Source organism: Hylobates moloch, unplaced genomic scaffold, assembly GCF_009828535.3.
Source record: "Hylobates moloch isolate HMO894 unplaced genomic scaffold, HMol_V3 SCAFFOLD_11, whole genome shotgun sequence".
NCBI lineage: Eukaryota > Metazoa > Chordata > Mammalia > Primates > Hylobatidae > Hylobates > Hylobates moloch.
The window spans coordinates 2533472-2604261 of NW_026652286.1; the positions used below are offsets into that span (position 1 = coordinate 2533472).

The 70790-nt window shown below is 47.5% G+C and overlaps 1 protein-coding gene and 2 long non-coding RNA genes across 4 annotated transcripts; 1 reads left to right on the forward strand and 2 right to left on the reverse strand.

The window, feature by feature from the left end:
* Positions 1 to 11219: 11219 nt before the first annotated feature.
* Positions 11220 to 12007, forward strand: LOC131384659 (uncharacterized). The gene is made up of 2 exons (XR_009215752.1): positions 11220 to 11317; positions 11620 to 12007. It is a non-coding gene; the product is annotated as an uncharacterized LOC131384659 (long non-coding RNA).
* Positions 12008 to 34460: 22453 nt separating this feature from the next.
* LOC116477264 (uncharacterized) lies at positions 34461 to 39306 on the reverse strand. 2 transcript variants are annotated; one of them, XR_009215741.1, is made up of 5 exons: positions 39231 to 39306; positions 38112 to 38363; positions 37352 to 37516; positions 36496 to 36592; positions 34461 to 34730 (listed from the first exon to the last, which is right to left on the reverse strand). It is a non-coding gene; the product is annotated as an uncharacterized LOC116477264 (long non-coding RNA). The 2 variants fall into 2 exon arrangements; XR_009215742.1 differs by lacking the exon at positions 39231 to 39306 and adding an exon at positions 39157 to 39217.
* A 10449-nt stretch (positions 39307 to 49755) lies between these two features.
* Positions 49756 to 50374, reverse strand: LOC116477265 (adipose-secreted signaling protein-like). The gene has a single exon (XM_032761695.2). It carries the CDS (start codon positions 50242 to 50244, stop codon positions 49756 to 49758), a length of 489 nt encoding a protein of 162 aa, XP_032617586.1. The 5' UTR covers positions 50245 to 50374.
* Positions 50375 to 70790: the final 20416 nt, after the last annotated feature.

Consider the following 70790-nt stretch of genomic DNA (forward strand, 5'->3'; position numbering starts at 1 on the left):
CATGGCCTTCTTACAAAAACACCTGTCGTTGGATTTAGCGGCCACCCTAATCCAATATGACTCCGTCTTAATTTAACTAATGACATCTGCAAAGAACCGGTTTCCAAACCAGGTCACATGCTGAAATTCCAGATGAACATTTTGGGGGAATGTGATTCAACCCGGTACTGAAGATAACTAGCTCACCAGATTAAATTAAGATGATAAAATCCATTCTGTTCAAAATGTTTCTTATTCTGGAATAATTTCAGACTTACTAAAAAATTGCAAAAATAGTATGGAGTTCCTTTAATATCCTTCACTTAGCTTTCCCTAATGTTACCGTCTTGCGTAACCATAATACAATGATCATAACCAAGAAATTGACATTGACACACTACTACTAACTAACCTACAGACTTCCGTTCAGATTTCGCCGGTTTTTCTATGAATAGCTTTTTTTTGGCTCCAGGATGCAGCCCAGGATTCACACTGCATTTAGTTGACAGGCCTCCTTAGTCTCCCACAGGCTGGGACAGCTCCTCAGCCCTTCTCTGTCTCTCATGACCTTGACACTTTGGAAGAGTATTTGTCACTTATTTCGTAGGATAGTCCTCTGTTTGGGTTGTCTGTTGCTTTTTCATGATTAGACTGAGATTACGCATTTTAGTTACAAGCAGCTGAAGAAGTGATGTGTCTTTCTCAGGGGCTGCGTGGTGTCCGTATGTCTGGTGATGTTACTGGTGATGTTAACCTGGATCACTTGGTTAAGGTGGCGACTTCTGGGTTTCTCCACTGTCAACGGACTCAACTGACTGTTCTCTTTGCAATTAATTAATAAGCATCTGGAGATAGTTTGGGTGGAGATACTTTGAGGCTATCCAGTTTATTAGCTGGAATTCTTCTGTCCTGAAAAAGTTACCCTTTCTTCCCCATCCATGCTGTTTGCATAACTTTTCTTCCACTTAATACTAACTCTCAGATCCTAGATTTGCTGAGTTGTCCACTGTCTGACTATATCCTGATTATTACTTAATCATTTCTCAGTGGCTAGGTAATATTTATCAATTTCCCCTCAATTACAAACAATGTTGCAATGAATGTACTTGTATTTATTGCTCCTTGCTTTTGAGAGTCATTTTGAAGGCTACAGTCCCCCAAATAGAAAGTCTGAGGCAAGAGGTATGAGCATTTTTAGTTTTTCATCGATATTGCCAAATTGCCCCTCTATGAGACTGCACTCGGTAACACTACCACCCTCGGTGTATGGACCTCATTTGTCCATCCTCCATTCATTCTTATGGCATGCCTTTGGTCAGGCTGTGTAAGGGCAGACTCAGGGGAAGCAAAGCCCCCTGCAACTCTCCAGCTGCTTTACAAGCTCAGCCCCTCCTTCTCACTTATTTTATTCCCTGCCTCGTCATCTTCTTCTTTTTTTTTTTTTTTTTTTTTGAGATGGAGTCTCACTCTGTTGCCCAGGCTAGAGTGCAGTGGCGCGATCTCAGCTCACTACAACCTCCACCTCCTGGGTTCAAGCTATTCTACTGCCTCAGCCTCCTGAGTAGCTGGGACTACAGGCATGCTTCACCATGCCAGGCTAATTTTTGCATTTTTTAGTAGGGATGGGTTTTTGCCATGTTAGCCAGGCTGGTCTCAAACTCCTGACCTCAAGTGATCCACCTGCCTTGGCCTCCCAAAGTGCTGGGATTACAGGCATGAGCCACCACGCCCAGCCCACCTCTAACATTGGCGGTCACATTTCAACATGAGATTTGGAGGGGACAGACCTCCAAACCATATCATATGCTAGATCACATTTTGTTTATCCATACATCAGTTGGTGGACATTTGAGTTGTTTACGTCTTTTGGCTTTTATGAGTAAGACTGCTGTGAACCTTGGTGTATGAGCTTCTGTACGAAGGTATTTTTTAATGTATCATGAGTAGGTACCTAGGAGTGGGGTCACTGGGTCATATGTTAACTTTATGCTTCACTTTTGGAAGAACTGACAAAATGGCTGTACCATTTTACGTTCCCACCAGCGATGTATAAGGATTTTGACAAAATCCTTATACAAATCCTCTCAAACACTTGTTATTGTTTGTCTTTTTCATTACAGACAGTCCCCACCTTACAGTGATTTGACTTAACGACTTTGCGATGGTGCGAAAGCAATAGCTATGCAGTAGAAACATACTTCCAGAACCCGTGCAATCATTTCGTTTTTCACTTTCAAAATACTAGTCAATAAATTGCATGGGCTATTCAACACTTTATTAGAAAATAGGCTTTGAATGAGATGATTTCGCCCAACTGTAGGTTAATGTAAGTGTTCCAAGCACATTTTAGGTAGACTAGGATAAGCTATGATGTTTAGTGGGTTAGGTGTATTAAATGCATTTTTGACTTATTAAATTATTTTAAAAGGTATTAAGTGCATTTTCCACTTATGATGGGTTTATTGGGATGTAACTCTGTTGTAAGTTAAGGAGCAGCTTTTCTTTTCTTTTTTTAAGAGCCAGGGTCCAGCTCTATTGCCCAGGCTGGAGTGCACTGGTGTAGTCATAGCTTGCTGTAATCTCAAACTCCTGAGCTCAAGTGATCCTCCCGCCTCAGCCTCCTGAGTAGCTGGGACTACAGGCCTGCACCACTAGGCCTGGCTAATGTTTAATTTTTTTTTTTTTTTTTTTTTGTAGAAATGAGGTCTCGATACATTGCCCAGGGTGGTCTCAAACTCCTGGCCTCAAGTGATCCTCCTGCCTCGGCCTTCCAAAGTGTTGGTATTACAGGCATGAGCCACCTTGCTCAGCGGAGCTGAGGAGCATCTGTATAGCCAGACTAGTGGGTGTGAAGTGATATCTCATAGTGGTTTTGATTTGCATTTCCCTGGTGACTAATGATGTTGAACATCTCTTCCTGTGCTTGCTGGCCATTTGAATATCTTCTCTGGAGAAATATCTATTTGAGTCTTTTGCCCATTTTTAAATTTGAGGCTTTTTAAAATTTATTTTTGAGATGGAGTCTCGCTCTGTCACCCAGCCTGGAGTGCAGTGGTGCGATCTTGGCTCACTGCAACCTCTGCCTCCTGGGTTCAAGCAATTCTCCTGCCTCAGCCTCCTGAGCAGCTGGGATTTCAGGCGCACACCACCACACCCAGCTAATTTTTGTATTTTTAGTAAAGATGGGGTTTCACCATATTGGTCAGGCTGGTCTCGGACTCCTGACCTCAGGTGATCCACCCTCCTCGGCCTCCCAAAATGTTGGGATTACAGGCATGAGCCACCGCACCCAGCCTAAAATTGAGTTTTAAAATTCTAGAATTGAAAGAGTTCTTTATATATTCTAAATACTAGGCCTTGGTAAGATATGTGACTTGCAAATATTTTCTCCCATTTTGTGGATTGCTCTTTCACTTTTGTGATGTTTGCCTTGAGAATACTCGCCAGTGGCACTTGTGGCTGCAGGTTTACCCCGAGATAACTTTGCCATGAATGATCTTGCTATTATTTATTTATTTATTTTTTTAGATGGAGTCTTGCTCTGTCACCCAGGCTGGAGTGCAGTGTCGCGATCTTGGCTCACTGCAAGCTCCGCCTCCCGGGTTCACGCCATTCTCCTGTGTCAGCCTCCCGAGTAGCTGGGACTACAGGTGCCCGCCACCACGCCCAGCTAATTTTTTTGTATTTTTAGTAGAGGCGGGGTTTCACCATGTTAGCCAGGATAGTCTCGATCTCCTGACCTTGTGATCCTCCTGCCTCAGCCTCCCAAAGTGCTGGGATTACAGGCGCGAGCCACCATGCCCGGCCACGATCTTGCTTTTATTATTATTTTTGCATAGCTCTAGTATAATTGACATTGGAAACAAAAGACATCATTCTATTTATAGCAGGCTGGTTTTAGCAGTGGTATTTCCATTTATAAATTATAGTCATTCTCAATCGCTGAAAATGTCAAATCCTAGAAAACGTAGCTTTCTTACATGTGATGTTAACATCATTCTCGGACAGTTGTTGACTGAAGATTCATTTGATGAATCCCATTTTTCTGATATAGACTATTCTGATGATTCAGATGATTCTGATGTTAGTTCTGTTTAGAAATAACTCCAAGAATGGTTTTTACAATTTATTTTCACACTGAAAATCAGTCAGGTTTGCTTCAGCCTCAAAGAGCGTGTTTATGTAAATTTCAGTGAGCATTGGCAGTGAGCTGAGCTTTTGTTCTAAACAGGAAAATGGTTAATAATGTTCTTTGATGCACAGAAGTTTTTAATTTTGGTGAAGTCCAATTGATTATTTTTTCTTTTGTTGCTTTTGCTTGGGTGTAATTTCTAAGAAATCATTGCCTGATCCGAGGTCAGGAAGATTTACACCTATGTTTAGAGCGGTGTACTTTTTTTTTTTTTTTTTGAGACAGGGTCTCACTCTATCACCCAGGCTGGAGTGCAGTGGTGCAATCTTGGCTCACTGCAACCTCTGCCTCCTGAGTTCAAGTGACTCTCATGCCTCAACCTCCTGAGTAGCTGGGACCACAGTCGAGCGTCACCATGCCTGGCTAATTTTTTTTCTTTTTCTTTTTTTTTTTTTTGAGATGGAGTTTCACTCTTGTTGCCCAGGCTGGAGTGCAATGGCATGATCTCGGCTCACCGCAACCTGTACCTCCTGAGTTCAAACGATTGTCCTGCCTAAGCCTCCTGAGTAGCTGGGATTACAGGCATGTGCCACCATGCCTGGCTAATTTTGTATTTTTAGTAGAGATGTTGGTGAGGCTGGTCTCGAAATCCTGACCTCAGGTGATCTGCCCACCTCAGCCTCCCAAAGTGCTGGGATTACAGGCGTGAGCCACCATGCCCGGCCTAATTTTTGTATTTTTAATAGAGATAGGGTTTCACCATGTTGGCCAGGCTGGTCTTGAACTCCTGACCTCAAGCGATCCACTCACCTCGGTCTCCCAAAGTGCTGAGATTACAGGCGTGAGCCACCGTGCCTGGCCAGCAGTGTATTTTTAAATACAAGTTTTTGACCACTACTCACAGGAAGAAAACATGTGTTGTTACCTAGCATTCCCATACATGTATAAGTTTCATGAAATAATATATGCTCTTCCTGTTTTCTATTCCGTTCTATCTCACTGGAAACAATGCCAGTCAAATCCCACTAAATTGAGCTTGTGACCCATTCATTGGCTGGGAATTGTAGTTTGAAAAATCACCGCTTAAGAGTTTACGAAGTACTCTTGTGTACCTGCCCTCATTTTCTCCTCAAGGCAGGCTTGTGAGGCAGATGATGCTGTGTCTGTTATTATTTATTTATTTATTAATTATTATTATTTTTTTGAGATGGAGTCTCACTCTGTCGCCCAGACTGGAGGGCGGTGGCGCAACCTCGGCTCACTACAAGCTCTGCCTCCTGGGCTCATGCCATTCTCCTGCCTCAGCCTCTCGAGTAGCTGGGACTACAGGCCCCCGTCACCACGCCCGGCTAATTTTTTTGTGTTTTTAGCAGAGATGGGGTTTCACTGTGTTAGCTAAGATGGTCTCCATCTCCTGACCTCGTGATCCACCCGCCTCGGCCTCCCAAAGTGCTGGGATTACAGGTGTGAGCCATTGTGCCTGGCCTAGGAAACTGCATTTTTCAACAAGCACTTCCTTGAAAGCAGTGAGAGGAGCTGTGAGTTTGTGGCAGGAGCACTGAACCAGGAGTCAGGAGACCTGGATCTCCACCTGCTGGCTCTGGGAGAGGCTTCCATGGATGTTCCCTGAGACTGAGCACATAGGACGCCAGCCTGGGGAGATGGCAGGAGACAAAGATGCAGCCAGTCCTGCAGCTCTGCGGCTCTCACTCCAGTGAGCACATTTGGGAGGTGATGGGATTGCATTTTTTGAGGTTGCTGGTTGTGCCAGTGGGCTGAAGCCAAAAAGCAGTGACATTCTGCTTGCCTGAATAGAGTTTATCTTTTTATTAAAGCATTGAGCCAACATATACAAATAGGGAGATTTCAAGTCATAATATGATTTCCGGCATCTCTGGAAGAGTCAGAAGATCTGGTGACTCTGGGACGGTGTTGCTGCATGACCAGGAGAGGCTGGAGTTGGTCTGGGCCTGCCCCTGTTCAGTTCACCACAGTCCTTACCATTCCCTATTGTCTTCCCTGCCACCCACTCATTTACAGGCTGCTTTACCCTGTGGGCATGTGAGAGTGGGTCCCTGGACTCCGTGGTGTCCAGAGGCCTCCGTGCTCTGGCTCTGAGACCGTAGGTTTCCCCCAGCTGCACTTGACCCTCGTTTGCACACTCCTGAGTCCTCCCTCCATCCTCTTCCCACGCTTTCTCTGTTCCCTTCCCCTGGACTGTGGGCTTTTCTCTGAGACATAACTGTGGTGGTGTGAAAGACCACAGGCTCTGGGTTCCAGTGCCCACCCACCATTCCCCACGGAGTGGCCTTGGGCAAGTTAGGGAAACTCTGTTAAGTAACCTCAGCTTTCACCTCTGTAAAACAGGGGGAGCACTTCCCATCCACTCCTGATGTTTCCATCCTTGTAGAGGGGCATCTGTTAACAAGGTTGGCCTGGGCCCAGCCCAATCTTCCCCAGGGAGGAGGGGGTGACTGGTCTAACTGGTGCGCCTGGGACCAAGTCGCTGCCTGTGCGGCGCAGCCCATTCCTTCTCTTCTCTTTGGGGCTCTGCCCACCTGCGGAGACAAGCCTCCTCTCCACGCTCTTCTCTGCTTCAAGTTTTACAGGGGCCAGCTCTGTCTCTGTGAGGGGAGGCTGGATTCTGGGGGCGAAGTCCAGCAGTCTGGGAGTGAGTGGGTTTGTCTAATTCTGGGGTTCAGTGTTAGGAAACCGCAGACCTAAGATGTATTCTCCGAAATCACCTTCACCAATAGTCAAGTCTGAAATTCATCTCACTTGGTTCTGAACAGGGGCTGGGAAGACGGGTACTGGGTCCACTCAGACACCCTCAAATAGTAGTTCCTTGGGCGGCTGTTGTGAGGGGCCATGCCTGGCAGATAGTTGCTCAATAAACAGCGATTGTTATTGTTAAAACTTTTGCTCTTCCTACTTAGTTACACATTCAGAAATAGGAAAGGGGGACCAGTGGAGGGAGGGGTGGAGTAGGGTGGGCACAAGAGGATGTGGGTGTGTGTGGGGGCTGGGCTCAAAGGAATGTGAAGAAATAGATAAGGAGGTGGGTAAAGTAGCCTGGATAATGCGTCTCTTAAAAGCTGCCTTCCAGGGCCTTAGAAGTGTATGCAAATCACATGCAAATCTCATGCATATTTATCAGCAGTCCTCCTTGGGACATCGGCCTGGATGTGGCCCTGGGGGAAAATTTGGGTGGAGGTCACTGAATTCCTGAGAGTTTGCAGTGAGAACCAGGGAGAACAGTTGCCTGGGAATGGGCGTGGGGGAGGGTGGGAGGAAACAGTGGTGAGGGCAGACATGGTGGGGGTAGGTGGGGTGGGGCTGGGATCTGGGGTGCGCACGGGGGCGGAGGCCAGTCAGGATGGACACAGGAGCCTCTGGAGCAGGGAGACTGTGTGAAGGTGCAGGCGGCCGCCAGCAGCAAGGGGCACTCAGCAGCTCTGCATCCCTGGACCCTCTCCCTCTCCCAGCCAGGCCCGCTCGTTAGCCAGTCCGGAAGCTTGGAAAGACAGCGTGGGATCCTGAAGAAGCCCTGGCCCTGCCGTCAGACAGACCTTGGTCATCCTCCAGCTGGGTGACCGTGAGCCAGTCACCAAGCCTCAGTTTCCTCTTCTGTAATACAGGTTAGTAACAGTCTCCCTGAAAGAGAGACCACGGCACACCGGCTCGGCCAAGAGATCTTTATTGGAGGCAGCAGGCTGGGCTGGGCAGGAGAGAGAGAGAGAGGGAGCGGTGGGGGGTTTGCTTCTTTTATGCCCAGGAGGGCTGCGTGGATGTTTGTGATTGGTTGGGGTGGGGCTTAGAGCGAGGCGGGAAAAACACCTCTTTCTGATTGGTTTTTCCTTTGGCGGGTTTGCATTGAGGAAGAAGAACCCGGAACCAGCGCCATTAGGGTGCTCTCGTCCCCCTCACAGAGCTCCTGTGAAGATGAGGGGAGCGAGGCATGGCCAGGGCCGGGGAGAGAAAGTGCTCGGTGAGTGTGAGTCTGGGGGCTTCCAGCCGCTCCTGCTCTTCACAGCCCAGCTGGGAAATCTGTGCTTTACACGCTCTCTTTCATTTAATCCCAATGAGCTCTGGCTGTGTAGCCACTATTATTACTCCCAGTTTACAGATCAGGATGCTGGAGTCCCGTGAGGTAGAAGAGCCGGGACAGAGCCAGCTTCACACTCAGACCTGGGCTGTTTCTCCTGATGCCCTACAGCCTCGTCCCAAATGTTAGAGCTGGTGGGTCTCAGAGATGGGTAACTCTTCATTTAATACATGACATAAAGCCCAGAGAGGTTGAGGGACTTGCCTAAGGTCACACAGCTAGTTAGAGGCAGAGCTGGAGCTTGACCAAGGGTCCTGACTGGTGGTCTTGCTCTCTTTCCTGCATGGCATACGAGACCTCCCCTCCCAGGCAGCCCAGCCTGACCACTGCGGGGGCTCTGCTTCCCCTTCTCTGTCTCGTGGCACTGACTGCCCGGGGCGGCGGCTGGGTGCCTCTGCGACTCCTTGGAGGTCCTCTCCTCTCAGCTGAGAGTCTGGGGGAGTGCTGCCTGCTAAGGGCTTTGGGGGACTTCCTGTCTTCTGCCCACCTCCTCCCCCAACGCTCCCTCAGCCTCTGCTCATCAGCTGTCCCTTCCCCTTTCCCACTCCAAGGCTGTCGGTGTTTGGGGGAGATTATGCAGTGTTGACATTGGAATATGAATTAGGTGAGAGCGGCAGCCAAATATTGGAATTAGGGAAGGCAGGAGCCCAGGCGGGGATCCAAGAGTGGCTGGAACATCTGTGTCTTGGCTGTTCCAGATGCCTGACCCTGCGCCCACCTGAAAACGACGGGTCCCAGAGCCACAGACAAGCTCTGATGCAGCCAAGCCTTGGTCTTCGACTTGACAGCTGAGACCACAGCTAAGGGTCCCACAGAACGTGGCCCCATCAGCTCGCTGTATTTCGAAGCCCAGGGAAAGGCAGATGCTTCTGTGGTGAGTTGATAGACGGAGGCAAGACGCTGCCCCAGGATGTATCCTTCATTTGATTGTCTGAAATCCCATCTTCAGTGCTCTGTTTCTACTGCTCAGGTCAGCATTTGCAAAACTGTGTTCCACAGAACCCAAGTTCTGCAGGCTGTTAAGAAGTTGTGTGTAAAAGGGGGTTCCATGGCCATGTACTTGGGAGAGATGTTAAACAGAGCTAAGCGGGACTTCCCAGGCAGGGCCTTGAGTAATTTAATAGGCACAGCGATTCATCAGAAGGGGGAGGGAGAGTCTGGAGTATTTCCTAAGCTTGTTTGACATGTAACCCTGTTCTCATGGAGTATCTTTTTGGAGCAGTGCTAACAGATCTAACTGTATTCTAGCAGCTGCTGGTACCTCTGTCCAGGGGCTGGCGTGAGATAGACACTTAACACATATGGATTGAGTCTGAATCTCTCAGAACCTGCTTCCTGCATCTGTAAAATGGAATAGGGGCACCTGCCCTGAGTGTTTTTGTTTTAGTTTTTGAAAGTCAAATGAGAGGCCTGTGTGTGGGAGCAGTTGCAAGCTGAATAGTTGCACATATTTCGGGAATGATTACCATCAGCCCTGTCTCTTCTTTTAACTAATCTGATAAATGTAGACACGCTGACAGTTTTGTGATAATACTCCCCCCTGGGGCTTTTCCATTTTCCTCTCCAGGAAGAGGGCCCTGTTTAGCCTACCATTCCTCAGTGTGAGTTCATGCCTTCATGGGCCTTATCGCATGGGATTGCTAGTGACAAGCTCAAGGCCAGCTTGCTGACTGGCAGGACAGAAAGGCAGTAGATTCCAGGGCTCTTGACTCCTGAGTCCAGCGCTGTGCTTGTCCCAGTGCTGCCATGGTGCCAGGTGTGGGACAGGACACTGGGGAGGCACGCACATGACAGAGGCACTTCCTGGACCAGCTCATGGTGGCACCGTGCCCACCACCAGACACCCCTCCCAGGGTCTGAGCACTGCCCCAAGCTCCCTGCAGGCCAGCCATGCTCCAGTCTGGGACCAAGAGTGCTCTCTTTAAGGAGGCTGGGATCTCAGAGTGGGACTCTCAGCATCCAGATACCAAAGGGGGTCGTCCTCTTCCTCCCTCTTTTCTTCCTGCAGGGGCTTCTTGGGCCACAGCCTCACCTTTGCCCATCCCCCTCAGTTGGGAATTGTCTGAATTAAGAGTTAAAAAAGGTCAGACCTTGGAAGGATTGAGCCTCCTCCCCCAGGAGGCCCAGAGAAAACTCCAAGTCATAAACTTGTTGGCCTGGAAACCCTCACTTCCCCTATCTGTGCCTCAGTTTCCCCATCTGTAAGCTGAGGAACCTCATCTAGCTCTAGAAAGTAAGTCTATGGATTGAGAAACATCATAAACTCCTGCCATTTACATATGAAATACTTCTTGTAATTCCCTCTCCCCCCGTCCACCCTCCCGTGGGGTCCTCCTCGTGTCACCCCTGTGTGATTACAGTAGCTTCCTAAGGTGTTTCCCGGACTCTAGTACTTCTCCTTCATGTCTGCCTGGGGAAATCTTTGTAGGTTCTGCTCTCCTCATGTCCTTTCCCTACTTTCAAGCTTGGGATGGCTTCCTGCTGCTCCTGGGTAAGGTCTGTGTCACGTCTCTGCACCTCTGCCACAGAGACCACTTGGGATTTTCTAGCTGGGTCACAGAGAACATCCACTTAAAATTTTTAATGAACACTGCCAAACTGTCGTCAGAGAAGACTTCCAGCAAGTCTCGTACTGATGTGGAAATATCTGTCCTCCACCCTTGAAAGTGGGTCTGCATCTTAATTTGTCGCTGTGGCCCTGGCATGTAGTAGGCTCAGTAAATGCTCGCTGACTGACCCTATGGGTTGTCAAGCCCTGGCTCTCTATTTTCCCAGAAAAAAAGCAGCCCTTCTGCCCCTAAAAAAAGTCTACAAAGTCAACTGTGAGACCAGACCTTGACCTGTTCCGTTTGGCGCTCTGGATTGCGGAGCATACCGAGGAGTCCTGGGTACTTTCTTTGTTAAGTGGGGTGTGTGTGGTTTTTGTTTTCAAAGCTGGCCTGGAGGCTCTGGGTTGCCATGGCAACTCTTGAGCAGGGCCGCCTTTTCCCTTCCCTCCATCTTGGGAGCCCTGGTTGCCATAACAACTGATTGGTCCTCTCCTCTTCCTCCACCTCTGCCACGGGGCTCCAGCTTCCCTCTGGGGGCACCACTGTTCCTAGGTCTGGGGCAACCCTGATTTCACTTGACCCATGTACCTTGGGACCCTCTTGAGAGGAGACGTGAGCGAGGCCGTTCCCGGGGAGGGTGGCGGCAGCAAACAGCATGGCCGCTGGGAAGGGGAGAGGGCTCGGGTGGAGGAAGAGTGAGGGTCCCTGCTCCATCCTAGCTTGGGAGAATCAGTGTTGCCTGGGGACCAGAGGGGGAAGCAAGTTCCTCTGAGGTTCAGGGGTGGTTTTGGGGATCAGTGAGGTACAGAGACTGTGAGGTCTCAAGCATTCTTCCTCAACATTTCCCATTGTAGATGGCAGAGCAGATGCAAGGGCACTGCCGAGCTGCCCTCAGGGGGTCCTCAGCCTTGGAGGAGGCGGGAGACCTGGGCTATGGAGCCACTCACAGGCCCTACTGAGAACAACGTGGTGTCCATCACAGTCCTCTTCAGAATGCCCAGAATATAGGGATAAGGAGGTGAAACTGGCGTGTTTATTAACACAGTGGAATATTCTGTGGCCAAATCAAAGGAAGACGTTGAGGATTCTGGTGACACCTGGAAACGTCCTGCTATGGGAAAAAAGCAGGACCCACAATGCTATGTGGTTATTGACTGCGACTATATAATGCCAGCGTGGACCTCTCAGAGATGGAATTTGGAGGAATGTAATACAGATGCAAATAGAATTTTCCCCACACTGCCTTCTCCCCCAGTGTTTCCTCATCTCTGTCAACAGCCTTGCCACCTACTCTGTTGCCCAAACCAGAAACTTGATTCAAACTAGACTTCTCCCTCTGCCCTCATGCCCCGTTCCTGTTAGTCACAAGTCCTGCTGGTTCCAGCTCTGAGACAGCTTTCAGAGTACTCCTCGTCCTGTTCCCACATTCACATCCCCCAGGGGACTCTCTCCTCCCAGCGTGTCTGTTCCCCCACGTGCCCCCCACGCTCTGCTCCCCTGGCACCTCTGCCATGCTGCTGCCCCAGGGCATATGTGGCCAAGGGGCTCCTCTCCTCCCCTTCCTCATTTGCTCCAGGATCAAGGACACACTTCTTGGCCCATTGAAGGCCCTTCCGGATCCACTTCCTTAGCCCAGGCTCTAGCTTCTCCCTGTTTGCAGCCTCCAAGGAGGCTCTCTTTATTCCTCTTTGCCTGTGAAGACAGTTCCCTCTGGCAGGAATACCCTTCGCTGCCTGATCTGCCTGGTCAACTCCTATCCCCCATTTCAGGTTTTGCCCAAGACTTTCTAAGATGGTAGAAGAAAGAGGTTTCCACTCCATTCCCCTCCTGAAAACTGTACAGAAGCCACAGGAGAACAGGAATAGAAGCCTGAACTCCGTCTTTGGTGGAACACGGAGACCTCTCTACTCTTGAATCTCAATACATGGAGGGGGAAGCTGCTGGAGGAGGATAAAGGGCTCAGCAGAGAGGAGAAACATCGAACCTCTGTACTTACGAGTGCGGAAGGCACTACAGAAATGAGCTGATTTTCTCTACAGAGACCCAGAAAGGGTCCGGGATCAGAGGCACCAGGTATCACAGGAAGTGGGGCAGGACCTGAGAATGGGGGTAGGGGGTAGTTTCAAAGTCTGGGTAAGGAGCAGTAGACCTCCAAGTCCCACTCCATCCTATGCAGCCAGGTGACTGTCCTCCTTACTCCCACAAGAGACCAGAGGTCCTGGTCTCAGAGATGCCAAGTGTAAAGAGAAGGGGTGAGGTGTCCTAGTAAAGGCTCCCAGCCTCCTTCCCCACCCACCTCCAGGGTACCAGAATCAGGCTTATGCCTGCACCCTGCACTAACCCCATGCAAAGATTGAAGTGTGTTTTCCCTGGAGGAATTAAACAAGCCCAAAGAAACGACTGACAGATGCTTATGCTCAGGGGTCTGTAGCTGATAAGCTGGTGCGAGCAACTGAGTGTCCAATTAACATGCCACACTCAGGCACTTCATACCTCCAAGTGGCCCTGCAGTGGGGAATCATTAAATACCAACACACACCCAAAGATCACGGACACTTGAGGACACTTTCTCTCAGTATTCCGAGGAAGATATGAACCAAGAGGAAATGGAGATTATGCAGGGAGCAGAATAGAAGGTTGAAGAAACCGTAACTGATATCCTTAGAGAGATACAAGAACATATTTCACCCATTAAAAAGTAACAGAGTGAAATAAAAAAGAAATAGAGAAAAAGAAAGAACGCTTAAAAGTAAAAATCCTGATGGTAAAAATTTTAAAAAGTATCAAGAGTTGGAAGATAAAGTTGAGGAACTTCCTCTGTACATACAACAAAGAGAGACAAAGACGTGAAGCAGAGGAGGGGCAGGAGAGAAAGCGTAAGCAATTAGGGATCAGGCTGGGCATGGTGACTCATGCTTATAATCCCAGTGCTTCAGGAGGCTGAGGTGGGAGGATTGCTTGAGGCCAGGAGTTTGAGACCAGCCTGGGTAACATAGTAGAACCACATTTCTACAGAAAATAAACAAATCAGTTGCATATGGTGCACCTGTAGTCCCAGCCACTAGGGGAGCCTGAGATAGGAGGATCACTTGAGCCCAGGAGGTTTTCTTTTTTTCTTTTTTTTTTTTTGAGATGGAGTCTCGCTCTGTCACCCAGGCTGGAGTGCAATGGCATGATCTTGGCCCACTGCAACCTCCACCTCCCAGGTTCAAGCAATTCTCCTGCTTCAGCCTCCCGAGTAGCTGGGACTACAGGTGCATGTCACCATGCCTGGCTAATTTTTGTACTTTTAATAGAGATGGGGTTTCACCACGTTGGTCAGGCTGGTCTCAAACTCCTGAACTCGTGAACCACCCCCCTCGGCCTCCCAAAATGCTGGGATTACAGGTGTGAGCCACCATGCCCGGCCGAGCCTAGGAGTTTGAGACTGCTGTTGAGCCTTGATCGTGCCACTGTACTCCAGTCTGGGCGATAGAGCAAGACCTGTCTCTGAAAAAATTTATATATAATTAAGGAGTCAATCTAGGAGCTCCAACATTCAGCTAATAGGGGTCCCAGAAATGGAGAGAGGAAGGAATGAAATTGTCAAGGAAATAATACAAGAAAATTTCCCTGAATTAAAGGACATGTGTCCTAGATGGTAAGATCCATTGAGTATCCAACTCAGTCAGTGAAAAAAATATCCACATCCAGGCTCATCATTACAACCTTTCAGATGCAGAGATCAAGGTAGCTCTGTGAGGTTTCTGGAGACAGCTGGCTGGGACTTCGACGAGACAAGTGAGGCACTTGCCTTGTGCGTGGAATTTAAGGGGGCACCAAAAAACTCAGTGATCAAGATAAAAAAATTAATGCACTATTTTAAAAAGAGGCCGGGCGTAGTAGCTCACGCCTGTAATCCCAGCACTTTGGGAGGCTGAGGCAGGCAGATCACTTGAGGTCAGGAGTTCAAGACCAACCCAGCCAACATGGAGAAACCCCATCTCTACTAAAAATACAAAAATTAGCTGGGCATGGTGGTGCACACCTGTAATCCCAGCTACTTAGGAGGCTGAGGCAGGAGAATCGCTTGAACCTGGGAGTTGGAAGTTGCAGTGAGCCAAGATCGCACCACTGCATTCCAGCCTGGGTGTCAGAGCAAGACTCTCCCTCAAAAAAAAAAAAAAAAAAAAGAAAAGAAAAGAAAAGAAAAGAAAAAGAAAGCAACCCACGATAAACAAACAGCAAAATTTTAAGTAAAGACATGGTCTGACAGGACTGGGATTTGGGCGGGCGAGGTGAGTGAGGTCAAGCTGAATAAGCGTAGGTTTGGATCTCATCTTTATTTGAAATTGGCATTTCAATGGGTGAATTTTTTGGCACTCCCTTGCATGTTTGCATCTCAGATGGGTGCTTCACTCACTTCGTCCTAGTCCCAGCCCTGCACAGGAAGCCTCTGGAGTGATGGCGTCAAGCTGCTCAACAGCGACACTGGAAGTTTGAAGACAAGGAAGCAATGACTTTCAAAAATCTGACTAAGACTGGCTCATGAGCGGTGGCTCATGCCTGTAATCCCAGCACTTCGGGAGGCTGAGGCAGGTGGATCACTTGAGGTCAGGCGTTGGGGACCAGCCTGACCAACATAATAAAACCCCATCTCTACTAAAAATACAACAATTAGCCAGATGTGGTGGCACAGTCCTGTAGTCCCAGCTGCTTGGGAGGCTAAGGCAGGAGAATTGCTTGAACCCGGGAGGCCAAGATCACACCACTGCACTCCAGCCTGGGCGACAGAGTGAGACTTCATCTCAAAATAAGCAAAAAACAGATCTGACTGAAAATGTTTTTCTAACTAGTATTCCACACCAACCCAGACTGTCAGTTAAACATGATGGGAGAAATAAAGAGCTTTCTAGACATGCTGTGTCTTCAAATAACTTGCCTCCGATGTACCTTTCTTAGGGAACTGCTGAAAGATGTGTTTAACTTAAATCAGGGCTCCAAGAAAGAAGTTAGATCCAGAAACAAGGGCTGCAACACAGGAGGGAAGACAAAAGGGAATTCCTTGGGTCATGGCTCCAGGGACACAAGGAGGCAGCTATGCCTTGGACCAGAGAGCAAGCTGCCTAGGTCAGCAGAAGTCAGAAGGCTCTAGTGGCTGGGGGAGTTTGTCCTCAGGAAGAAAACTCGGCCTAACAAATGATCTGACAGGTTGGGTGATGAGGAAAATTATATTGAGACATGGAAAGATTTCATCAATTGTTTTCCACAACAACAACAAACAGAACTAAGTTGATGAAAAATGAGGGAATTGTTAACAGGAAGAACAAAAAGGAAAGGAAATAAGATCATAGTGTGCTACTTGGCCCAGGAATAAAATAATATTTGTGTATTTATAAAAGTGAAAATGTGGAATGTGGATTTTAAAAGATTGAGATATTATTTTGGGAGCATAAGAGGAAGAAAAGAGGGAATGGAAGAAAAATTTCTCTAAACATACCGAGGCTGAGATGACGAGCCAAGAGATTGAAGAATACACATATTATTTAGTTTTATATATTTATTTATTTATTTAGAGACAAGGTCTCACTCTGTTACCCAGGCTGGGGTGCAGTCGCCTGATCTCAGCTCACTGACACCTCCACCTCCTGGGCTCAAGCAATCCTCCTGCCTTTGCTTCTCCAGTAGCTGGGACTACAGGCATGTGCCACTGCACCTGGCTAATTTTTGTATTTTTAGTAGAGATGGGGTTTTGACATGTTGCCCAGGCTGGTCTTGAACCCCTGGCTTCGAGCGATTTCACCCGCCTTGGCTTCCCAAAGTGCTGGGATTACAGTCATGAGCCACCGCACCTGGCTTAAAGAATACATGTATTATTTAGAAATGGGGATAGAAATAACAGAAGAGACAGCTTTGGGGAAACAAGGTGAAAGGATAGGAATCAGGAGACTTCCATTTTCAATTGTAAGCCTTTTGGGGCACTATTTGGTTTTTCAGATTTACAGGTAATACTTTGATGAAAATAAAAACAAATTTAGACAAATAGGTTTGGCTCATATTCTCTCCTCTATAAAGGAAGAGGCCCCCCACCACCCTGCTGTCCTGAGCCTTCTCTCTCTGTGACAACCTGAGCCCAGGGCTTGTGTCCCCAGCACTGACACATGGCCCTGTTCTTCATTTACTCAAAGACTAAGTGAGTGAATTTTTTTTTTTAAATAAAGTTTGTCAAGTTCAGGATAATTTAAAAAACAACAAAACCCAACTTTTGAAGAGTCGAACTGGGAAAGTTATGCTACACTAACATCAAGGGGCACTTGTCTTTTAGTGGCTGTTACAGGTGATAATGACACTTTTTAATTTATTTTTTTATTTTTGAGGGTCCAGTGTGTTTGGGTGAGGTTCCGGGCTGGATGGGAACACGGTGGGATTAGAGGCAGATACACCTGGGCTCCAAGGCTATCTCTGCCACTTACGAACTGTGGGTTTGAGGCAAGTTACCCTGAACCTGTGTTTCCTTCTCTCCACTGTGGGGATAGTAACAGAAAAAATACTTTGTAGTCTTGTTCAGGATGAGAGAAATGTCGGTGAAGTGCCTAGCCCATAGTAGGTGCTGGTTAAACAGGATCATCTTCTTAAGTTGCAGGATATTCAGTGACAGTAGCTCTTCCCTCGACCCCACTTCCTGAATTCCTTTCCTTATGGAACCTTCTGGGAAGCTCTGGCCTTTGTCTCTGACACCGCTGGACCCTGGGCTCTGTGTGGACACACTGCATATTAGCATAGTGGCTCATGGCACCTACACCATTTCAGAGACATCCGAATAATTCCATTTTGGGATTTGTGCTGAGATGGTTTCAGTGGCTTTGCTTGGTTTCTAAACAAAAGTTATTTAGGTGGGAACAGATTCAACTTGAGGTTTTCGTGATTTTCACACGACCTTTAAATACCCCCGATTTGCAGTTTCCTTCTTTCTCTAATGAAAAACTGGATCGTCTTGTTAAAAAGAAACTTAACGTGATGCTGTTGGCCCGCAAATCTCCTAGCCTCCCTCTCTCCATTTCACTGGCTCCCACCCTCTCCTGTCTCTCTTGGCTGCTCCACCCACCCTCTAACCCGGCAGTCCTCAGCTGGCCTCCATCCACTGCTCCCTCCGTGGGAACGGCTCACTCAGAATTCACCAAGGCCTTCCCAGTAGCCACATCCAGAGACCTTGTGCAACCTCCTTCTTCAGGCTGAATTTAACCCCTCTTCTTGAAATGTTCTCGTTCTCTGGCTTTGGGACACGAAAGAAGCCTACTTATTTGTTCCCTAAAGTTCAGTTCTTGCTTTTTTTTTTTTTTTTTTACGTTATTGCTTTATTCTTTACACCTTTGATGATCACCTCTATGTGGATTATTTTCTTAGCTCTCTTCCCATTTCATGCCAGTGTCTCCCTGGAGTCCTACTCTTGAGTCCTGATGGACTACTGGCCATTTTCCCTGAGACATTTTGAAGGTACCTCACCTCTAGGACAGATCCAACCATCTGCCCTGGCCCCCCCGCCTCTACTCCCTCCCTTAATCCATGGCACTTGAAACCCTGGAGTCCTCTTCCCTTCATTACCACCCTCCCTTCAGCTTTTTTTTTTTTTTTGGAGACAGTCTCGCTCTGTTGCCCAGGCTGGAGTGCAGTGGTGCAATCTTAGCTCACTGCATGCCCCGCCTCCTGGGTTCATGTCGTTCTCCTGCCTCAGCCTCCCGAGTAGCTGGGACTACAGGCGCCTGCCACCATGCCCGGCTAATTTTTGTATTTTTAGTAGAGATGGGGTTTCACCTTGTTAGCCAGGATGGTCTCAAACTCTTGACCTCGTGATCCGCCCGCCTTGGCCTCCCAAAGTGCTGGGATTACAGGCGTGAGCCACCGCGCCCGGCTTCCCTTCAGCTTTTACATCATGAACCAGTCCACGTCCTCTGATCTAATCAGAGTGGCCTCCGCACTGTCCCCAAACATGCAGTCACTCCTGTGTTATGCCTGGAATATCTGGGAGGGCACACTTTCACAGTCACATTTTTCAAAAAGAGAGGCTTTGTGTTAATCCATGTATATATTTGCTCAGAGACCAAGGATCGTGCAAAGCATCCTTTGTCCCATCAGTCTCCCAAAGCCGGGCCACAGACTGTGTGTATAGCCTCATCGCCGTGCAGAGGACTTGTCCTTCTCCTTGGGGTCAACCTGACCAAAGGTGTGTGCAGGGGGAGATGGTACTTCTAGGTTCACAGTTCAGCCCTCTCCTAAGAGTCTTGGCTCCACCCTGCAGAGGAGATGTTAGAGCCTTAAGAATTTAAATTCTCCAGATTCTTAGAGCATGTCTAAAACAAATCAACTATTCTCTTGCTCCTTGATGCATTATTATGCAAATAAAGTCACTGTCTTTTTACTTAATCTTGCCAAGGAGACTTTCTCCTCAAGGATGGGGAGGGGAGGCACACTCCATCCCGCCATGCATCTCATACTCTTCCCCACCTGTATCTTGGTTTATGCTGTTCTGGTCATCTATTTGGGATATATACTTCTCTCCCATCGCTGTAATAACAATCTACCTATTCTCCAAGGTAGGGAGATCTTAACCACTTTTGTGCCATGGGCACCATTTAATGGTCTGATAAAGCCTATTAGGCCTCTCTTCCAAAAAATGATTTGAAAGATATAAAATACACAGGATTATAAAAGAAACTGACAACAGTTACTAAAATATTCAAAAAACCAAATTTATGATATAAGAATACTGTCCTTCTTTAATAACATAAAAAACACCATAATTTCTCTTTTCCTTCCTTCCTTCCCTCCTTCCTTCCTTTCTTTTTTCCTTCCTTCCTTTTCCTCCCTCCCTGCCTCCCTCCCTCTCTCTTTCTCTCTCTTTCACTCTTTTCTTTCTTTCTTTCTTTCTTTCTTTCTTTTCTTTCTTTCTTTCTTTCTTTCTTTCTTTCTTTCTTTCTTTCTTTCTTTCTTTCTTTCCCTTCCTTCCTTTCTTTCTTTCTTCTTTTGTTTTTTTCAGGATCTCTCTCTGTCACCCAGGCTGGAGTCCAGTGGCAATCTAAGCTAACTGTAGCCTCGAACTCTTGGGCTCAAGAGATACTCCCACCTCAGCCTCCTGAGTACCTGGGACCACAAGCACATGCCACCATATCTGGCTAAATTTTATATTTTTTGTAGAGATGAGGTCTCACCCAGGCTGCTCTCAGACTCCTGGGATCAAGTGATCCACCTGCCTCTGCCTCCCAAAGTGCTGGGATTACAGGCATGAGCCACCGTGCCTGGCCAAAAAGCCACTATAATTTCAAAGTACAGTAGTGATGAACATAAATGATATTTTGTTCCTCTCTCCAATAACTGCAATATTACATGTGATAGCAAAGTATCTGTTACATCTACTTCTGTGGTTTGTAGCCTACATTGATAATAGAAGAAAATGTGAAGTTTCAGTTAGAGATCAGTGAATCTGAAGATGTAAAATTTTCCTCATCTAAGTTCTTCTGTCCATGAATTCTATGAGTCCTTAATGGGAGGCCCCTGTCGAGGACGTTAACTCCTGCTTCCTTAATTCAACCCTCCTTGACTACCACACTTCTGTTGGAGTTTTCCCTCATGCTAAATTCTTACAATAGTTATTTGCCTATTCATTCAACAAACATTGATCAAGATTGCTCATACATGTGCAAGTCACTGTGCCAGATGTGGGGAGCCCCCATCATGCCAAGCAAGAACCAATTTTACCAGTAGTGGAAGGGACAGACCTGTTCCCATCCAGCCATAACCCTAAACATAGCGCAACAAGCAGACAGGAGAGCTTTAAACAAAGGTCCGAAGTATCCCAGAGAAGCCGAAGTTAACATTTCGACTTGGCGAAGAGATGGAGGAGTGAAAGGTTCCATGAGGAAATTGGCATATGAGCTTGGCCTGGTAGAGGGAATAGGATATAAACAATTTTGACATAGTTTAATTAGATCTCGCTGGTATTTTTCCTTTTTCTGTCTTGCCACAAGTAAATACAAAGCTTCTAGCAGGTGGAGATCGCATCTTTTTTTTTTTTTCTTAGATGGAGTTTCACTCTTGTCACCCAGGCTGGAGTGCAATGGCGTGATCTCAACTCACTGCAACCTCCGCCTCTCGGGTTCCAGCAATTCTCCTACCTCAGCCTCCTGAGTAGCTGGGATTACAGGCGGCCGTCACCATGTGCAGCTAATTTTTTTATTTTTAGTAGAGACCGGGTTTCACCATGTTGGCCAGGCTGGTCTCGAACTCCTGACATCAGGTGATCCACCCGCCTCGGACTCCCAAAGTACTGGGTTTACAGGTGTGAGCCACTGCACCAGGCAGAGATTGCATCTTAATATGCTTGTTGATTAATAGCATTTTTGTAGAATGTAAGTTTCTGTATTAGTTAGTTATTGCTGTGCAACAAACCACCCCCAAACCCATGGCTTTAAATGATAGCCTGTTCTTTCTCATGGGTCTGCTGACCTGGGCCAGGACTGGCTGTTGTTAATTGGACTCTGTGGTCACTGGCAGCTTGGCAAGAGGCTGGCTGGTCCAGGGTGGCCTTGGCTGGGATGACTTGGCTGTCTTCTTCTTTTTCAAGTTGTGTTTGCATCAAGTTTGCTGCTGTACCATTGGCCAAAGCAAGTCACAGGGCCAAGCACAGAGTCAGTGTGGGAGGACACTGCCCAAGGACAAGGGAAAAGGGAGGCATAAAAAAATGTGGCCATTCATAGAGTCAATCCATCATCATCTTCACAACTTAAATCTCTAGCCTTAAATCCTTCGTGGAATGGGACAGATCTAAATCAATAACAAAATGCATAAGGAAGATAATTAAAGTACAGGGTGGCAATTTATAAATTCAACTAGTGATGGGTCTTCTTCTGTGGCTATATCCTAAACGTTTGAAGAATGTTATCCACAGAGATTGACTGGGTCATGCTTTTACTATTATTTTTTAACCAATGCAAACCCATTGAACTGTCTTTTCATGTTTGATGTTCCATCAGTTAAGCATCCCACATGATTTTTCATAGAGATACTTTCTGTCTCCCTGAGGACATCTGCAATAGTCCAGAACACACTTTTCCTGGTGCTTGACTCTAAGTTGCTATAAATATCAGACATTCTGTCAGCAGCTCAGGGTCACAGCTCAGGTTTCCTGAGCTAATATCGCTTGCCCCTATGCCTTGAGTTGTGTCAGTTAGAGGCAGCGGCTGGGCAGGGAAAGTGAAGTGCAAAATACAGGTGAGAAAATGTGTTTTCTGAGTAACTGGGCAAAACATATATGTGTGTGTGGGCAGGGAGCAAGTTTATCCATAACGGCAGAATTGAGCTTGGTGTGTGGGGTCATGCAGACCTGAGTGTGAATTTTGGCTCACCTTTTATGGGCCATGTGACCTCTGGCAGGTGGCTTAAATCTCTGAGCTCCAATTTCCCCTTATCTGTGAAATGGAAGGAAGCCACATAGATTAGATTGACTTCTCAGTTTGTGGCGAGGATTACATGAGCTACTAGGCTTATAAGGTAAGTGCTCAATAAGTGTTCAGTGTTATTTCTTACAGAGTGTAAAATAATCTGAATGAAGTTACCAATAGTCGGAATACAGTTCTCTGTTAGTTCAGATAAGAGAGCCTAAGAGGCTTGCCTTTTGAACTTTGTCTTGCTGCTAACGAGAGGACTGTATGCGCCTCAGTTCTCATCTATAGAGTAGAGTGATTCACATTGTCCTGCACTGAATTCACAGTCTTGTTTTCGCAATCAAATAGCCTATTGCACAGGAAATTCCTTTGCAAAAATAATTTAAAATCTCCTTGAACAAATACTGCACACATCTCACTAACATGTGGAATATAAAAAAAGTCAGATGCTTAGGAGCAGAGAGTAGAATGGTGGTTGCCAGGGGCTGGAGGATGGGGGACATGGGAACAGGTTGGTCTAAGGGTACAAAGTTCCAGATATGCAGAATAAGTTCTGGAGATCTAATGGTGACTACAATTAACAATAGTGTATTGTGTGTTTGAAATTTGCTGAGAGTAGATCTTAATTGTTCTCACCACCCCCCCCCCCCCAAAAAAATAGACTTTGGGAGGCCCAGGTGGTCGGATCGCTTGAACCCGGGAGTTTGAGACCAGCCTGGGCAATACAGCAAAACCCTGCCTCTATTAAAAATACAAAAAATTAGCCAGATGTGGTGGTATGTCCCTGTAGTCCCAGCTGCTCAGGAGGCTGAGGCAAGAGGATTGCTTTAGCCCAGGAGGTGGAGGTTGCAGTGAGCTGAGATCATGTCATTGCATTCCAGCCTGGATGACACAGTGAGACCCTGTCTTAAAGGAAAAAAAAAGGAACTATGTGAGGTGATGGATATGTTAGATAATTGGCTTGAGTGTGGTGAACATTTTGCAATATATACACATATCAAAATCACATTGTACACCTTAAGTATATATAATTTTTGTCAATTACATCTCAATAAAGCTGGGGGAGAAAAAGAAGAGCCAGAACTGGGCAACAGCACTCACTCCTGATCAGTCTGCATACCCAAGACCCCAGCATTTCTGGAAATTTTGTTCTTTTGTTTCTGGTTTGATTCTACTTGAGTCCCAAGAAACTGCCTGACCAAATCCGGCCTCTGTACACAGTGGGTCAGGCCCACTTCGAGGCCTGTCATCTTTAGCCTGTAAGTCTCTGAACTCTCCAGAAGCCCATCTTCTAGGCTTGTGATTCTTATTTGGAATATGCTCCACTCTAACACATTCGTCAGTGTTTTTCTTTTTGAGTGCACTTGTTTTTACCTCAAAAACTGAACTGGCTGGCACGGTGGTGAGCACTTGTAATCTCAGCTACTTGGGAGGCTGTGATTGAGGCAGGAGAATCCCTTAAGCTCAGGTGTTCGAGACCAGTCTGAGCAACACAGCGAGATCCTGTCTCTAAAACAATAAAAAATAATAAAAAAGACTGATGTGAATTGACATAAGACCTGTGGTTTGCATATTTGTTTTTTGGTTTAAGTATGTTATGATGGTCATATTTTCAGTTACATTTTACCCATAAAAACAATGTTTTAAATCCAGCAAAAATAAAAATAAAAAATAAAATCCCCTTGAATACATTTGAGGTAATGCTGTAGTTTTCAGCTCCTCCCATGACAGATTTTACGGAGTGCCTACTCTGTGCTACCCAGGTGCTGCTCCTGTTGTTAGTGGTGGCGCCCAGGAGAAATTAAAATTACACGAGTGTTTCCTTCCAGATGTTGTTGCTACAGGCTCAAGGTGCTCTTTTAACTGGGACATCAGCCTTTCTTGAAATAGACAAGAATTCTAGAAACATGACATCGTGCCTGATTCATCGCTTCAACTTGCCGCTGACTCATTCTCTCCTTGATAGGTTCTTCAACAGTAACTTTAATTACATCATTTACTTATTGTTTTCTTCCTTGATTTATTCTCTTTCTACAATTCTTGTTTATCATCTCGGTGATTGGACCATCTCACCTCTGAGACTTGGGTAGAATCCTCTGGACTCTGGAAATAGACATGGAGGCTTTCATGTATCTCTGTTAATGTATACAAACACCCCCAGGCTTGTACACTTGAAATACATCAGTAGGAAGGGTACTTCTCAATTTGCTAGTGTTTCACACAGCTTGTCTTATTTAATGATCTCAGCTGCCCTACAAAGTAGATACCATCCTATTAAAAAATGCAGGAGCAGAGGCTCTGAGAGGGGATTGTAACTTACCCAAGATCATGTGGTAGATTGCAAAACTGGTTCCAAATCCCTACCCTCCCCTGTACCCACACCTTTTGCCATTCATCTGCAATGTCCTTTTCTGATTCTGGGCTCAGCAATATAACTTGCTCTGGCCAATAGGATAACAACAGCAAATGTGATGTAAGCAAAAGCTTGAAAAATACTTGTGCAACTAATCATGTTTGCCTTCTCTCTTATACCTGTGCCATTGCCATGAGAACATGCCTGGGCTAGGATTAGAGACACTTGGAGCAGAGCTGAGTCAGCCCAGCTGTCCCAGTTGAGGCCAGCCTAGGTCAGTCGATGGCATCCAAGCCCTAAGCATGTTAGTGAGACCAGCCATGATCAGCACAACCACCTAGCCAACCATCCCAGACCTATGAGCAATAAAGCCTTACTATTCTATACCACCTAGGTTTTGTGATTATTTATTTCACAGAATTATTATGGCAGTATGTAACTGATAGAAGCGGTATATAGGGAAGAGTATGTGTTAGTCCGTTTTCGCATTGCTGATAAAGACATACACGAGACTGAGCAATTTACAAAAGAAAGAGGTTTAATGGACTTACAGTTCCACGTGGCTGGGGAAGCCTCACAATTGTGGTGGAAGGTGAAAGTCACATCTCACGTGGCAGCAGACAAGAGAAGAAGAGCTTGTGCAGGGAAACTCCCCTTTTAAAAACCATCAGATCTCATGATACTTATTCACTATCATCAGAACAGCCTGGGAAAGACCTGTCCCCATGATTCAGTTACCTCCCACCGTGTCACTCCCACAACGAGTGGGAATTCAAGAAGAGATTTGGGTGGGGACACAGCAAAACCATATTAGAGCAGATCTCTGGAATTGGGCAGGCCAAGATTTGAATCCTATCTGTTATTTGGAGTGTGTGTTTCTTTTTGAGACTAATTTCCTTACCCTTGAAATGAGATAATATACTTCCTTCATAGAGTTGCTGGGAAGATTAAACACAAGGTGAAGTAAATAAAGCCCCAGGGACATAAGCAAAAAATGATGGCTTCTCACAGTAATGCTCCAGAACAAACAACAAGGGAATACTGGGCCCAGTCCCAGGACTATCCAGGTGTGAAGCCAACACCTTTTCACGTCAACTCCAAGGTAAGGATTAAGAACAGAATGGCCTGGTTCTAATCTTACCATGAAATGCTGCTCCCCTGAATCTTCCATTGCAGTATAGAGAGCAGGACAGGCCTTTAAAAAATTAATGTTGCTTAAATTTAGGAGCCTGAAAAAAAAAAAAGCCAAATCCAAGATTTTCCTTTGGACTTGTGGTTTTGCCAAATAGATGGCAGTGATTTGGGGAAGGAGGGTTGCTTTCGTCCTGGGTATGGATGTGTTTCAGATCAAAGTCCTCTGGGCACAGTTGGGTGCAGGGGCCAGCCTGGCTGCATTTGCCCTGACTCTATTGGTTGCCCTCCTGTGTGCACATGCATTTTTGATGACAGATCATTCAGGAAATGTGAATGTTTCCCTAGGAGGCTTTGCTTTTGTCACCTGGCCTTCTTTTCTGGGCCTCCTGTAGGGCTGCCCTTTCCTTTCCTTTGAAGCCATTGTCTTCTTGACATGAAAAATGTGCTCGGGTACACTTATGGCTAATTATCTCAAGGGGGAAGAAAAAACAAAATGAACTCAAGGCTGAAATATAGAACCATTAACTCTGTAAACTCTGAAAGTCATAAGACACTCTTTTAAAATTAAAAAATACATATACATTTGAAATAGTTTCTTCTTAAACAGAATTAACTTGGGATGTTTCCTATTCAATTTAGCTCCCTTCTCTCTCCCTCCACTCCCACCCCAGATAGCTCACTTCCCTTTATCATCTCTGATGCTGACCATGGGTGACAACAGTTAACTCCACTGTACTCTGCCTCTCACTTATTTTATGACCTTGGATAAGTTACATGGCATTTCTGAGCTTCTGCTTCTCATAAGTAAGATGACATTGCTATTACATTTCTTTAAAACATTTTTTTAGTACTGTAAAACAATAATTTTTTATCTCTTATAGTTCCATGGGCTGACTGGACTCCACTGGGAGTTCTTAATGTCTCTTGTGTGGTTGTGTGAGATAGTGGCTGGGACTGGACTCATCTGAAGGCTTGGGCCGGATGCCCAAGATGGCCCACTTGTAGGGAGAGGTGGCTGGCTTTGATGCTGACTGTCAGCTGGGAACTCAGCTGAGACTGTTAACTGGAGTCCCTAGACGTGGCTTCTCCACGTGGCTTGGGCTTCTCATGGTAGGGCACCTGGATTCTGAGAGAGAACATCCCAAGAGACACAAGTGGAAATGATAAGGCTTCTTATGATGTAGACTGGAGGTATTGAGACGTCACTTTTGCTACATTAGAAGGTTTGATGCTGACATTTTATGATTTCACAACTTGGATCCTCTGTCCTCTGATACTGAATCAGATAGTAGTTTATGGAGCTGAGCAGAGAGCCAGCTGGTCCTGGGCACAGAGGAGGCTGCGTTCCATGCTGAAGACAAGAACATATGGTGGACATACCATCCTAACTATCTGGGAAGGGAGCTTCGTGGCTACATGGGAGTTATCATCTACCAGTGCCAGCTGCATCCTGGCTGTGCCCACCTCTGGGCTCTGAATCTCTGCCCCTCAGTACCCCCAACATCAACAGGATTGTGATGTTAGGCATGTATTAGGCATGTGAAGATGAGGAAGAGAAGATACAGATCCCATGTTTATCTCCATGAGAAGGCCATAGGGAGAGAGAAAGACTGCTGTGCACGAGAGGGAGTGTCAAATTCCAAATGGGTGTCACAGTCAGGGTGTGCTAGAGGCACTCAGGAGAAGGAGGGCTGGGCATAGAGAGTCTTCCTGGAGGAGGTGACTCTCGATCTGAATCTTGAAAGGTGAGTAGGAATTACTCAAGGAAGGAATGGGAAAGGCATTTCAGGGGAGAGATCCACGTGAGTGAAATATGAGGACTGGCAGGGGACAGCAACCCACCTGGGTAACCACAGAGTGACAGGAGAGGTGAGAGGTGGTGGGAGATGGAGCTGGAGATGCAGGCAGGGCCCAGGGTCACGCAGGGCCTGGGAGGACAGGTTACAATATTCCCATTTTCCTAGACTAGGGCCTAGAAGCTCGGGAAGATAAAGGGACTTGACTAAGGTCACATAACTTGTAAGTGACCAGTCAGGCTTCGAACCCAGGACTCTGTGACGCCTCAGTCTCATCCCATTTGCATCATCGTGTAACTGCAGTTGCTGCTGCTGGTTTTCCCAGCTCCCTCTCCCATTTCTCTGAGGCTCCTGGCAGACAAAGGGTGTTGCTTTTCTGCACCATTTATTGTAATGACTTCAATTAAACCATCTTGTGCTGGATCAGTGAGCAGCTCTAGGGAATCGATGAGCAGGGCTGGCTACCAGGGAAGCAGAGTCTCCTCCCCTTGTTCCTGCCAATCCTAGGTCCGGGTTCCTGTCCCCAGGTCTAGGGAGGACTCAAGAGAGGAAATGGGGACCGGGGGGCAGGTAGCAAATCATGAGACAAGGAAGCAAGTGTCTATTACCTTCCTGACATTGAGGGTGGGTGGCCAGCCCTTGGACGTCCATCTTTCCTGGCCCTGCCCACTGCTGCCCTTGCTCAGCTGTCTTCCTCTGGCTAATTGGGACCTGCAGCTGCAGCTCCAAGACAAAGGGGCATCCCACCTGGCTGCCTTCGGTGCAGGCCCAGTGTGCAAGGAGCCTGGGCCCCAAGGAAGAGGAGCTAAGGGCCCTGTCCTAACTTGCTACATGGCCTTTGGCAGGTGGCCTCCACTCTCTGAGGCTTCTTCTGGGGAAAAACAACAGGGTGGAAATTGCAGTACATGACGCTGTTGTTCTCCACTTGTCCTCTTCAATTCATTGTCTCTCCTTCTTAGCATTGCTCTGTGCCTCAGAAGGCTGATCCCTGTGGAATGAATCAATGGGTTCCCGTGTCTACTGGCTCCAGTATGATTTGGCCACTGGGAGACACAGGCAGGAGGCTGGAAAGTGGGAGAAGAGAGCGTGGAGTATTTCTTCTCTGCTACCTCTCTGCTTTGATGCAGGGTTGGGCCAGTGCCCTTCTGCCTGGCTATAGCTTCTGCCCTGTGGTCCTTCCCACTGTTCCAGGCCTCAATGGGCTCCAGTAACCTCCTTTAGGGCCATGGGTGGTTTCTAGCATGATACGGTTTGGGTCTGTGTCCCTGCCCAAATCTCATGTGGAATTGTAATCCCCAATGTTGGAGGTGGAGCCTGGTGGGAGGTAATTGGATCATGGGGGCAGTTTTAATGCTTAAGCACCATTCCCCTAACGCTGTTCTCATGATAGGGTTCTCATGAGATCTGGTTGTTTAAAAGTGTGTAGCACCTCCACCCTCTCTCTCTTCCACCTGCTCTGGCCATGTGAACGCCTGCTCTGGCTTTGCTTTCTGCCATGATTATAAGTTCCCTGAGGTCTCCCCAGAAGCAGATGCTGCCATGCTTCCTATACAGCCTGTGGAACTGTGAGCCAATGAAACCTCTTTTCTTTTTTTTTGAGACAGAGTCTTGCTCTGTGGCCCAGGCTGGAGTGAAGTGGCCTGATCTCAGCTCACTGCAACCTCCACCTCCTGGGTTCAAGCAATTCTCCCACCTCAGCCTCCTGAGGAGCTGGGATTACAGGCGCTCCCCACCATGACTCGCTAATTTTTATATTTTTAGTAGAGACAGGGCTTCACCATGTTGGCCAGGCTGGTCTCAAACTCCTGACCTCAAGTGATCTGCCTGCCTCGGCCTCTTAAAGTGCTGGGATTACAGGCATAAACCACCACGCCCAGGGCATCTTTTCTTTATAAATAACCCAGTCTCAGGTATTTCTTTATAGCAATGCGACAACACACTAATACACAGCAGTTTGCAGTCTCTGGGTTTCTCGATATTCTTCTTGGTTTCTTTAATCCGGCCTTCTGTAAATACTACCTCCTCAGTAAGGTCTCTTCAGTTGAACTATTTGAGAGAGTTCTGTTTCCTGTTGGGACACTGATGTATTCTCTGAAGGCCCTTTCCAACTCTGAAGTCTTACACGTTCGTGAGGGGACGATGCAATGACCTGGCTGACTCTCAGGCACCGGAGCCTGGGTTATCCCGTGACAGTTTACAGGCCGAGTGATCCCAGCTCCTCGGCGGAGCCTGGGTTATCCCGTGACAGTTTACGGGCTGAGTGATCCCAGCACCTCGGTAGTTCTTTCTTCCCCTCCTTTGGTCCTCAACCTTCACAGCCTTTGCTCAGATTCCCATCATTTATTTCTTGTTTTAATCCGACTTTATTGAGGTAAATTACAAATAGCAAACTGCATCCATGAAAGTATACAGTTAGGTGAATACCTATCTGTAAGGCTTGAATGTTTGTGTCCCTCCAAATTCACGCTGAAACTTAATCCCCAGTGTGGTGGTGTTAACAGGTGGGGCCTTTTGGGAACTGATTAAGTCCTGAGGGTTCTTCCCTTGGGAATGGGATTAATGGTCTTGTAAAAGAGGCTTCAGAGGCTGGGTGTGGTGGCTCACGCCTGAAATCTCCACACTTTGGGAGGCTGAGGTGGGCGGATCACATGAGGTCAAGAGTTCAAGACCAGCCTGGCCAACATGGTGAAACCCCGTCTCTACTCAAAACACAAAAATTAATGGCTGGGCGCGGTGGCTCACGCCTGTAATCCCAGCACTTTGGGAGGCCGAGGCGGGCGGATCATGAGGTCAGGAGATCGAGACCACGGTGAAACCCCGTCTCTACTAAAAAAATACAAAAAATTAGCCAGGCGCAGTGGCGGGCGCCTGTAGTCCCAGCTACTAGGGAGGCTAAGGCAGGAGAATGGCATGAACCCGGGAGGCGGAGCTTGCAGTGAGCCGATATCGCGCCACCGCACTCCAGCCTGGGCGACAGAGCGAGACTCCATCTCAAAAAAAAAAAAAAAAATTTTTAAAAATAAAAATACAAAAATTAGCTGGGCATGGTGGCAGGCACCTGTAATCCTAGTTACTCAGGAGGCTGAGGCAGGAGAATCACTTGAACCTAGGACGCGGAGGTTGCAGTGAGCCTAGATCGTGCCATTGCACTCCAGCCTGGGCAACACGAGCAAAACTCCGTCTCAAAAAAGGAGGCTTCAGAGAGCTGCCTGGCCCTTATCCTTCTGCCATGTGAAGACATAGCATGCATCCCCTCTGGAGGGTATAGGAACAAGGTGTCATCTTGGAAGGAGAGAGCAAGCCCTCACCAGACACCAAATCTACCAGCACCTTGACCTCCAGAACTGCAAGAAATACATTTCTGTAATTTACAAATTATCTGGTCTAAAGTATTTTGTTTATAGCAGCAGGAATGGACTAAGGCAGCATCTTTTTTATCCAGGACTATTCTAATAACTTTCTTTTTTTTTGAGACAGAATCTTGCTTTGTCACCCAGGCTGGAGTGCAGTGGCACGATCTCAGCTCACTGCAAGCTCCATCTCCTGGGTTCATGCCATTCTCCTGCCTCAGCCTCCCGAGTAGCTGGGACTACAGGCACCCGCCACCACGCCTGGCTAATTTTTTTGTATTTTTAGTAGAGATGGGGTTTCACTGTGTTAGCCAGGATGGTCTTGATCTCCTGACCTCATGATCCACCCGCCTTGTCCTCCCAAAGTGCTGGGATTACAGGCGTGAGCCACTGGGCCCGGCCTATTCTAAAAACTTTCTAACTGGGCTCCAGTCTTCATTCTTCTTCCTGCAAACTCATACTCCTCAGATCTGATCATGTTACTCTCTGATCATGTGCTGTCCTGCTCATAAATCCTGGCTAGTACTCCTTTGCCTTGAGGTCAAACCCTGGCCGGTGCTCCTTGACCTTGAGCATGACATATGAGGCCTTCATGAGCTGGACTTGAGCTTTCCAGGCTTAGCTCTCCCTGATGTCCTATGGATGCTCCAGCTGTCATGAACTACTTGAATCATACTCTCTCCAAGCTCTCTGACTTTGTATGAACTGTTCCCAGCCCTAATGTGCTCTGCAACCTCACACCTCTGGCCATCAGCTTCCCTGTGTGTCTCACTAATTCCTCTTTGTCCTTGGCCATGACGAGTCTCTCTTCTGTGCTTCCAAAGTACATTGCAGGTACTTCTCTTGTTACACTTATCCTGAACCATAAACAATGCCTGTTTCTCTTACTAGAGTGTGAGCCACTTGAGGTTAGAGTGTGTGTCTCATTTCTGCACCCCTAGCTACTAACACTGTATATGGTGCATGATTCACTTTTCATCCATCCATTCAACAAATATTTGATTGTCTACTAGAGGCCAAGTACTCTTCCAGCATGGGGCTAAGGAACTGTACAAGACAGGTGTACTAGTCATTCTGCTGTTGTATCTCTGCTCCAAATCCCACCTTTTTTTTTTTTTTTTTTGAGATGGAGTCTCTCTCTGTTGCCCAGGCTGGAGAGCAGTGGCACAATCTCAGCTCACTGCAACCTCCACATCCTGGATTCAAGTGATTCTCCTGCCTCAGCCTCCCAAGTAGCTGGGATTGCCGGTGTCCACCACCACACCCGACTTATTTTTGTGTTTTTAGTAGAGTTTTACTACTCTCTTTTTATTGGTTTGTTGTCTATCTTCCCTACCTGGAATTTAAGGTCCACGAGCCCATGGAATTTCATCATGTTGGCCAGGCTAGTCTTGAACTCCTGACCTCAAGTGATCTGCCTGCCTTGGCCTCCCAAAGTGCTGGGATTGCATATGTGAGCCACCGCGCCTGGCTCAAATCCCACCTTTTAATGCTCTCTTTGTGATGCTGGGGCTGGTATATCCTTTGACATGGGACTTCCAGTTTTCATCAGCAGTGATACTAGTTGTACACTGGAAGGCAGGAAAAGGAAGCAGGAAAAGGAAGCAGGAAACTGATCCTTCCTTTATGCTTCCTCTATGCTTGTCAGGGTTGCCCCAACAATGGCCCTTCTTCCTCGTGGCAGAAGCTGGCTCTAGTTTCTAGCTCCTTTCAACGCTCCCAGAACCAGCCTCCCTATGCCACCTTAGAGGTGAGTGGCAGCTGGGTGGTGCCCCCCTGGAGGACTGGCTCCTACCTCTGTGGGTTCTTCCTCACAGCACATAGATTCTTTTTTGCTTGTTTGTTTGTTTTTGAGATGGAGTCTCTGTTGCCCAGGCTGGAGTGCAGTGGCACAATCTTGGCTCACTGCAACCTCTGCCTCTGGGTTAAAGCAATTCTCCTGCCTCAGCCTCTCGAGTAGCTGGGACTACAGGCACCCACCACCACACTCGGCTAATTTTTGTATTTTTAGTAAAGATGGGGTTTTGCCATGTTGGTTAGGCTGGTCTTGAACTCCTGACCTCAAGCAATCCTCCCGCCTCAGCCTCCTAAAGTGCTGGGATTACAGGTGTGAGCTATTGTGCCTGGCCCCAGCACATAGATTCTGACAACACACACTACTTCTTGTGGTTATTACCTCTGTCTTACTTCAGTGTTCGTGTTTAGATTTTTCCTCTCCCTCTAATATGTTTTATTGAAAGTAACTCCTTTTATTAAATGACACCTCTGAAATATCTAGTGCAGTTCCTGTTCTCCTGGCTGGACCCTGACTGATGCCATGGGGAAAGCCCTTGGGCTCGTGGACCTTAAATTCCAGGTGAGGAAGGTAGACAACAAACCAATAAAAGAAGTGTAGTAAAAAGTGTTACAGTGAAAAATTAGACAGGGTGATGGATGGAGCCTGGGCTACTTTAGATTAGTTGGGGCAAGTCTGTCCAAGACGGTGACATTTAAGCAGAATTAAGTTTCCACCCATGTAAAGAGCTGGGGAAAGATGCCCCAGGGACAGAGACCAGTCAGTGCAAAGGCCTTATGATTTGAATGGGCTTGGACTGAAGGACCAGAAGGAGCGCTGGCATGGGCAGAGTGGGGTGAGGGACGGGAGCTGCAGAGGAGGGGGACTGAAAGGTAGGCAGGGGCTAGATCACATGGGCCTCCTTTGCCAAGGATTAGTTTCTCTTTTTTTGTTTTTTTTAGAAATTCTGAATGTGTTGAAAAGGCTTTAGAGGGATTTAAAATATAGGAAATAACAAGGTCTGACTTAGATTTACAAAAGATCTCTCTAGCAGCTGACGGGCAACAGTCTCTAGGGAGCAAGAGCAGAAGCTCTATTCTCCTCAGGGCAGACAATAGGCACTTTTCAAGGATGAGGAAAGTAAGGCCCAGAGAGCTGACAAGATCTGTCCTAGCTCACTCCATTTTGTACTTTTGGTTCCCAGACCAGTGGCCCTTTGTGGCTACACATTCTCTAACTGAGGCACAACTGACCAGGCTCCAGGTGAAGCTTCTCGTCCTGGCATACAGAGAAGACAAAGCCCTTGGGGCAGCCCAGCACCCGCCCTTGACAATACTCCTGCTTCATCACAGGTCCTGTTGTGCCCAACTCATGGTTTATCCAGGTCACACCAGTCTGGTCTGTCACAGTAAGAGGTGGGTGAGCCTTGAAAGAAAACAAGGCTCCCTGGGGGCTTCTGTAGATGTTGGTGTGAATTCGTGAGTCCCAACATTTGCATTATTCTCCTTTCTTCTTCCCCAATATCTAGTCCATCATCAAATCCTTCTGCCTTTCCAAACATTTGCTGACTCTGGCCCCTTTTCTTCAGGGCCACCAAGAAACACACCTTCAGGAAGCACCTTTTCTGTTCTATCCCAAAGGGCACCATCACATACACTAGAATATGAATCATGACCCCTGGAGTTGTGTGGAGTTTCTGCATCTCTCCCTCCCCACTGTGGCTACCCTCATCCAGCAACCATCCTGTCTCTCACCGGTATAACCGCAGCTGAGACCCAGGTCTTAAGGAAGCTGAGACCCAGGCCAGCAGGGGCCTCACAGGTCGAATGAAGGTGATGCTGGTGGGATTTGGGACTTACCTTGAATAGGCAGTAGGGGCATTCTGAGTAGAAAGGAGGGGTCGCTTTGTAAGTAGAAATAGGAGAAAGAGAAGAATCTTTTTATATGCTTCAGGCAACAGGTTTTTGCTTTCTTGAAATAACTCTTCCTCCTGCAAATTTTGGGGATGGGGGAAATGGCTGGATGGGTCCTGGGAGTGCTGCTGAGGTGATCTCGGGCCAGAAATTTTTCTCCACAGCTTGGAAGAAGAGGAGGGTGTAAGACTCTGGATGCAGCTGAGAGATCCTTCCATGCTTGGCAACCTGAGAGACCACACAGACATGAGCTTCGGGAGACTCCAAAGCCTCGAATCCCCTTCTAAGCTAGCCCTGAATTCTGATTGGCTGTCTTTGCCTGCCTCAGTTAGTTCCTTTTACTGATTGGCCAGGTTCTTCGGCCCATGGCAGAGCCCTGCTCCAGCCACCGGGTCCTCCCACCTGCCACAGCGTCACCTAGGATTGGCTGGGCTCTGAAAGGCCAGGCTGGCTTGGCTCTTGCCATCATCAGATTCTTCCTCATTAAACAAATGAATCACAATCCTAATTAATTTGAGCAACAGAATTTATGTAACTACTCCCAGCAGGATGTCTGCTCTCATTCGGGAGAGATTAATTCCTCTCTCTGGGAAATTCCAGCCTTGCTGGTCAATAAACCTTAACGATGACTGAAGTCTCCCATCTGTCTCTGCTCAGGGCAGGTAACCCCTGCTAAGCAGACACCCAGTTAGCTCGAGGCACCGGCAGGACAAGGACAACGATCTCCCAGCCTAGATGTGTCCTGAGCCACATGGAGCACACAGTAGATGTTTACTTAAGGACGGGGGCTACCCCTTCCAGGGAAGTTCTGAACCACTTAAAACCCACAGGAAGTGTTCAATGTCTACTTATGGAATAAATGAAAGGGAGGGTGTGTCACTCAGATACTTATAAAATGGTCTCAAGATCCTAAATTCCAAGCAAGCTTCTCCAGCTCTTTCCAGCCTTTGCTCCCCCCGTTTCCCATGACCATAACCCAATTCTGTCTTTTTCCTATTTTGAACTTTCCAGACTCAGAAATTAGGCTCTTCATGTTCCCTGCCCTTGAACCGCCTCAGCCCTCTCTCTCCAAAACAGGCTTCATGCCGGCTGCATGGGAGGGAGGGGTAGCAAAGTGGAAAGTGTTCCAGAATTAGTGCTAATTCTGGCTCTGCCACTTACTCATTGTACTTCACCTCTCTGTTCTTAACCTTTCTCTCATACATAAACCACACGGGGTTCTTGGGAAGATTAAATAAGAAAACATGGTGAAAATGTATTGCACGGTACTTGACTCATTTAATTAGTGACAGACAGTGTTTTGGGTAATGGAGATACAATGGTGCTCAAGGCAGGCAAGATTCCTGCTCCCAAAGAATTTAATTTCCAGGAGACAAGAAGCAAGCTAGCAAATATATAAGATAATCTTAGTTAGGGATCAGTACTCAGCAAAAATAAAAAATGTGTGGAGAGGGACTGAGGGGAGTGAGGAACTCTTTGAGGCGGTGCCACTCTGAGACCCAAATGACAAGAAGGAACTAACCACATGAAATCGGGGGGAATGACATTCTAGAAAGAGGGAAAAGAATTGCTGCTAAGAAGATGTGGGTGTGTTAAAAAAAATTGCAAAGTCCCTTAGGTATGATTGAGCTGCTAATGATCAATTTGAGGCTTCTGCTCTGTGTCTTGCAGGTAAACGGGGTAAGGTTTGGTAGGACTGAAAAATTCATCCAGCCACCTATCTAGGGGGTGCGAGGGTCAAGATGTGGACCCAGGTCTTCTGCCCTTAAGAGCAGAGTGCTTGTCACTACAGCACAAAGAAGGTGTAAGAGAAAGGAAAAGTGAGTGGGTGGTGGTGACGGAGGAACAGACTGCCTTGTCCTCCACCAGATCTAAATCTGTCTCCTCCTGATGGTTGGCAGGATTACAGGATCTGGCTCCCATTTGGGCCTTCCACCTCCGCTGGCCTAAGCAGTCAAGTGTCAGAGAGCACTGGACCTAACAGCTCCCTCACCAGAGCAGCTGTGATTCCTTCTTCATTTCCAGCAGGGAAGACCCAACGACTTTTATAATATGGGATTTCTTTTATTCTCATGATAATAATGTTCACTCTGGAAAATAAAAAGAAGATAAAAATCAGCCAGAATCCCAACTTCTGGAGATTTTAGTGTCTTTCTGCAAAGTTCCTATGCACATAGATACTTTATAAAATTATGAACATACTGTACATACAGTTTTGGAATATGCCTTTTTCCTTCTGTCATGAAAAAGTCTTCAAATGCCTTTTAACAGCTACACAATAGTTCACTACATGAACCAACTCAAATATAACTATTTTTGGCCTTTTATTATAAATAACACAAGAACCCTCAGTCTTTGTTACATAATGTCCTAACAGAGTAGGGGAGATGCTCCCCAATCCGGTGCAATGTCCTGTGCCCAGGGAAACCAATTTTTTTTTTTTTTTAATTTTAAGACGAAGTTTCACTCTTGTCGCCCAGGCTGGAGTGCAGAGGCGCAATCTCAGCTCACTGCAACCTCTGCCTCCTGGGTTCAAGTGAGTCTCCTGCCTCAGCCTCCCGGGTAGCTGGGATGTAATTTGATGCTACATTTTGAAACAATACATATATTTTAGACGTATGACTATTCTTTAACAATATTTTTATTAAATGATAAATTGCCAGGCAGGCAAGGGGGCCAGGATCAAGCCCTGGTCTCAGTATGCCAGAGTCTAAGGTGACTATGTTTGGTTTCTGCAGGGGCCTGCCTTGGAGGCAGGCATGGGAGGGAGGAGTCAGTGGTTCTAATCACTGGAGGGTGTTGGGGGTGGAGTCAGGGTAACCCATCTGTAGTAGGCCTGGAGAACAAACCTGGCAGCTGGGGCGTGACTGGGAAAGCACTTGAGGACCTGGGTGGGGGCCAACATTCATTTGCACCATGGCCAGGAGGGTGGTCTGCCTCCTGTGGGTGGCGCTCAGGTTAAAGCTCCTCCTTAGGACCGCTACCATCGCCATATCTCTAGTTTCCTGCTTGGCCTGGAAAAAAAGAAATCAAAGCAGAGAGAGAGAGAAGGGCACAGGAAAAGAGACACCGAGGAGAACAGTGTGAAAGTGAGAAAAAGGAGACAGAAGGTAAAAGAAGTCAGTGCAGGGAGGCAGGTGCTTTGACAAGTGGAATCTTTTTGGTAGACATTTAAGCAGCAAGAGGCACTTTTGGTCCTGGACAAGCTTACTGCACATCCACAGTTGATGAGCTCTCAAGGGCCAATGACAACTATTCAGAGACCCAATGGGTCAGGGAAATGGCGTTTGCCAGCTCTACTGACTACAGACCCTGCCTCTAAACTGATTTGGTACCCTCTTTCTGCAAATCAATTTCTCAAACTTTCTGGTAGCTGGTTATTTCTCAGTGGAGCAGATGATGAACCAGTGCTAGGGAAAAGGTCTTCTTTCAGGCCCCCGGAAATTCTAAGGAGGGACTGAAAAGTGGAAAAAATTTTGGTGGCCTGGGCTAGAGTCAGGAGGTGGGAGGAGGGAAGGGCTGGGGAGAAAGAATATGGGGAAAAGGAAAGCAGAGAGGAGGAGGGGTGGGTGTGAGTGAAAGAGTTCCGCCCTCCTTACCCATGCTCACCTCTTGCTGCCAAATAATTATACTGTCTTCTTTTCAGGCTGCAGGAAATGGTGTTCTGGTATTCACTGGAAAAGCCCAGCAGTCATTGTCAGCTTCTGAGGCGTATGAATGGGGTACGGGGGGAGGCCATGGTGTTGGTTGGGAAAACCGAGGGCAGCAAATGCAGGGGCCTCACTCTTACTATGGGAACACATCTCCGTTCAACTTGGTGAGAAGAGAATGAATGTTTCAAAAGGACCTTTTATCAGGAAACTACAGGAAAGAATCAAAACAACCCATAAGTGGGGTTAAAGGGCATTCTTCAGTCTCAATAGCTTTTTCCTCTCCGCCTAACCCTGTGTGAGTGGACAGTGGACCAAAATGCTTCCTCTTTTTTTTTTTTTTTTTTTTTAAAGACAGGGTCTCACTCTGTCGCCCAGGCTGGAGTGCAGTGGTGCAATCTTGGCTCACTGCAGCCTCCACCTCCCAGGTTCAAGTGATTCTCATGCCTCAGCCTCCCAAGTAGCCAAGTAGCTGGGATTACAGGTGCCCGCTACGAAGCCTGACTAATTTTTGTATTTTTAGTAGAGATGAGGTCTCGCCACATTGGCCAGGCTGGTCTCGAACTCCTGTCCTCAAGTGATCTGCCTGCCTCGGCCTCCCAAAGTGCTGAAATTACAGGCATGAGCCTCCACGCTCGGCCATCCTCTATCTTTTGAGTTCACACTCAGAGGCCCTTCTGGTAAGCAACCACTTCCCCTCACCCTCCAAGCTCTCCCTTTGGCCGAAGGGCATCTCTCCTCCCTTCCTTTTGAGCATCCTCCTGGCTCTGGATCCTGGAACTGCTTCTCTACTCTGGTCCTTTCCCTGACGTTCACAATTAACTAGCGTGTGAGGCAGGGCGTCTTCCAAAATATCCAAAAGCAAAGGAGTCAACAGATCATGGGGAATCAACCCTCTCCTTATGAAAAGGCAACTGAGCACCAGGATGAGGAAGAGACCCGCCCAGGGTCACAGAGTGAGGGAATGATAGGCGTGGGGGCAGAATACAGCCAGTGCAGCCTACCTAACACTACTACTATTAATAGAACCCATTAGTAGCTGCTAAGCCTTTTCCGCTTCCCCTTCCAAGGCTCTAACCTGCGTGTGGGTCTCGGCTGACGCTACCGTCCCCTCCCCATTCCCCCTGCCTGTGACGCCCAGGCCCTGGCTGTGAGATCAGCAGGTGTGGGCATCAGGAACTTCTCCATTGGCTCAAATAGCCGGGAGCTATTGGCCTGTCCTCCAACCTCCGTTTGTGTAGGGGGTGCTGCTCATTGGCCTAGCAGAAGTGATTGACAGGTCAATAGCCCAGTGAATGATGAGCCTTGGAAGCGTGATAGCAGTTACCAGTCAATTCTCGCGAGATCTTGGGGTAAGGGTTTTTTTTTCCGAAGTAGTTTCAGCCATTTTTCACACTCAAAATCCAGCGTCTTCTCAGTAAAGGGTGTAAAGAAATTTCCAAAGAAGGAATGCGTTTGGGGCTCTAAAAGTACAAACGAACCCTTCAAGAGAAATGAGAGTGTCATATTGAATGAATCACTTAATAAAGGGGGTTTTGCTTTGCTAACAGTTGGTGGGCAAGTGAGTGGGCCGGAGGGAGGGGAAAGGTGGCCAGGAATGGGGACAGAGGAGTCAGGCAGCAGAAGGCTGGAGTCAAAAATGCTTATTGCAGCTTTTGTAACCTGTGTGAAATGCTGTGGCCATTTTTGGGGCCTGGATAGGTTCTGGGACCTGGGGGAAAGGATGGGGTCACTTCTGGGGACTCTTAAGGTCCAGGAATCGGGGGCTAAACTGGCAGTGGGGTGATGAGGCAGTGGTTGTGGTAAGAGCTGGCTTGGATGGTGAAAAGGGTAGCCTGGACCATGAGACAATTCCTGAGAGTAGCTAGTGATGGTCGGAGCATAGAGATGGAGTGGCCCATCCTTGAAGGGTCTAGTCACATAAGATGGGGCCTCTGGAAGAATGACAGTGGATCACCCCATAACTGGTTAGAAGATGGAGTTGGAGATAAAGAGAGATGAGACAGGGAGTTGAGAGATGGAAAGTTTGACAAAGGAAGGAGAGAGTGTCACAGGGACTGAGAGCTGGAGTCCCAGAAAAGCTGAGCAAACCATGCTTGGTACATAGTTGTCACTCAGTAAGTGCTAGCTATTATTATTGCTCCGTTTGGAAGGGTAGAGGAGGGGTTGTTCAAGTCTAGTAGTTCAAAGGCAATAGGAGGAAGTGAGTGGAGAAGTAAAAGAGTGCCAGGAAAATAGGCCATTCTAGTTGTCCTCTTCTCTTCCCTCGTGATTATGAGAATTGCAGAAACCACTCCTCCATTGGGGGAATGAGAGGGAAGAATTGAACTAAAGAGAGAGGGTGCTGGTATGTTCTGCAGCTGGAAACCCAAAGGATGGGAAGTAGGCATGGGGAGAGGCTGCCCTTCCAAGTGTCTTCAATAGAGCCTGTTAGAAGTGAGGTGAAAGAGGAGGGAATAGGTGAGAAGTAGAATGGGTTGTGGCATGGCTAGGCCCTGGGTGAACCATGTATGATATGTATAACAGTTGTTGTGATTGCTGGGGTGGGGTCGGGGGGAGGAGCCCCCCAGTTGTCTCTCCTGAGAAAAGGGAATGGTGGTGAGATTCAAGACTTCATTGGAAATTCCCAACAATCATTGTCACAAATGTCAACTGACTCAGGGACCACAAATTTCTGAGGGAAAAGAGGAAAAGACTCTTCTAAATTTTCTATTTGGCAAGCAGGGTGCGTACCAACTGAGGCTTCTAAATAGAGAGTGCATAGTACAGTTCGTGAAGGTTCTGAACAGAAAAAATGAAACTCCTGATGTCAATACTCCATTTCCCTTGGACTTCCTACCCTCACTAATGTGTGCTCTCTTTTTAGCAAGTCATTGAATGATTGGCATTTGTTGGGAGGGGTGCAGACTGGGCAGCTCTGAGGTAGCTAAGAGAAGGTAATGTTGAAGGAAGAGCAAAGAGTGCTTTTGAGTCCCCAGATTCCACTTAAATATGTATCTGTAGGGGAAACAACAAGCTTTCTTTGAGCAAGAGTTGAAATGCGAAGCCGTCTGGACTAGCCTACTACCTAAGGAACTCTCTTCTGTAATGTCTGGGGGAAAAGCAGATAGGGAGAGGGGAAGATAAGGTAGGCCAGAGAGAGGAGAGACATAGAGAAGAAGGCAGAGACAAGATGGAGAGATTAGTGACAGCAGAGGCTGAGGCTGGACTGAGAGGGTTACGAGAGACAGCCCTGGAATGAGCTAGTTAACTTACTTGCCAAATCTTCAAAGTCTTTTCTATTTCTATTTCCACTGAATATGGTTCTCTTAATTTACAAAGAAAATTTATATAGTCTTCCATGGTTCCAGAAAGCCTTGCATTTACTAACTTCTGTCCACTTTATGGAAACTGTTCAGAATTTTGTTGAGGCTCCCCGGAAACTCCTGATGATCTTGCTTATGGTGTTCAGATCTGGGTGGGGCAGATGAGCTAGGCAGTGGGGTGCTTGTGGAAGCCAAAGCTTGGAAGTTGGTTCTGGAAGGTGCTCTCATTTTTTATCTCCATGGATCAAGGGCTAAACAAGTCATTGGATAGGAGTGGAGTGAGTCTCCTTGTTAGCATGCTGGGGTGTGGCATGGACAGTGGCATCACAGTTGAGGTGCTGAGGTGGAGATAATTAGCATCATGATAGAGGCTGTTGGCCTTGTAGTGGAGAGAACCTGATGGAGCGTGGTAGTGGGGAGTGAGGGTAAACTGGCCCTCAATGAGGGCTAGTTTCTGATGATTGTGGGTGTTTTACTCACAGTCAATGACTAGAAGTGTTTCTGATAATCTAAGGTCGTAGGCAAGGGGCTGGGAGGAAAGCAGAGCCTGGGTAAGGAGGGCACAGGCACTAAGCAGGGCCCTGAAGCCAACTGTTGCTAGTCTGGAAAGGTACTCTCCCCTCCCACCAGAAGGAAATCAAACAGGCCTGAGAGGGTCATGGGCAGAGTCAGAGATGGAGAAGAGGAAATAAACAGATGACGGTGAGAGAGGCAAACGAGTGTGATGGAGAATCATGAGAGATGGCAGGCCATTGAGCTGACTCTTTAGGTCATCTAAGGATGTCTCTTTTTGCTCCTACTTCCCCTTGAGATGATTCTAATAAAACACCAAGGGTGATTAAAATGGATCCGGGGTTTGGGGCTTCAGAAAATGGCCTTTGTCATTTATGGTACTGACTTGCACTAAACCATCTCCATGCATGGGAAGCTTGTGTATGCAACAGAACATGGGTTTTCAGCTTGGAAGGGTAAATGACTCTCCTGTGTGGTGGCCTTGTCTTGGTGACTCCAAATACGGGAAATGTCGAAGAGGAGGCAGTAACTGGCACACTGGGAGCTAGTTATCCCCTGATTTCATGGACTTTTTCTCCAAGTTCTTCCCTCTGCCAGTGGGAAGTGGTGACAGGGTCTGATGGTCACCAGGAGGCTTTGAGGAGGTGGGGGAAAAGGCAGGCAGGCAGAGAAACCCAGCCGGTGGCAGGAGGGCAGGTGGGCGCATGAGTCTTCTACCTCCCTCTGCTCCTCCTGGGTAGTGTTCTGTAGCTGGACTTTCTGTGAGATGAAACTTCCCGTCCTTCCCAGCCTCCTAGGCCTGTCACCTGTCATATGTCTTGCAGTAAAGTGAGGAGTGGGGAGCAGGAGAGTAGGAAAGAAAAAGAGAGACAGGGATGGGGAGAAACTGAACCAAGGTGATATATGCACAGACAGAAATACAGATCCACTGAACAGTGATGCCGCCTCTACGTCTCTTCTGTTCCTTTTCTTCATAAATGATTGTGCTCATTTTCAGGGGATCTTTACGTCCTCCATCAAGGATTTAGAGCCCAACCATCATACTTCCTGAGCTAAACTTGCCCAACTTGCATTTGGTGTCCCTACTTGCTAAAAAATAGATCCCTCAGCTTATGAAGAGTTTAAGTGATTCAGAGACAAGGGGTTTGCACTAATTCCTAGACAATGTGAGGGCACTCCTGAGAGGTAAACACTGCCCAGCTGCCCCCTTTCCCTTCCACATGGGCAAATACAGGGAAAGGAGGGGAGGGGAGAAAATGAGGAGTAGAAGGAGACAGGAAGGAGTTGTGAGTCCTTACTCTCTCCAATCTGCTGCAGTAGCCTGGTTGAGAGAGGGGAAAAGAGCGTGGATGAAGGTGGACAGGCCTGGATGGAAGAGGTGATGAAAATAAAATGGGAATGCCTGAGGGTGAGGTTGAAGAGGTGCCTCTGTGTCACTTCGCTCCTTGGGTAGTTGTGTTATGTAATGATTAAGGCTGCCTCTAGGCCACCAGAAATGAGATGAGACTCCTGATCCCCATCTGAGTACTCTGAATTATTTCTTCTACTTGTGGCATATTTGGAACTTGATGCTTTTAAGATTCAGGAGTGAGGTTTTGGGGGAATTGTTTTCCTATTTAGGGATGGGAGGAATACCTTCTAATGTGTTGTAAGATTCAAAGGAAGCAGAAACTCCCCATCCTAAACTATTGCCCTTCCCTGAGCCCAGCCCTCTGTTTTTCCTCCAAAGCCCCCTCTGATGAGATGCATGTAACAGGCAGGAGGGAACAGTCTGCAAAGTTGTCTGCCAGCATTATCGCCATGGGAGCGAGCATACCCCTTTGCACCGCGGCAGCCTAGGACAAGACTGGAATTTTTCAAAATGAACTTTTACAGGGAAACAAAGGTTAAAAGAAAATAAAATAAGATGATGTGAAAAAATTAGAGCCAACAGGGCTTTTGACTGGCTGGCAACCTGCCGTGATCCTAAACCTTGCTGTTATCCGTTTGGCTCTATTGGATTCCCCCACCCGTTCTCATCTTGGTCTTGTGGAAATGGATTCTTTGCAGAGCCCTGGGGTCGCCTCCTCCACTCTTTGGTCACCATAGCTGGGGCAGGGCTTTCTCCATCTCACCTCCTGTCCCTTTCCTCTGTTTTTGTGGTCCTGCACTCTAGCCCAGATCTCTTCTCTTGGTTGACTAGTTGGGGTGCAAAACCTTGTTATTCTCTAGTTTTAACCTGTGTAGGAGCCATTTTAGGGGTGGCACAAGGAGTTAGGCTGTGCACAGAGATGTCAGGTCGTTAGCAAAGGAAATAAAATGCTGTTCGAGGCTCACGTTTCATCTCGGTTCCCGTTTTGAAAACTCCTAAGATGTCTCCTCCCCTGTCTTCCCTGTCCTCCCAGTGGTTACAGAATCCAATCTTTACAGTTTTACAAAATTAATACTAAAAACACATTACAGTTGAAAGGAATTTTTCTCAAAGGAAAATAAAGGTCATTTCTTCACAGAGAAGACAAGGCTGGAGCCTAATAATATAAACTAAACCTCAAAGAAAATGTGAACACATTGAATATTTAATCCTATAGTATATGTTAGGTATGTTAATATGATATACAAATAAAAGAGTGAGTTCATGCAAATGCTAAAATGGTAGGCAGGCCAGTGGGAGGAGAGTGGGCAGGGCGGGGCTGCCTTAGCCAGCTCTGGAGTCTAATGGTCTCAGCAGGTGTCTCCTCGGATGTTGGCAGGCTTACGGATGTATGGCCTTGGCCTCAGGGGGCCTTCCAGGGCAATAGGTGAGGGATGTGGGTGGCAGAGCCTGAAGTCTGAGTGACCCCAGGATGGCTAAGATACTCTGTGATGGGGTACCTGATGGGGGTCAGTGAGCCTGAGGAAGGCTTCAGGGTGACACTGAGAACTGGGTCTTAGGGGATAGGAGCAAAAGAAGAAGGCTGGGGAATGATGCAGCTCTTGAGGTAAACTGTGTGTGTCCTGGCTGGAGGTTGGAGTCTTGGGGGAACCATGGCCCCCCCAGAAGGCCCCGCTAGAGGTCCCATTATGACAGCCCTGTGGTGCACACCTCAGAGGCCAAGGCAGTTTCTTGTCAGGTCACTTGAGTCATCGACGGAATTGGAGTCATGGTGGTGGCATGAGGGTAATTTACTAAAGAAATACATTATGTTCCTGGGTGTGCGTACCTTTTCAGGAAGGACAAGCGAGGAAGAGGACTCGTGTCTGTGTCTGATCCCGTGGGGTGCTGGAGGAAAGGGCACTTTGGCACCACATCCTCTTACTTTCTCTAGTTCTCCAGGGGGCCAAGCTCCTCCCCCCCCAGCTGGCTCCTCTCTGATGTTGGGTTAGATGAGGTTAATTGACCAGCAAGGGAAGACAGTGAGGAAAAAGACTGCTTCATTGAGAAACGATAGAAGAAGAAATCTTCCAGTCTGGAATTGTAAATGGGACCACTGAGGAGAAACAGCAGCTTCAACAGACAAGATAACACATTAAGGAGGCAGGTCAGGGAGAGGACTGGGTGCAGGGTCACAGGGGCCAGGGCCTTCGGCAGGCTGGAGTCTAAGGTGCCTATGTTTGGTTGCTGCAAGAGACCTGATAGGCCTCTTGAGTTTGTCAGGGAAGTATGGGAAGCATCCATGAACTAGGGCCCACAGGGTGATGTGTCTGGTCTTCCTGTGGATGATAGGTAGAGAAGCATGTGGGCAGCTAGAACAATGCAATGGCAGGAAGTACTAGAGACCATCTTCTTTCCACGCCTCCTGTGTGGTTTTATGTGGCTACCTGAGGCTAAGGGGTTGGTAAAATGCTTCTGAATCGCTAATGTCAGTTCCACTTCCTCTGGAGAGCCCGCTTTGGGGGAGCAGAGGGGAGCATGTCTGCAGGAAGCAGGGGAGGCGTGGAAAAAAGTTCAAGTAGATAAAGGTGGGTAGACAGCCTGGAGAAGGGAGGCAACTAAGCCTTTTAAGTTGCTCTTGTATTCCATTGAAAATAGTTCAGCCAATTCACAGAGCATGGTCATAGCATTTTTAGAACCCTGCAGGCCTCAGGAAAAACTGTTTATTTACACTGTGCATTTCACATAAATCCTCTCAGCTGGAAGAGGTGTGACTTTCACAGAAGCAGGCTGGAACTTGGTGGGTATTCCTTCCTTCCAGTTTCCTGGTTTGCTGGGGGAAGGTGGGAGGGGCAGTGGGCCACAGGGAGGGACGGCCCTGCCAGATGTCTTCATTTTCCTCCTTCTTGGGGTGTGACAGAACAAAGAGAATGTCTGCAATTTTTTTGGGTGATCCAGAAAAGAGGGCTGTGAAAGGCAGAGGGCTAGAGTGTGGGAAGGGGTAAGGTTAGGAGTCAAAAAACGAGAAGAAAGAAAAGGAAGAGTAGGCCTCCCTGAAGGGCCCCTAATTAGCAGTTGGGGAGTCTGGGATTGGATGGGAGAAAACAGGGAGTGAGAGGTGGGAGTAGGAGAGAGAGTGAGGTTTCTCCTACTCCATTAAAAATCATTCTTTTTTTTTTCTTTTTGAGACAGAGTCTCTCTCCGTTGCCTAGGCTGGAGTGCAGTAGTGCGATCTTGGCTCACTGCAACCTCTGCCTCCCGGGTTCAAGCAATTCTCCTGCCTCAGCCTCCCAAGTAGCTGGGACTACGGGCGCATGCCACCACGCCTGGCTAATTTTTGTCTTTTTAGTAGGGACGGGGTTTCACCATGTTGGCCAGGCTTGTCTTGAACTCCTGATTTCAGGTGATCGGCCTGCCTTGGCCTCCCAAAGTGTTGGGATTACACAACGCGTAAGCCTCCGTGCCCAGCCAAAGTGAAACTCATTCTTTATATGAGGTTTCTCCACTGTGCCTTAATCGGATAGAAATGTCCCAGTGTGGTATCTGGAGCACTGGGTGGCATCATTACAAGACAGTTGCCTGGGCCGGTGCCCAGGTAGAGAGTGGCTGCCTCTTTTTCATCTCTGAGAGAAGGGAGGCACAGCCATCCCTTCTTTTCTTGGACCTTCCTGATGTCTTTGCCATCCCAGCTCTGTTCTCCTCTCTTTAGTCCTCTCTTCACATGGTTGATGTTAGCGGAATGTGGAGTTTAGCAAAACAAATGCAGGGTGGAAGCCAAAGGCTGAGGTGGCTTTTTGTCAAGAGAAAAGAGCTTCGGGGGAGTGAATCTTCTCATTCGACTTGAGTTTGTAGCCAATAATTTTATCAGTGAACAATAATAAATATGCCAGAGAGTGGCTGGGAGGATGAAGGGCTAATACTTCTCTGTGGCAGGCCAGAATCTAAGGTGAGCTTATCAGAACATGGGAGGCCCTTGGGTTAGTTAAGTGAGATCATGGGTGAGGATATTGTGGCAGATCAGGTGACATAGACAAGCCTGAGTCATCCCTGTAAAGACAGTAAATGGTGGGTTTCTGATGAATGAGGAAAGCCTCTTCTGAAAGACATCGACTCAGAAGCAGGCTCTCCAGATGGAAGTATCACATGGCCAGGGTGATCCTCACTTTGCCTCTGAAGTCTGTTCTTGTGGTTGGCAGGTGGAAGATGCCCTCTCCCCCTTTACCTACATCTTTCATAACTTTCCAAGATTCGTTTCCATCTTGGGTGGGGGTGGGAGGAGAAGGAGGATAAAGAATCAGATGAGCTGAAGGAGAGACACAGAAAGAGAAAATCAGGTAATCACTGAAAGGCAGAAACTCAGAAAAAGACTACATCAGCCCAGGTGAGAAGTCCACCAAGTCACTCCTCCTATACCAGCTGCCCCTCAAAAGATTCTGCTGATTTCAAAGTTATATTTGCCATGTCTTCAGAGCCTTTCAAAGGTGTAAAAAGAAAAAAAGGAAACTATACAATGCCACTTTTGCTAAACTTTCCAAGCTTGCAAGATGTACCTTCTGGGTGAAGATCTATTACTCATCTTGTTAATTACTCATGGGACTTGGGTTTGTGTGGGAAAAGAGAGAAAGTGGAGAGAATTTGAGTCAGAGCCAGGTAGAAGACAGCTTCTTCCCTTGTTTCCTTGAGCTCCCTGAGGGCAGGGAACAGGCTCTTTCATCTCTATGTCCCATGTGTCTAGCATATAGTAAGAGCTCAATAAATTGGCACTTACTGAATTGGACTAAATTATTTGTTGAATTTCCATGTGGGTAAAGACACAAAATCTGTTCCTGTTGTGGAACAAGGGACCATAAAGGTGCAGGGTGTAGGGGGAGAAGTATGAATTTGGAAATCCAAAGGAAAGCAACAGCATATCTCCCAAATAATCACTACTAGGAGTGGCAGTGCAATGGTTGGGGGGAAAGGAAGAGGGTAAAAGGAGGTGGGAGGGAGAGTAAAAGTGAGGGTCTGTGTTGCCTTCGAACCTGTGCATACTTCTTCCTCAGAAAGTTCTTAAGTCTTTGGCCATCCTTCAAAACCTAGCTCAAGTGCCATGTCCTCTGAAGTCTATCCTGAGAACCCTCCCTATGCCATACCTCAGTGGTTCTTTACATTCCAGTTTCTCATTTATATAAAGTATTAGTTGTGTGATCCGTTGCAAATATGAAGACTTCTCTGCTAGACTGGGAGCTCTTTGGGGGCAAGTACTGTTCATTTGTTTTATCCTTATTGTGTGATATATAGCAGGGGCTGAGGGGAGGGAGTTTTGTCAGTTGCCCTAAAATTGATGAGTAGGCCTGGCGTCAGGGCTCCTGGCAGCAGGCAGTAGGCAATGATCCAGGCTGACAGCTGTTTGATGCCTTGGGGGCTTGACAGCCTTACCCCTTCGGGGTAGTTCCAGAGACCTACCTGTAGAGACTGGGGCTCAGAGAGAGATAAGACTCCAGTTTAAGAAATAGTGAAATAGTGAATAGAATGAAAAGCAAGATATCAGCTTGCTCTTGAGGACCAAAGAACAAAACAGTGGCTTCACCTATTGAAACTGGTGTTTGAGGAAATGACTTGTTCATTGGGAAGAATGCCAAGGGCCCACATGCTAGAGTCCAGCCAGGACTTGATCTAGCTGCCCTGGATGGTTCTTCAAGTTCTGTGAGAAAGGTGGCCGCTGCGTCTCTGAGCTGTGGATGGGGACTAGCCTACTTCCGGGGAGGGAGCAGGTCATAACAGGTGGGCTTCACATGTAACTGAGAGCTCTCTCCTTCATAGGGTAGTTTATTTTACTGTAGGGTGGTTGTGATTAATTTAAAAAGTTTTTTTTTATTTTATTTTTTCCGGTATCCACTGGAAGTTTTATTTCTTTAGGGTTCTATCCCAACCAGTCGCTTAAAAACCAAGTAACACAGACATGAGGGGTGGGGGCTGGGGACTGCACCTCCCGCCTACTCATGGTGGACAGCAGTGGGGACTAGGGAGGGGCAGGAGAGGTGGCTGAAGCAAGGCAGCAGCAGCGGTAATGGGGCCACGACATCACAGAGCCGGCTCCATCCTCTCCCAGACCCTGGTTGGAGCCTCTGTGGCTTGGGCTGGGGAGTGGGGAACCCACCCTAGGCCCTCCCTCTCCCTTCCTCAGCCTCCTTTCCGGCTCAACCCATTTCTTCCGGCAGGAGACTGAGGCACACAGAGAGGAGGAAGTGGGAGAGGAGGACGCGGGAGGGGCAGGGTGGCAGCACAAATGAAGGCAGAGGTGAGAGGCGTGGGCAAGGCCACTCGACCCCCACGCCCACCCCAAAGAGGGGCGAGGAAGCCACACCATCACGCAGCATGTCGGGGGGACGAGGCGGGGTTTAAGGCTGAGGGGCCCGGGGCAGGCAGGGCCTCGGGCCTCAGTCAAAGCCGTGCCAGTCGCTGTGCTCTGAGTCTTATTCCAGCTCGGCGCCCACGCACTTGACACCAACCAGCAGCATGGGCGTGCCGTGGTGCCGGTCCATGACGCGGGCCTGCACTGTCACGCGCACACAGGTACCAGTGCCACCTTCGCAGGCTAGCAGTATGTCCTCTTTGAGGACGCCCTCTTTGTGCGCCGAGTACTCGCACTTGTCACTATAACCTTCAGGGACGGGCACCACGCTGAGGAGCTTGAGGTGCAGGCTGGGGACAGGTGCCTCGCGGACATCCTTGCTCAGCCTGTGCACTGGGGGCAGAGTGAAGGTAATCTCATACCTGTGCAGGATCTTCAGGAAGCCGACCTTGACCAGAAAGCTGCTGTCACTCTTCTGGGTGACCGTGACCACCGACTCATGCAGCTTCTCATCGAAGTGGGCGTGGCTGTGGGATCCTTCTGCATCGCGGCCTGCCGCAAAGCGGATACTCCGGACTCTGGGCTTGTTGCCCTTGTTGGCTGCAGGCATGGACGCCCTCCCTGCCACGCAGCTCCAGCCGGACCCCGCCACTCACGCTCAGCAGCCTCCCATGCTCCAGGGACACCAGCGGGAGCCTTGCGGGGTGCACCCCGGGGCCGGGGAGGGCAGGGACGACCGCTGCCGCGGCGGCGGAGGCTGCAGGAGCTCAACGCCGAGCACGAGGAAGGGAGCCCCGCTCCGCGGCCGCCCCTAAAAAGTTATTTTTATTGATCTGAAATCTGTCTGTCTTATAACTAGCACCCATGGGTTCTAGTTCAGCCTTTAGTAGTCTGTTAAATTGCAAAATCTCTCCTCTGCGTAAATATAAGAAGCAAGCAAATATCCCCTTGAAATATTGTGAGCCTTCTTGGCTCCTTCAATCATTTCTCCATCCCCAACCATTCTTCATAAAATATGTTTTCAAGTCCTTCATAATTTTGCTCTCTCTTCTGTGGTCTTGCTCTAAGTCATTTATGTCCCCCTGAAATATAGCACCACAGTGATACTCAGCTAGGCACAGAGGATACGGTTAAATCCTTACCTGGAGACTGTAGTTGACTTGATGCAGACCGAGGAGGTCATAGTAAGAAAAACCAGAATCTCTGTTATTTTTTCCATTTTTCTTGAAACTCATACTGTTGCTAGATGAGGCTCTTCATTTTATACTTAGTGATACTGATTTATTTTAAGTGCAAGATTTATGAACGCTTCTTAGTAAATTTCATTTTCTAAAACTTCAATATCTATCTCTTGAGATAGTTCTGAGTCTTAATTCACTCAGGCAGTACTAGCTATACCTCTCTATTTTGTAGTATTGACACATATTGAGGGACACTACTTTTATGTCTTTGTTTTCATTATTTAAAAAAATATTGAATGGGGTGGAGCCAAGCAGAGTGTGACTCTAGTTGGTCATGCAGTGATGGGTTTACCTAGTCATCCTATCATCCTGTGCACATTTTCTGTCTGGTTGATGTGGACATTATGACACTTTGTCAAGTACTTTACTGGTCAAGGTGTAAGCTATGCCATTCTTTCCTCCTGTTCTTACTCTTGGTCACCCTATCAAAATAGGAAATTTGCTTAGTGTAGCATGACTTCGTTGTCAGTGACTCTATGATGGGATAGTACTATCCTGTTAGTTATTCTAGACGAGAGGCAGATAACACCAAGATCGATCGATCTATCTATCTATCTATCTATCTATCTATCTATCTATCTATCTATCTGCCTGCCTTGGTGTTATCCTCTTCTAGTCCTGCCCTTATATATATATATATATACAATATCCTTTGGGTAAGACAATATTTTCTCTTTTCTGATTCTGTGTTTCCCAAGGTCTGTTCTATTCTGGTCTCTATTGTGCTGTATGGCTAAGAAGGGCAAGTCCCATATAGATAACTTGGGCTGGCAAATTGATTATTGCAAAGGCATTAAGTAGCAGTTGAGCTTTAAAATGTGTTTCTTGGGAACTTGGTGGGTATGCATCTATTCCTTGGAGTCTGACTGAGGAAGTGATAAAATCAAATGTGCAATACATGTCCTGCAAATCTTGGGATGTAAAGACTCTACCAAAGGGTAGCTGTCCAAGGAATTTCAGCCTAAAGCAGCCAACCAGAGTTTAGATGAGAGAAGAATGACTGTCACATTGTAGGATAGGGATCGGGAAAACTATCTGGAGGGGTGAGAAAAAAAAGAGAAATCTATTGTTCACCAGTGTCCTTTATTCCTTTTTCCTCCAAGATTCTCAGCAAGGGATATGAAGGGGAAGGTCCTCCCCTCCCACTTGCTTCTCTCCAGTCCTGGCACAGTTAATTTGCTAGCTTGCTCTATCATAGGCAGACAGTCTATGAAGTCCATGAGGCTTTTAATAGAGGTCAAGACTGGTTGTAAAACCTAAAACTTTTTCTATTCATGATGCCTCTAACTTGTTGCTTAGGTCATCTGGTAGTAGGCTACCCCAGTGTGTTTACTTTTAAGCTTCAACTTTGGTCATTCTGGCAGCTCCTTACTGCTGCATGGTTCCAATGTCTTAGTTGGCCAAGGCATTGAGAAGGTTTTTCTAGCTCATCAGTCACAAGACTGCCTGGATTAGGACCAGTGGCATTTCTTCATTTCATGGTTGGGCAGGAAAGGGAATGAGATCTCTTGTTCCTTTCTTAACTTTTGCCACTTTCCTAGTGTCTTGCCAGAGAGCAGGGCCTGGTGCCTATTTGCTTGAGAGGACATTGGCTCTTGTCCCCTTCCTAGACTTGGGAAATCTCCTTTCTCACTTGTCTGCTTCTCGTAGGCACCTTCCTCCTCCCCCTACACAGCTGGAATGATCAACTAAATGGACTTTAGATAGCTTCAGTTTTCTGCCACAACAGTGTCAGAAAGCTGAAGCAAGGATTTAAAAGCCTACGGTTACCTGGTTGAAATTGGAGGGAGAGAGAGAAATATAAAAAGTCATAACACAAAATTAATATCTAAAAACAAATTCTCCTGGTACAAGTATGTTCCTAATGCAACAGCTTGTCCCTGTACCTTCCCCTCTTCTTCTCTGCACTCTTAATACGCGTTTCCTCTGTCTATCTCCTCTTTCCTGGTCCCTGATGACTTGCTGCTTTGTCCTTCTGGTTAACACATCCAAAATGGCTACAGTAGGGAAAATGCCACTTACCAGCCTCCCACCTCCCATGCTTGTTGTTCAAATGATTACCTCACTTCTACCTTGGCGAGATGCTACTTTTAGATTCAGAGAACCTTAAAAAGCTCTAGCTCTAAATGTGTACGGAATCTGTTATAAGCTTTTAATGTAAGCCTCTGCGCCAGAGGCAGTGTTCGCGTGCAGAGTTTGGTTGTTTCTTTAGAACGTTAGTCTTCCTCTTGTTGCGATGACTGATGTGGCTTCTGCAATAGCTCAGGGGCAGGGAATTGGGACAGACAATCTATTGCCCAAACTCCTGCCACCCCATGGCTATTGTTAAGAAAATTCAGTAGTAGTTGCCTCCGTCCAATTTCAGTGAACCTCAAGGTATTGCTTCTTTGAGATGACACGTTGTCTTTGGGCTGTTCCTGTCATTATTCTAACAGGATTTAACTCGTGCACTTGTGTTGAGGGATAATGGTAAGATCAAGTGTGACTTGCCATGTGATCCCATTCTCTCTCTACTCTCACTATTCAGCCTGATTTGCTGGGGACACGAAATGCCACTGGGTGGCTGATAGTCCCTCTGTTGCAAGGCTTCCTTGCTAGACTTGAAGCCTCTTAGAAGTTGTGAATAGGATACAAGTTCAGCAACCTGTAGGTTGTGACACAGCCTGTGTTTAATACATCTAAAAATCTGCTGATCTATACGTAAAGCAGAAGGATTGCAACTACTGTCTTGTAGCTTTAACTTTCCTTTTCAATTGGTTCATGTTTTATATTTTTTTTCTGGTGTTGCTGTAGTTGAATCAGAATCTGTACTGCCAAGAAACTAAACTTAAATTTCCCATTTCCTAAGTGTTACCCCTTATTCCTCTAGACCGTGAATTCTTTGAAGGTAAGGGCTGCGCCTTGTTCATTTCTGTAATCCCAGTGCCTAACCGGGTGCCTTCAGTGTTGATAGTGTGGAGAGTTGGATGTGCATTAAACATGCGAGGATGCCTTCCCCTCCTTGGCTTGGTTGACACTACCCTCCTCTGGTTTTCCTTCTGTCTCATGAGTCACTTTTCAGTGGCCTCTGCTGGACTAGGCTAGGTCCTGGGGCAATTGGCTTTTCCATACTCCTCTAATCTCAGCCAGATTCATGATTTTAGATTATATGCTAATGGCTCTCCACTCCCATGAGAGCCAGATTGAGCTTTTAACTGCTTGTCTCCTGTCTAAAACAGAATCCTTGATTTCCTTTTCTAGTTCAACTCCCAAATTATTTCTGTAGCAGTCTCCCCCACTTTAGTAATAGGACCTACATTTGTTCACAGCCCTCAAATTGGGATCACCCTGGATTTGTCTACTTTCTTTATATCTCCACATCCAATATGTCATCGAGTCCTGTTAGTGCTACCTGCAAAATACATTCTAGACTTGTCTGTGTGTTCGTTAGCGCTACCGTTACTACCCGTAAGCAAGGCCACCATCATTGCGAGCCTAGACATTGGATGCCTCGTAACTGCTTTTGCTCTTGCTCTATACTATAGCGGAGGGGTCTTTTAAAAACGTAAATCGAATTCCATTGGGTTCCTTGCTTAAAAGCCTTCTCTGATTTTCCTTTACACCTAGACTCACGTGTGTCCCTACATGTATCCTACATTCATAGGCATCTCTCTGCACTCATACATCCCTGCCTTTGCACCAATTGGAAAGAACTTAAATCTCCACTACAAATGTTATTTAAATCTTGTTTTGTATGTTCTGTATGAGGAAGGAAGGAAAGCAAGCATTTATCAACTATTCTTTATGTGTTAAGTAATGTTTTCATATAATGTCACATAAAGGATATAGAACCTTTAGTAAAATAATTCTAAAGAAATCTGTTAATCTCATATGTCTGATGGCATCACTGGGCAATAGGCTGTCGTGGAAGTAGACAGGTATTGCATTCAAATAATGTTGCCTCTAGTTCTAACTTTAAGAACTCAAATAGCAGATGAAAAGGGGCTGAACGTTCTAATCAGTAAAAAAAGACTTAATGCCAGAAATCTGATCCTAGTCAAGGGGGATGCAAGATCCTAGGTGATAAGTAGTAATGCCAAAATCATGAACAATCCTAGGAAATCCTAGCCTGTAGACAGTATTTGTTAAATATGTATTAACTGAATGCCCACACATTGGGAATACCTGTGAATAAGACACAAAGTTCCTTGTCCTTATGGGATTCGCTTCCAGGGAAGGGTCCTTCTTAGGGGAATGCTCAGCTTTGAATATGAGAAATCTGCAAAAGATGTAAGCCTTGTCCTTTTAAGATTGATCCTAGAGACAGAAGTCGAAATTCCTTCAGATTAGACATAGGTCCTGCCCTCAAGGAGCTTACAGTCTGGAAGAAAGGAAAGAAAAGTAACAACTGTACTTACTGCAATTCAAAAGTGCTAAAAGATTCTGGAAATGGCAAAGTAATTCAGGGGAAGAAGAGCTTCTTCAGATTTGGAGTGGACTCCGTCTTAGGAGATCCAGGAAAATGTTATGAACAAGGTGAATCTCAGTCCTACATCAGGGATAACATTTGGGCGTGGAGATTGACTGGGGGTGGAGAGGCCCTATCTGGCATAGCTCTGGTTATACAGGCAAAGACTGAGCCAGGAGAGGGATTGTTTCTAGAGAGACAAACAGAGGCAAACTGGCAGAGAAACCCTCATGGCGGGAGGGGTTGGATGCAGATGGCTCTGCACCCTTGCTGCTCTGTTTTGCTTTGTGAAGGGAAAGAATGCAGGAGCTCTGAAAACACAGATTTAAGGGCAAATTAAGGCTTTCCTTCTGATTGACTTGAACAGGCCCAGCAGGGGAATCTAAACAGTTGGTGGGAGAAAGAGAGAAAGAGAGAGAGAGAGAGAGAGAGAATAATTGCCACTAAGTGAGAAGGAGTTGACGGGTGCCTTAAGCAAGGTTAAGGTCAAGGTCAATTCAATGGCACAAGGCTCTGACGCCAAACCAAAATTCAGGGTGAGCTGATGAAAAGTTTAGGATTCTTGAGAAAGGTCTTGGATTTTGTAACCTAGGCATTTATTCTTTTACAAACATGTGCTTTATGCAGTGTTAAAAATAAGGGTTATGTGACATTTGCGTTTGCATTTAAGTGTTTTAATAAGAGTATGTCTTTTTTACAAACAAGAATCAGAAAGTTCACAGATAAAAGGAAAGGGCTGAAGTAGGAAATCAGGAACTGAAACAACAGGGAAAAACCACCACACTGGATCATGTAGCCATGGAATTTTTTCTTCATCAGGTGTCCGTATCTAAACATCAACATTTTCATTGTTGTTTTGTTTAGAAGTGAATGGAGAATTAAAAAAGAAGAGTTAACAGAGCAAGTTACTCAGTGGCCCAAAGTCTCACTGTCTTCATCTCTGAGATGGTGGTGATAATTTACTGCTCTAGCCAGGATGTTTGGAGGATGGACAGGATAATGTCTATCACCATCCCGGCATGGTGTCCAGCATAAAGCTGGGGCTTAAGAAACACTATTTTCTTTCCTTTCCTTTTTGCCTTTCCGTACACAAGCAGGAACACATTTTCCCTTCTGTTCTGACACCTGTTGCTTTTCCCTTTTACTCTCTGTTTTCTCTCTGATGTTCCATCCACTAAAACTGTTCAGTCAGTCTATCCCAGTCCTTCCCCTCTTCCCTTTCTTCTTTACTTCCTTGCATTGTAAAGTTTCACCTGGAGACCCCCTTCCAGAGTGATCTAATGCTAGTTCTCTGCTGAAGCTATTGCTGTCATTTCCTAGCTGTCCCACTGGGGTGGACCTCCTTCCAGATCATGGTGACCATTTCTTAGGGATTACCGGGGTCACCCTTCCAAACCTGGAAATCCATGAGTGTGATGCTTCCAGTCTTAGAAATGACCACACCTGAGTTTGTTGAGTGTTTAATGTTTGGCTGGAAAGGAGTGTTCAACAGGCTCATAGAACTTGCCTGGAGGGACACCACCAGGCAGAAGCTATTGGCTTTTGGGACCTGGACAATAGCTTCCCTACTGCCCTTCCTCCCTCTACCTCATTTTCTAACCTGCCAGCCCCATCACCAGCGTGGGAACGCCACAGACATCCTGTCTTTCCTAGTTAGAGCCTCATTAGCATTCAAGTAGACACATAAGTATTCTTGCTCAATTTCATGCTTAGTGAGCTTATTGAGGGCCCAGTAGCTGCCTATTGTTTAAGGTGGGTCGTGGATTTCTCATCAATAGCCATTCAGTGCTGCCTCCTTACCTTTAGGGATGAGACAGCAGCAAAGGGGAAATTATTGTTATCATCACTATTAATAGGAACAACTACCATTTGTGCCAGGCACCTGGCATAAATTATTTAACATAATCTTTACAAATTTGCAAAAACCCTGTAAGTGAGATATCTCATTCCCATTTTCCAGATGAGGAAACAGAGGCTCAGGGAAGTCAGTGACATAGCTTGGACTCTAAGTCTTTGTCTTTAGTACTCATATTCTTTCAAGTCCTGCTACCTATTCATCTAGTAGTGAGGGGTGGGCTAGCTCTGTGTGCACATAACCTCACCAATGTCTAAGCACGCAATTTGAAGCCCCACTACCCCACACTGGCATTTCTGCCTTAAAGCACAGCAAGTCCTGTGTGTGTTTTCAGAATGAATACTACCTGGCAGATTCGAGCGACACCACATGGTCTTGCTTGAGCCCTTTTGCCTTATATATATAAGTTCCTTTCCTCCTTTCCACTTTCCTCCCCCAATAGCCAAAGCACCTTTGCATCCAAGATCTCACTGGATTTTCAAAATAACCCTCTCCTGTAGGCAGGGCTGAGATTATTATTTTGAGTGTACAGATGATGAATTTAAGGCTCAGATAACCTGAACAAGCTGCCCCAATTTCTACTACAGCATATTGGGTGCAGTGCCTCTATTGGGTGGCCAGGCCAAGTTATTCATCATCCAAGGGGCTGACTTGCTTGGGGTTATCATTGGGGGCCGGTTCTCTATAGGAGAGGTTACTTTTTAATCAGCTGGCTAGCCTCCCTCTGGCAATGGGGGCCCTGATGATGAGAACTTGGGGAGACTTCTAGACCAGTTTCCTCTCTTGTCTTCCCTCTTTTGGTGACCCTCTATATTTATTTTGAGTTTAAAGGTGATGATGTGCATTTCTTATTTCAGTCTGATTCTTGCTAGTGGGTGACAGTCTTTCTCTCTATTGCTAGGGTGAGAGTTATGTTGCAAGAGAGAATTGTAGACAGGATCTCTTGTGGGATTTCCAGTGTAAGAGGAGAATCAGGGTTCTGCTGGGGTGTGTTGTGTTGCTTGACTGGTGCCTGGAGCAGAAGCTATGGGAGATAAGATGGACTTACTTTTTTTTTTTCTATCTGTGGCCAAATGTACAGTCAGGAGTGGTAGATGGGGTGGGATGGGGTGGGCAGGTGGTTCTCAAGATTGGTTGAAGGAACAGGGTAGATTTGAGAAAACAGACTTTCAGGAACCCAGTCAGGGATGGGAGAAGAAAGAGGAGGTGGGACCTGGGTCTGAAATGAGCTGAACTCTAAAGCTGGACACAGGCAGCCGGGATGGAGGGATCTAAGATCAAACAATGCATATCAAAAGACTAGGACAATGTTTTGACAATGGTAGCTACTAGAGAAAAGCTAATTATCTTTTTGGTGGGGCAAAACCAGAGCCAATTCAAAATGGACTTTATAATTTTCACCCAGAATAGAGTTTGGGCTACAGTTGCCACTGACACCTAAACTAAGGTAGACAGGACCACTCAAAGACACCCTGTATCTGACCGTGGAGTCAGCCAGAGCTGGGTTTGGACACTGAGTGCCACCACGTGGCACTGAGGAAAGTCATTTCACTTCTCCGAGCCTGATTCTTCATTTGAAAAATGGAGAGAATGCTTTTCTGTCAAGGTTAGAGTTTGATATCTGTAAGATAAAGCTTTGGACACTCAGTAATGGAGCTATAAGACAGTTAAGCTACATTCAAATGTACTGGCCTAAGTTGCTTTTGAAGCTAGAGGAAGACTGATTTATGAGAGGCCACAACCCTGATCCCAAAGACCTGTGTTGAAGGCTGCCTCCCTAGCTAGATATTCTGGGTTGAGAATTCCATGGGGTCTTACTGTCAAGGGTCCTTATATTCAGGTCTTGTGTGTCCAGTCTTAAAGGTGTGACAGCAGTCATCTGATGGGCCTCTTACTTATCCGGACCTTCAAGCTGGGAAGAGGCTTTTTGGATCCAGAGAAACTGGTCAGATAGGGCAGGCCTGACCTACTCTGGCTTCCAAAGCATCAGAACCCCGCTGCAAGAAACTCCTTGGAGGACATACCCTAGATATTATGCCTCCAGGCCTCGGAGCCATCCATCCCAAAATGCTTGGTCCTTAGGCCTTATTGCTACCTTCCAGATTTCCCACACACTTCCTTGTTCTCAAGACGCTCTTCTTCATCTGAGTCCAGATGCCTGAAGCTAGTCTGCTGGATTACTCCTCTCGTCTTTCTTTAATTTACTGTGATTAGGAATAGAGAATTCCAACTGTGTCTTCCCCAGAGGGCAATTGTCTTGGCCCTTGGGGGATCCACTCTCCTGTTGATGCTTTCCTGAGACAAAGCAGCAGAGGTGAGGAATCTGGACATTTGGGGGCCCTTTTTGATGAGGGTTTTGGGGCTTCTCCGCTGGTCCTTTTTCCAGATTCTTTCCCAAATCCATTCCAGGCATCCTCTCCCTACCCAGAGGATCTCTACTTGGGTCTTTGTACCTTTGCCCCGCCTGCCTCTGAGAATGTTGCTGTAGATTCCTTAGTCCTCAGCCTCCATCTGCTGCCATGCGTTCTCCACATTGCTGCCAGAAGTTGTTGATTCAAGCAGTCACCTAATCATCAAATGCCCTTTGAGCATAGGCTGCGCTGCCGCCCCTGCTTTCCTGGAGCTTACAGTCTAATTAATTACCCTCCCTATTTCTGACTCAGTGTTTCTTTTTGTTCCCAGCTAAATACCAGCAAGGACGCTAAACACGGCCAGATGCCTGGAGGGTGCTCCTGAGCCTCTCTTGGCAGGAATGTAGTAGGAGAAACCAGTGCTAGACCCCTTTCCACTTCCAGCCTGAGTCTCTTTGCATGACTAGCTGCACCCTCAGGCTCTTAGACTTTGCTTCGTCTCTCCTAATCCCCAGATATTCGCTTCTGGGCTCACCTCCTGGGCCCGGCCCAGAATCCGACTGGGGCTTCCTTCAGCTCTTTCTTGGCTTCCCAGGCGCTGGTGGGCTAACAGCCCCTCCCACTTTGGCCCCATTTCCCTGCCCAGCCTTCTCACTCCTCATTCCCCTTTTTGGATCCTTTGCTCTTCAGTCACTTTCTCTTGCATCTTAGGGCTTCTGCCTGGCATGCTCTTTCCCCTGCTTGCCCATCTGGAAAACCGCTGCCCATCGTTCTAGGCCCAGCTTAAACGCTACCTCCTCTAGAAGCCCTCCTGGACCCTCTCAGGCAGAGTCAAGTGCTCCTTCTCCTGAGCCGCCACTGCAGTTTCTGTTTATTCCCATCCCTGCCATTAATGACCTGAGAAGCGTGCTTTCCACTAGATTATAAGCTCCCTGAGAATAGGAACTGTGCTGCTCTTTGTCTTTTTAAAGCCCCATTCAGGACCTGGAACATGGGTGCTTGCTACACACGTATGAAATGAAGAAAGTTTTAGCTCTGCTCTTCTTCTTCTCCAGCTCAGACCTGGAAATAGGAGGTGGGGGTGGAGATGTGGGAGGTGAGGTGGGGGAGAGCAGAGCGTAAAATGAAAATAAATAGCTAATTCCTCCTAATAATGCCTGATTTCCTGGTTTGATATTCTGCATTAATTATAATTACTTGCTAGGAGATAGGGTATTAATCACCGTGTGTGTGGCACTTCTGCAGAGTTGCGCCACAATGCCTGGCTGCCTGGCAGCTGCGATGCTCACAGACCCCGATGAAGATGAGCAAGGCTTGGTCAGAATTCCTGGGCAGTCACCTTAGGCCCCTCTGGGGTGCTAAGTGTCAGTAAATCCAGTCAGGCAGATTGTTCTCTGGATCAAGGGACCCAGAATGTGCTAAGAAAGGCATTGTGCCGAATGCACGGCTGTGGTTAGAGGAAAGTGACGGTGTTTGGCCCTGTGGGGGACGTGCGAGTTCAAGTCAAAACAAGAACTGGTCATAGCCTCCTACGGTGTCTAGTGTCATGGTAGACTCTGGGAGTAATGAGGTTGGCAAGAAATGGGCTTCTGACCCCAGATAGCTTGCGGTCTCTCCAGGGAGCTGACTTACATATATTTTGAATAATAAGGACTCATCCACTTAGAAAGCTTTTGACTGGGCTTCAGGAGGACAGATTCGTGTTCTGACTTCACTAATTGGTGGTGTGACTTTCACAAGCCCTTCTTTGGGGGAGAGTGAGCTAGATCCCGAAAACATGAGGGCTGCAGCGCTCTCCTTGGGATTTTTTGTGTCCCTCGTCTAAGCCTATTAAAATACTACCCATTCTTGAAGGTCAATTTCAACACCTTAGTCTCTATGAGCCTTTCATGGTTCTTCCTGATGGGTAGGGGTGCTCCTTCTTATGAGCTAAACCCATCAGTAGTTGGTGTCTGCATCTCTCACTGGGGCTTGCTATCACTGTGGGACTTTGCACTCTCTGTCCCCCCATGGAATGCTTTCCCCCAGATAACCCCACACAGCTGCCTGTTCACTTCTGCAGGTGTTCTTAAATGACACCTCTCTGGAGATGCCTTTCCCAACCGTTCTGTGTAAAGCAGTTATTCTCTGTCCCCATGCCTGCTTTATGTTTTATAGCATTTGTCACTGCTTGGTATTTTGCAGATTCTCCCATTTATTGTCTGCAGGAAGGATGAGAGCAGGTACCTCATTTTGTCCAGTTACATTCCTATGGCGTGACACTTAAGGAAACACTCAATGAACAATTGTTGAATGAATGAATGAATGAGTGAATAAGTGGGCTGTCCTCATATAACCGGTGTGTCCTTCAGGAGACCTTTGTTCCCATTAAAGGGGAACAAGTGGCTAAATAGCTCTGAGGCCTGAGAAGATCTGATATTTCATGTGATTTAAAGGAGAACTGCCTACTTTGATCCAACACTTGTTATAGGCCAGGAATTGTTTCAGGGCTTTCATTTATCCCATTTAGCTCTTACAAAACACTTTGAGGTATCAGTGACTCCCATTTATAGGTGGCAAAACTCCGAGGCTCACAGACCTTAAGTAATTTGTTCAAGATCACATAGCTCAGAAGCAGCGGAATCAGGATTGGAGACTCAGTCTGCCCTGCTCTAAAGCATTTCTGGTTTTCCATTCTGCTGCCTCCCTGGATGAGGAGAGAGGAAGCTGGAACTCTCTGAGCCCTGGGATGGGCTGGATATTCTGCCACCAGATTTGACACCCTGCCTGGCTGCCCTGTCCAGGGAGCTGCCCATCCCTAGCTTCTATCTTGCCAATCTCCCACTTCTTTATCCTCTCAGTTAATTTTCCTTGCCTCTAAGCCTGGAGCTCCTTTAAACTCCTTGTTTTCTAGGGTAGACATTTCAAATTCCAGCCAACCCACTAGAGTCCCATAAGCCTGTTCTTCTCAGTCATTAATCTTAAACTCCTGGCTGGCTGGGTGGCCAAGGGGGATGGCTGGACCTGAGTTAAACTTTTATCTCTCAGCAATCCCCAGTGCAGTCCCTCCTTGCAGCTGAGAGCCAGGCGGGAGGGGGTCCCTGGAGAACTTCAACCAGCCTGCCCACTGAGGTGAAGTTTCAGGAAGTTCATGACGTTTGCAGCAGGGAGGAGACTGGCCTCTCCTCTTCCTGTATGGAAACTAGGATTTGAAAGGGCCAGGTGGGAAGCCACGTAGCAGGGACTCCGGCCTGGTGGGAGTCCTTGTTTCCCCCTTGTCTTCCTTTTCACCCAATAAAACCCTGTCTTACCCATCACTCAAATTGTCTGCAAAGCTAAATTTTCGTGGCTGTGGGACAAAGAGCCCCCGTCTTTAGCTGAACTAAGGAAAAGTTCTGCAACAGCCATGTGAAGTCGGATGGGGAAATATGAAAGTGTCTCCTCATTATCCAATTGTTCCGGTTGAACTAAGGAGCAATGACATCCCTCCTCTGAGGCCTCATGAGAATGAAACACAGGGATGGCTGAGAGGAGCCACATGTCCTTACGGGGAGGGAGGAATGGAAGAGGCAGTGGTGGGAAGACACTATGTGTCCTTGTCCCCTCTGGAACAGCTCTCATCTCTTGGGACTACTCCTGGGCTGGGACTCCAGGTGGTCTTCTGAGCAAAAGCATGTAAGGGGCAGGCAATATCTTTCTGGCAGTTGTACCATTTGTGTTCTGAATTTGAGGATTTTCTAGGACCCTCAGTGGAGCATGTGTAGTCCAATATCCTGTTCAGCCAGTGAAGAGCGTCTGGGTTAAGCTCTCTTATTCCTTTGGGAAGGACGATGGGCTTCAAAGGGGAGTCATGGGAGAGGAAAAGGCCCTCTGGTGGGCCCTGGTGTCTCAGGGATGGGGAGAGGTCCTGGGTTGTGTGCGTGTGCGGAGGTATCTTATGGGCTACACTGGCTACTAGAGTCTCATCCTGGGCTCTGGGGCATCTTTGAACCTTCTGTGGCACTCCTTATGACACACCTGTGCAGAGTGATGGTCTCACCCATCCCCCCCCTGCATTTCTGCAGGACCATGGATCCTGTGGGAGCTGGAGGGCATTTGGGAGGAGGCCTGGGGTTGCTGTGTTTGATTCTGGGTCTTTTGAAGCAGAACTGGGGGCAGGTGCAGGTAAAAGGGGGCTGACCTCAATGGCTGCTGAAGTCTCTTCCCGTTCTAACATGTTGTGGTTTTTCTCAGAAGAGGCTGGTGAAAAGGGCAATGTGTGCACATTCTGGCTCTTCAGTTCTTACTTTGCAAAGACACACACTGGACTGTGTGATAAGGAGCCAGCCCCACAGGGCCCTAGGAATTGAAAGGGGAGAGTGGTGGAGGCTAGAATGGGCAGCAGTGGCGCTGAGAGGCAGATCTACCAGGTGAAGTCTCAGGCATGGCCAGCAGGGACCTGGAGAAGTGAGCTGGAGAGGGTGGGGCACCTGCAAGCCACCCCAGAGGAGCTGGGCAGAGGGTAGAAGCAGAAAGAAGCCAGACCCAAGGCCCTGGGGGTGGCAAGCTGGGGGGAAGGCGAGAGAGGGGAGAGGTGCAGGTAGGAGCTTTCTGGACTGGAGCAAACTGCCTTAGGTGCCAGGCATCCTTCCCTTTTGCAGCCTGAAGGGGAGGATCTAGAGATGGGGTGACTGGGCTGGGAGATTCACGTGTGTGTGCGCGTGCATGCGTGTCTGTATGTGTGTGCTTGAAGAGCCCAGGCTGCTCCTCAGGGACACACGCTGCTAAGCTGTCCTAGCATGTGGCCAAGCAGAATACATGCCAGCACAAAGGCTGTTGAAGTGGGGGCCAAAGTGTCCTCCCTTTGTCCTCTCTCTTCACTTCTGCTCCAGCCTTCGAATGGAGCCTGGACCACCATTTCCTTGCCCTGCCATGGTTTGGCACAGACCCTGCTTCCCAGTGGCAGGGTTCTGAGGTGACACCAATCCAGTCCCTCCAGGGCTCAGCTGGGACAAAGAAGGTCTCACCCTTCCTCATCGCAGGTACCCTGCCTGCCTCCCTTTTTCTTCCCTGTCTTCTAACAGTCACTCCTCCCTACTTTTCTTCTTTGTTTCCTTTTATATGATCTTAGATTATAAAGAAATATGAGTTCATCATAGAAAACTTGGAAATGTATACACAGAAATAAATACATAAGAGAAGAATCTCAGAACGTCACTGTGCTTTGATGTGGCCTCCACCATTCTTCCCTTTCAATTTCCAGGGGTCCCCTGGGCCTGGCTTCTTGTCGCGCTAAGTTTGAGCACTGATTTTTTTTCCTGGTTTGGTGCAGCCTGCATATACTGTAGGTATAGTATTGCAGCAAGTTTTTTCTCTTTATGGCATATGCATTTCGCTGTGTCATGAAAATTCAAGAAATTTAATATATTAATAAAAATCCATCCCAAGGAGCTGTCCTTATTCATTTGACTATTCAACTTTTCCCAGACATTTTGGTCAGTTTTTACCATTGCAAACTAGACTCACATCAGCCTCTTGGTGCATAACACTTTGTCGGTGTTTCAGATGATTACATTTGCCAGTTGTTTGTACATGAGGGGTGGAGCCTAATCCAGAGGCGCACCTGCAAGGCTAGCTCTGGACAAAACTGCAAAAAGTCCTCACCCTTCATTCTTTTCTGAAGTGTCCAGTGCTTTCCCGTGCTCTATCTTTCCTTTCACAGGTAGTCAGGGAGACACTTTTGAGAGATTTTTCTGTTTCTTGCCTCCCCCCTCCCCCAAAAACAATGCAACAAAACCAAAGGCCACTCCAGGAAGGAGACCGCCTATTTGACTTTTGCATGAGGTGCCTTCTCTTGGCCACCTTCTGTTGAACGTGGATTGGTTAATATGCCCTGTGACCCATCCACTTTGGGCCCTGCCTGGGCAAAACCTCTCAGCTCAAGCTGAGAAGATGGATCACAGCCAAGGGCACGGTCTTCATGCTCCATCCTAGGCTGCCGTGGGAGCCTCTTTCCCAGTTCTCCCAAGAAGCAGCTGCTGAGGAGGCAAAGCCTCACACTGGCCTCGAAGCAACTAAAAATCAGCAGAGGCCAGTTGTCTACTAGGCAGGAAGAGCCACATTTTTAGGAAGAGGTTGAGGTCCAGATCTAAAGGGGAGAGAAGATTCTACACGGGCCCAGGAGCCCATGGTGTAGAGAAACACCCAAGTCCAGGTTCTTCAGGGCAATCAACCTTTGCTGTTTGCTAACTTTTGTGTTGGACCAGAGCACACCAGTGTGTTTATTCTCCTGTTCCACATTGTTTATCAAGCGTAGATGGTGTGACTACCACATATCCAGGCCCCGGGCTGCTGATGAGCAGGTTCAGGAAAAGAGCATGACATGGGGTCTCTTCAAGAAGCACATTGTCTCATTTGGAGGCTGGCGGGCACACAGAATCCTAGCACAGGGGCATGAAAGCTCAGGAAGTAGGCGATTCACTTCAGCCTGGGGAAATGCTTCACTTGAAAATAGTGTAATTCCAGCAGGACCTTGAAGGCAGGACAAGGTTTTGAGTTGAAGAGATATGAGAATCGGCCTTCCCAGCAGCGTGGGCAGGGATGGAGAAGTGGTGTCAGAGAGGAGGAGGCCCTGCGGCTTTCTGGATACTTTGTCCCAGGGTGTGGTTTGCAGTTGCTTCGAGGAGGCATTTTGCCATCCTACAGGGATCTTCAGGTGATTTGGAATCCTAAGGGTGAGGAGGGAAGATGACAGAGATGTGAGAAATTCCCCAGGCAGCTGGCAGTTGGTCCCGGGCCACCTGAGAGCTGCTCATGAAGTGCTTTCCCAGGCTGGGCCCCATGTGACATTCAGCTGTGAATCTCCTCGGGTGAGGTGGCTTCATCCACGGTGTGAAATGAGGCCATGCTCCCGAGAGCACTTAATCGACTTCTGAACATGGAGGTAATGTGCTGACTTTGGTGCTAGACTCTCTCCCAAGCGCTTCCCACGCATTGCCCCGAATCCCCCAGGTAGCCCAGCACAGCCCCATTTCACACACCAGCAGGCTGGGGCCTGACAGTGTCTGCCACAGTGGCAGTTGAGCTTCGGTGGCTTTCCTAAGCTCAGACACCAGCCACTAGATGATGTTGCTCCTAGGCCCAGATGCCAGCCAGATGTGAAGAAATGGAGGCTCAGAGAGGCTGGGAGAATGAATGGGACTCAAACTGAAGTCCAGTTCTTCTCTACACCCAGCACAGAAGGCAGCAGTGGTGGTGGTGGGGTTGTGGTGAAGAGATGAACAGGGTGCCAGGAAGAAAGATGGAGTGAAGAAAGGAGAGGACACCAAAGATCTTTTTTCCCAACCTGGCCATGTTGCCTGGGGCTAGGCCTTAGGTACCCATTCTTGAAATGTACAAGTCTGTGTGTGGTCTCTTGTCAAACGTAGGCCATTTGACTCTAGACCTCAAAGACTTTAGGCTCCTGGTGGTAGCTTACGAGACAATGGTGTTGCATGGCTCTGCTCCCCTGTGAGGGAGGCAGGATGGGCTGAAGGACACTTTCAGAGAGGGTATGTCTTCCCTGAGTGGCAGGAGAACAGATTGTGGTGGAGAGTGTGGACTCACCGACTTGGCCTGTGTTCGAATTCTGTCTCTGCCACCTGCCAGTTCTGTGGCCTTAGGCAAATTATTTGCCTTTCCTGTGCCCGTTTCCTCATCCTCATTATTAGATGGGGTAATCATCGCGCCTTCCTTCTGGGATGGGTTGCAGGTTAAATGAGTTCAGGTGCCAGAACATTGCCTGCCTCAGAGTTGCTGTGATGTGAGCATTTGCTCCCATTGCCTCACTCGGGCCCAGTACTTGCTTCTCCTGGAAAGTGCCCCGTGGCTTCTCCCAGGGTAGCGTCCGCTAAAATGTGAAGTTGAGTCCTGACAGCCACCATCAGGGCAACTTCTCCAGGCTTTAGGGCTCTGCCCTCGTGGCTGGAGCTCTTTCCTCCTGGTCTTCTCACCCTGCAGCCCTTAGTCCTGGAGTAATAACTTAGAGAATTCCAGTACTGTAGCATTAGATTCCTTTTCAAAAGGAAATCCAAATTTTCCCTGGGCTCACCTGTTCAAATTCTTTCTTCTTCAGAGACTGAGGTGTGGGATATGATGAGGTTTTTTCTTCAAATAGCCTGATCAGTCCTTTAGTCTTTAATTCATAGTACCCCCCACCCCTTTTTCCTTTTTCTCTTTTTTTCTTCCTTTCTGCCTTTGTTACATGCCCAGGCACGCCACAGTACCAGGCATTGTCAGTACCAGCTGACATTCCTTTCCTTATTTGGAAAGAAGACCAGCTCTCTAGCTCATTGCAGACATCCCTTCCCCTTTCCCCTCTCTCCCTTACGTGCCCACCTTATCTAAAAAAAAAAAAAAAGTTGAAATGTTTAGCCAACTGGGATTAGTTCAGATTGTGCGACCCGACCCTGGCCAATGGGGAAAGGGTACGGGGCAGGACTTGCATCAGGAATAAAGGCTCTCGTGCCCCTTTGTTCAGGTGTGCTCTCATGGCGACCGGCCAAGGAGAAGCACCCCTCTGCACAGAAGCAAGATTGCTTTGCTAAGCATCCTTTGTTTGAGTGTTCAATTTCCTTAGGATTTTGAATGTTATTCCCAACAGAGGGGCGCAAGAGTTCCCCAGAGCCACTTGGTCAGCCCTGGAGCTGGTCCTCACCTGGGCACTTGTATTTCCAGTCCTGTGATGGTGCCCAGCACACCACTGACACTTGACTTCAGAGGTTTGTGAGGGCCCTGTGGGTCTGAAGCCCCAGGGGATGGGAGGAAAGTCTGTCTGGACAGCCAGCAGAGGTTTAATTAGGTGGGATGTAAAGTGTGTGACCAAAAACGCTTCTCACATTGGTTTTAGAAAATACACTAGTAGGCTGGTGGGCAGTGGAAAGAGGAGGAGGAAAAGAATCACTTTTTTTCTTTGCCTTGGGGAAGAGGAAGCTGTTTACATCCAGTGGAAGAAGAGCTATGAGGCCTTGGGTGGAGGGAGAGGCTGACTGAAGATGAGAATCAGTTCCAGCCCTGTTGGGTTGATGGGAAGGGAAAGGAAGGCACAAATAAGAGAACTGCTAGCTGGTGGTGATGGGCAGGAAGGTGGTGCCTTTGCTATCATAACTTGGTTAGAGAAAGGCAAGTATCAGGGACTTGCAATGATGGTTAGCAGATGCAGAATCTCAGTCCTGTCCCTTGCCTCAATCCCCTGCCATCTATACCCTAGGCTGCTTATGGGACATTGTCTATCCCCTTCCTGCAGAAGGGCCTAGCTTTAGAGTCCACTGGAGCTCTGGGCCAGACCTGGGGAGGCTCCTGGAGTCAGCACACCCCAGAAATTCTTATTTCATAGGTGTGGGGTGGAGCTGAGGAACCTGAATCTTTAACAAGCTCACTAGGTCTTTCAGCTGCCAGTCATCCATGGAGCACATTTGAGAAGCCTGATTCTGGGATCTGTGGAGTCGACAGACTCTTTTGAGGAGGGAGGCAGGCAGCTGCTTGGGAGGGCTGGCTATTTATTCCACAGGTCGTTGATGACCTAGCACGTGCTGAGTGGGCCCTGCTGAGTGGGCCCTGCTCATGCCCAGTGCGGGGCTCTATAGGTGCTTCAGAGGAGCTGTGCCCTCAAGGAGCTTACACATAAGCTGGGAGATGGCCTAGCAACGGATCCCTTGGATGTAACTCAGAGTGAAATAAGTGCTGGCAGACACAAACAGGCAAAAGCTGTGGCCTTTTGAGTCGAGAACAGGCTGGAGTGGATGGTGGTGCTGGCTTGGGGAAGGCCTGGCCAGCCATGCTGAGGAGTTTGGACTTTCTTTTCTAGGAGGCTCAGAGAAGCAAACCTTGGGCCCATGAGGTCAAAGACTTGCCCCAGATCACAAAGCTAGTTAGCAGCAGGAGCGTGCTCCAGACCTGCACCAGAGAAGCCACTCCAGGCGTGGGGCGTGATCTCAAGTGCCTGGGGACCTTGGTCTTGTGTGAAGATGGATCAGGTGTGAGGGGTGCTTTGGGTTTTATATTGTAAAGCCATGGACAGTACTGGATGAAGGAAGACTCCTTTAAGAAATGATTGTCAATACCCGTGCACTGGGGTGAACAGACAATAGCCGAAACAGGAGATGGGCGGGTTCAGGAGGCATTAGACTTCTCTGGGTCTCCTTGGTACCTGGTATAGGATGACTGCCCACCAGACCTTTGCCGAATGACTTTATTCACAGACTCTGTGAGATCGTGGTCCCTCTAGTTTATTGGTGGTGAAGTGAACAGGCAACCCGGGGTGGGCGAGGCCCAGTGATTGCCTGTGCCTCTTAGGAAGACAGCAGTTCAGGTCTGCCTCTGACCTTTCCACCAACCCCCAATTCATCCTCAGCAGCTTACTGGGAACTCTAGAAAATTCTCAAGTCTACCTAGGGGAAATCCATAGTCTTTGAATGGAATATATGTGAGGGAGGAAGGGTAAGAGGCAGTGGTGAGTAGCCTGGGTTGATGACTTCCTCCCTCTTCTGTGAAGTCTAGACAGAGGTACAGGCCCATGGCAGGGGGCGACATAGCTTTGCTTTCTGCTTCTGCCAGTCTCCCAGTCATGCCTCCATCAGTCAATCAGTACCTTATGAGGACAGCAAGGGACAAAAGATAACAAAGTCCCTGCTTTTAGATCCCTGGAGGCAGCCAGACTCGGCAGGGACAGTTGTGGCAATCCCTGTGGGGGTCTGAGTGTGGGGTACACCCCACAGCAACCAGAGAAATAAGCTCTTCCTCTAATCTGGGTTGGAGGCCAAGAAAGAACCCTCACAGTCAGATGATTTGGGTTTGAAGTCTGGTCTTGGCTGCTAACTAGCAGTATAACTTTGGCAAGTCTCGACCTCTGTGCGGCTCAATTTCTTCGATGGAAAACATTTGAACACATTATAGCGATCCTAAGGGGGAAGCCTGGGCTCATTTTGTTCTTCCTGAAGAGGATAAGGCCCCACGTGTCATTCTGGAGATGGATTTTGGGAACTTGGTTGTGAGGTGCTCTGGCTACTGGCTTGGGTAGGGGTAGAAAGGGTGAGATGAAGTTTCCTCCAGGAATCTTAACTACTTCTTTTTAAAACGTTTTATTTATGATTGACATATAATAATTGTACATGCTTATAGGGTACAATGTGATGTTTCAATGCGTGTATACATAGTATAATGATCAAATTGGGTAATTAGTATATCCATCACTGTAAACATTTATAATTTATTTGTGATGAGAATATTAAAAATCCTCTCTTCTAGTTATCTTGAAAAATACAATGC

Coding starts and splice junctions, on each gene's coding strand:
- LOC116477265 (XM_032761695.2), bottom strand. CDS start 50,244: ATGCCTGCAGCCAACAAGGGCAACAAGCCCAGAGTCCGGAGTATCCGC.